Consider the following 72,089-nt stretch of genomic DNA (forward strand, 5'->3'; position numbering starts at 1 on the left):
TTCTCACCACTGACACTAATGGGGAACATTCACTTAGAACAAAAGTGGATACACACAGTAATTTCAGATGCTGCTCTCTGCACCAAGCAGAATTTCACTTAAGAATATACTCAGTCCTGGGGCTAGGGTTTCCTCTCCAGGCCCCAGATAAGACTCCACCTTTCTCTCTCTGCAGAAACCAGTGCTCTGTGTCTCTGTTCCAAGTAACTGACACAAACACACACACACACACACACACACACACACACACACACACACACACACACACACACACACACACACACACACACACACACACACACACACTTTAAGATTTGATTTTCACACACACCTGGAAAAGGTTGGCACAGATTTACCAGCTATGTCCACCTCTGCCCAGACTATAAGGTAGATTCACTGCCACCAGCCAGCTACTTTCAGGCTCTTACCAGGGTATCAATTACTCTTAGTAAGACTAATACTATACAAATGGCAATATTAGGTCAAGCGGCAAGACTTTCAGGAACATGAAGCCTACAGTGCCACCAAATTAATGCAGTTTCTCTCAAAGGTTAAACTATTTTCTAAAAGACGAGCCACAATGAAAGTTATAGATATATTTAGTAATAAATAATAAAATCAAAAACATGAAAATGCTGAATATCTATTTACAATAAATACCAGAGTTTTAATTCACAGGAAATATAATTTGGTGGTTTCCACACTACGTCCCTGACTAGAAGCTGAATCAGAATCTAGTACAGATGTGTCACAATACACACCTAGAGCTTTGCTAAGAAATCTGGAGACTATAAAACAATTCCAATAATTTCATCCTTCTTGTAGAGACTAACCATACATTCTCTGGCACCCCAGGGTAACAATTAGTTCACCACTAAGGACAATATGAGTAGGATCCCAGACTAGATATTGTGTCTCTGCCTGCATTCAGACCTGTGAGATAAAATCTTTATGGCATAAACCAAACCAAGTCATTTACTTTCAAGCTTTTTTTCTTAAGGTAAGCTGGGCTGAGTTTAACCCCTTCCCTTCCAGCATCCTCTGTTAACATACTGTATGTACATTTCCTCAGAACAGTACAGTCTGATATAATTGTATATTTCTTTTCTGTCCTGCAGAACCCACTATTGATACATTTTTAACACCAGCAGCTTTACAAACAGATTTTTAAAACAAGCAGCTGTACAAATCAGTTTGGTAAAATTACATAAAATTCTTTATAGAACTCCAGATAGCTATGCTAGCATATGTTACACATGTACTACCCTACTCTCTCTGGCATAGCTGGCACTACGTCACATTGTCACACTTTTGTTAAAGACTTATTTTCTTTAAATTTTACTTTTTATTCTGTCACACAACTTGTGATGTGTATAATGTCTCAGAAAGAATAGCATATAATGCACATTATGTAAATACAAATCATTTATTTGTTATGTTTGCATAATCTCCCAGACAGACTATTATATAATATAGTAAAATATCCTTTACATTGTATAGCCTACTCTGTATAACTGGATTTTCTATTAGTACATAGCCAGTTAACTACTGTTTGATTTCATATGCAAATAGTCAATATGCGTGTACTGAATATTTTCTTCTCTAATAACCGTACTATTTTGCATGAATTATGTTGTGTACTCTACTTATTTTGCCTTAGCAATGATAGGAAATATGTATTTTAGTTACAAATGATACAAACAGTCTCTGTGGTGTCCCTCAAAGTCTCTCAAACCCAGTATGTCAAGATACTGGGTCCAACAACAAATAATGAGGAAACTTCTCTGTGTTCTCTGTGTGGAAGATCTAAGATTCCCTAGAGTTCCTTAGAGTTTAGGCACCTAATAACTCTAAGGAACTCTAGGGAATTTTAGCTGTTCCACACAGAGAATTTTCCTCATGATTAGTTACAAATGGTCTTCTTTTGAAGTTTATACTGTACTGGTATCTTCTCTGTCTTTGCATTCATTGAAAATTACCCTTATCAGACATGGTCAACCTGGTTATGAATAATAAATATATAAAGAAGATAAATCTTTGCAGATTCCTGTTACTATGTAGATTTACTGTGCATGGCACCATGTGGGTCACTGAGTGGATGTATTGCAATTTCCTGTTATTAACTGTATATATTTTCTCATGGCATTATCTTGTGATGTAACTTCTTATATTTTCTTAGCAGTACTGACTGTAGCTGAAAAAAAGTCTCATGTGAAGCTCACTCACCTAATAAATCTTCTCACATTTGTAGTGAAAAGGCGGCTTGAACATTATCTGAATAAATCACAGGCATTACCTGCACAGGAACACCCATTATCTGAATAAATCACAGGCATTACCTGCACAGGAACACCCATCCCAGTTTAGCCTTTACCCTAATCTATATTCCAGTGATGCATAGTTTCATAGAGATATGTATCTATTCATGTGCTAACCATTTAAGACCCCGTGCTCTCATGATCAACACAGAAATTGAAGAAATGAAGCTTAATAACAGAAGATGAAACACATCAACAAACAACAGCCCTGCCTGTCATGTAACAATGCTAGATCACACTGGTCAGAGCATACTGGGCATTAAACCAGATAGCCTCCATGTCATTTTTTAATAGTAACTTGCCTTGGAGATTAGGGGTTAGGTTTCTGGAATGCATTTTTCGGCTTCTTTGACAGTTGGACAATATCTGTTATTTTTAGCTTTGGTCAGTAGAGTGTACATTGTGGGCACTTGCTTCAGTGTTTCTACTGTGATTAGGAATGTGATATCTCTTGTGCAAAACGGGATCTTGATAATCAGTCTCACAGCTATGCTTAGTAGAATCAACTAGTCACTTTAGCTTCTTTGAAACAAAGAAAATTTTGTTTAGTGCACTGCTGTACAGGGTGTAAATCTATACTTTTATAAAATACTGACTTTGAAAAAAGACAGACAGGTCATGGCCCTCTAGATCTACACATTGTTGAGTCTATTATTAGCGATTTCTATGTGAGAGTCTGTCATTATTGTATTTGTTATACAGGGAACATATTGATTATGCTATAAAATCTAAAAAAAAAAATTACATGTTATAGTAAGAATCTTTTGTAAAAACCTTTCTGTGACAAGCCTTGGGTGGAGGGCAGGGGACTGCTGGTTAATAAAGAAGCTCAGCTACTGATATACAAAATAAAATCATGAAGGAAACTGATGAGGTGCAGTTTTATTTTAATTTATAATAGCAAACTTTTATTGTGTCTGATGAGGGAAAATGCTACCATTTTCAAATGACAGCTGTCCTTAATCCTAACAAGAAATTGCATCTATCATTTTCACTGAGTCACTTTAGCTTCTTTGAACACAACAAAAATGTTTGATCAGTGCTATATATATATAACAAGTACATTGGACGCATGGCAAAGCAATAGAAATAGCCGACAGATTATTAGGACTGAACAAATCCACCTTTTGTTTCTTTTATAAATAGATACCAGCTGAAAATGTAACAAAAAATTAGTAACGCAAATGTAAAGCAGGAAGGCTTAATTGTTGTATGCAACATTTACATAAATAGCAGGAATTAGAAAACACAGTTTGCTAGAAGAATTATTCAGTGGCACAGAAAACATAGCTATGTAAAAGGAACTTATTTTATTACTAAGGGATTTGGTTTAATATGGCCGGTGCCCTTAAAAGGTTTTATGCAAACATGCCTTTCTTTTGACACTCACGTTGCTAAAGTGGTTAGAAAGACCTTCTACATTGCCCACCTGATCATGAAGGGGTTCACATCCAGATCTAGCGAGGTCATTGTTCCCCTGTACTCTTCACTTATCAGACCAATGATCGAGTACAATGCCCCATTCGGGATGTATCTCACCCGACATCTGCAGCAATTGGAGAGACCCCAAAAGTTCCTCACTAAAAGGATAAAGGGACTCCAAAATCTGTCATATGCTGCCAGATTGAAGAAACTCCAGCTCTATTCAGTCGCATACCGTCTGCTCAGAGGTGACATGTGCCTGACATACAAGGCCATGTCAAACCCGGAATTAATAGACATGCTCCACCTCAAAAAATCCAAATCCAAACTAATGGGCACAGTATTTTTTCATATAAGGGGTGGCGTAAGTCACAAAACTTTGGGCTAGGCTTATAAATGCCTTAGGGCAGATAGCCTAGTATAAACCTATGAACCTATGAACCTATGTTCCCACTAGTAACACAATGTCTCCATTCATTATTTCTTAGATAGTACATTTTATAGTGCATGTGATATATTGTATGCAATACCCTAATAAATAAACATATACATATACAAGTAAACAAATCTAAAAAGGCCTTCATGGCATGTCTGCAGCAAGCAGAAATCACTTCAGGTAATGAACCAGTTGTTGTGGATCTCATAAACATGTTTATTCAGTAGGAGCTTGATGTTGCAAAAACCTTTTCACTCTTTTAGAAGGTTTGAGTCAGCAATGACATCTGTGCAGAAAAATATGTAAAGTGCAATTCCTAATTTGCAGCTTTCATTTCATTGCACCACTGATGATTAGAAGGATAAATTGTTGTGCAGGAAAAATAGTGTATGATTCCAACAACTACAAACATCTTCACTTTGGCTACAATAGTACAGGAATTAGGCACCACCTCTGTCCAAAGCAATAGACATTTAGAGCGTTCAAAGAATTAACCCGATAATAGACTATTTTGCCATTATTGTAATAGCCAAGCTACTTAAAATTAATGTTATATTACCCGAATCTATCACTTGTGGAGATTGTAAGGAAGAAGACTTAAAGTGACAATGACGATGGCCACATTTCAGGTGGTGGCTTTGAAACATTGTTTCATTAATATGAAAGATGGAGCTCTGTCAGATGACTGCAAGACTTCATAAATCATGGAGATTCCAAAGTAAGAGCATAGAACTGTCCTGGTTTTACAAAAAAGTGTTAAAAGACATTTACACTGGAAGACCTGATCTGAGTGGAGGAAGGACATTATACCCTGGACCAGGTGCTGCCAGCAAATAGTACTTCTCACCATAATGAGTGATCTTTGACTCCAATAAACTAAAAATTTCAAGGTTTGCTATGAAAACCAGGAAAAGAGCTCAACTATCAGGGAAAGAAACTATTTTGTTAGCATGACTGTACACTAGAGGCTTATAGATTTAAAAATGTTTTTATTCTAAACTTTAGGTTATGTTGAGTAAAAGGCATCAAGTTTAAATTTGCCATCTGGGAATATTAGTTTCAATAAGGCAGCAGAAACAATGCAATTTTTGCAAGAGTGACAATATTTGACCCTCGGGAAAGGCAGTGGTCCTGGGAGGGATCAGACAATGACTCTAGTTCCTCTCACTGCAGGTAAAAAACAAGAGGAATGACTGGCAGAGTAAGTTATTATTATTTAAGAAGACAATATTAATGTAGAAAAGGGTTAATTATTTTCTTGAATGATAATCTGGCAGATAGCCACAGTCTGTCTCAGTGACATAGCTAGTGATGTGGTCTGGGAGGATTGACAAGACGTCATGTTTACTACTGGAGTATCATGACAAAAGGATATTTTACTTATAAGGCAGTGGATGAGGGTATCTGTGCCCTACATACAGACTCATTGTCTTTCTTTTCTTTCCACGCTTATTGAATATTTTAATCTAAATCTGCTTGATGATGTCACCTCTCTAATAGTCATTGCACTAAACCAGGCGTTCTGTGTGGTAAGGATTTGAAATTGTTTATTTCCATAATGCTATCACTGGAAAGGGTAATTCAGTTTAATGGCAGCCTTCCACTCTGCAGTAGTAAGATGTGTGATTTCACCTTTCCTTGAGTTAATGTGATATCAGCTTGAATGACATCAGCTAGACAGCCACCTGTCTTGTCATAGCATGCCTTGAGCACCATGTCAGTTCTATATCACATGTTATGTGACTTCCCTGGTCCCCTTGTATGGTTAATTTACTGCTTGAGTCTAGGACTGAAGTCATGGCATGTGTACCTTATCAGATATAGCTCACGTGGTATGAGACTAGGTTCCTGTGTGTGGTTCATTTACTGCATGAAGCATGGTCTCCTGAGACATGGAGCAGCTTCTGATGAGTATAATGCTGACATCTACCTGTATGTAGATGAGAGTCATAGGATAGTATATAGCTGATGATCAACAGACACACTGTAGAAGCTAAAATATAGATTTGCTGTCACTACATGCAATTTGTGAGGCCTCTCTTCCTCTCTTCCTACATCCAAGCCAGGGCCATCTTAGTAGCATGATGGCTAAAAGTACCTGCTGATTTAGGGGCCTATGATTCATTATTTGTGCTTCATTATGGGCAAAATGTTATGTGATCCCTTACTAACATTACATTTATACTCTTGTCAGGCGTTAGATAAGGATCTGTGGAGGCTGTCTTGGACGGGGGTAGGCCTTTATATATGTTTGTAGTCTTGTCAGGCGTTAGATGAGGATCTGTGGAGGCTGTCTTGGACTGGGGTAGGCCTTTATATATGTTTGTAGGATGCTGATGGACGTCACAGGGAGTAGAGTAAGTTAGTCTAACTATGCTGATATGAACTGCTACATCTGAAACAGGATGGGTGGTATATTTGCTTTGAGTTTTACAGATTCCCCAGTTTCATACAGGAAAAGTGGATTCCACTATGCTAGATATGCAGTGATGTAATGATGGGGAGTCTGATAAAGCACTGTAATAACTTACTAATAATATTTCATATATTTTAATTATATTTTTGTGTCTACTTTTTCTGATGTATTACTATTTTGCACTGATATTTCTACACCCTTTAAGATGGAACGGTATTACTTGACTACTGGTTCAGTGCCTATTATGCTAATCAGCTGTTACATATTAACCATGTTAAAGTCATGTTAGAGTCACTACAGGGACAGTCTATGCAGTTATTTTTATTTATTTATTTATATTTGTTTATTGGGATAAAACACTGATCCACATGTAACTTTTCAGCTGAGAGGCAGTGTCTGAATAAATGAATTGTTCAGTCACACAGCAGTCAAATAGTTGCTGAGAGAATCAAACCCTGGACAATAGAAATAATGCATTAAAAGCTCATAATCTTAAAGTTCTGTGTTATCTGTCTAACCAATAATTATGCACTAACATGCATATAGGTTAACTGATTCTATTAAATTGATCAGGACATTGCATTTCATTAATCAATCCCATCCACAGTTGATTTGTCTACAGGAGACCCATCTGGTGTTGGTGTTTAGGTACATGACAAGCTTTTTAAAATGGCTTACAGAGAAGAAGCCTTTTCCTCATATTCTGCGAGTCAATGTTAGAGGCATAGCCAAAATCTTTTACCCCAAATTTGAGAATGGAACCCCTTCCTGTGCAACTCCAAGTGTAACCCAAAAACCCATCAAAATGAAAAAAAAGTGGTGAGGCAAAATATGGCATGGCATCTTTCATTGAAATTCTAGCATATCTCCTGGGAAAAATACATAAATTATTCTATATGTTGTGGTGTGTATATGGCATATGACTGGTAAATGCATAACATCTTACATTTTGCTCTTTCATTTATTTTATTTTTAAAACATCATTATTAAATCAACTCATTTTAAACATATTTGCATATATCAACAAAAGAGAAAACAAACTGTAATAAGAGCTTCTATTATTATTGTCATGTCATCATACCTCTCAACCTCTGAATAGAGCCAACAATAGTGGGGGTACAGTGCCCCAAAAATATGGATATGTTTAAAATATTGCTCTTATAAAAAGTTGTTAGAATCTAACAGATTTTGCATTGGCATGCATTTTCTGGTGGACACGAATTTTGACACTCAAATATCTGTCATTGTTTTGTGTCTTCATTCCTCAATGATTTGCCAGAAAATTCACAAATTGTATGAGGAACATAAGAGGTATGCATGCTATATATATATATATATATATATATATATATATATATATATATATATATATATATATGTGTGTGTGTGTGTGTGTGCGCGCGCGCATGTGTTTTTTCCTTTTAACAATTAGCACTTACTCCATCATTACATAAATTGCTCATGTCTTGCCTTCCTTTATAGCTTCATAAGTAGGTACTAGGCTATCGGCCCTGGGGCCCACACAAGCCCAGCCAAAAAGGTACCCTGGCTTTTGCCACCCAAGAAAATTATTTTCCTGTGCCACTGTCGAGCAGAACCACAGAGGTGATCCACGGGATGAATTTCCTATTTCCCATCCAATCATCAAGATTTTTCTAGAAGAGTGCTAATGAGGAGCTTTGTTTGATATAGATAGGTAGTTTATTCCAGAGTATGGGAAGTCTCTGGGACAGGAATCTATACCTCCGACATGTTCTGTTTATTGTGGTGACAAGGTTTAGGTTCCTAGAGCGTGCAGCTCAGAGGGATTGGGATTTCTTTAAGTGGAGCATGTCCAACAGCTCTGTGTTTGACAAAGCTTTGTATGTTAAGCAGAGATCACCTCTGAGTAGGTGATATGTGGTGGAGTAAAGCTGGAGTTTTTTGAGATGGTCTGCATAGGGCATCTGTTGGAGGCCAGTAATCCTCTTTGTGAGGTATTTCTGCGGCCTTTCCAGTTGTTGTAGATGTCTTGTGAGGTACATACAAAAAGGGGCATTGTACTCTATAATGGGTCTAATGAGTGATGAGTAGAGGGGAACAATGACCTCTTTTTTTATGGATGAGAAACCTTTTGTGATGAGGTGTGCCACGTAGAAGGATTTCCTAACTACTGTGGCGATGTGATTATCAAAGGAGAGACTACTGTCTACCTGTGCCCCAAGGTCTCTTATCACACTTTTGATGTTAAGTATACTACCGCTTATGTTGTAGTTAATGGGTTCAGAGTTTTTACCAAAGGGGATGACAATGCACTTTTTGGCATTGAGATTGAGGCCATGGCTTTGACACCAGGCATCTGTCTCTGTGAGGCCTTTTTGTAGGATGTCCACATCGTTAGGAGTTTCGATTATGGCTCCTAGTTTGCAGTCATCTGCGAACTTCATTAGCCAAAGACCTTCTGTGTTAGCCTGTACTTCAGAGAAGTAGATACCAAACAGGAGAGGACCCAGGACTGAACCCTGTGGTACTCCACTTGTCACTGGTCTGAAGTCGGATTTGGAGTCTGCTACTTTCACTGTGTGGGTTCTGTCAGTGAGCCAGTTGGCAACCCATCTTGTGACATAGGGATTTATACCTAGTTTAGTGAGTTTATCTATAATTCCAGAGTGGGAGATGGTGTTGAAAGCCTTGACAAGATCTAGATAGGCTGTGTGAACTATCTTACCCTTGTTCTATGGCTTTGGTGACTGCTTCAAAGAAGTCTATCAGATTTAGGAGACATGATAGGTTCATAGGTTCATAGGTTCATAGGTTTATACTAGGCTATCTGCCCTAAGGCATTTATAAGCCTAGCCCAAAGTTATGTGGCTTACGCCACCCCTTATGTTAAAAATAATGTGCCCATTAGTTTGTTGTGCCTCTGTCCAGCAGTGACACAGAGATGATTCCCGGGGTAAACCTACGATCTCCCATCCACCAGTCAAGATTTCTCTTGAACAGAGCCAGCGAGGTGCTCTGCCTCACATGGACCGGGATTTTATTCCACAGCATGGGGAGTCTCTGGGTGATAAATCTATCCCTCCAGCACATCCTATTTATATCCGTGCTAAGGTTTAAGTCACTTGCTCTAGTGGTTCTGGTGGATTTGTATTTTTTGAGGTGGAGCATGTCCATTAATTCTGGGTTGGTCATGGCCTTGTATGTCAGGCACAGGTCACCTCTGAGCAGACGGTATGCAACTGAATAGAGTTGGAGTTTCTTCAGTCTGGCAGTATATGACAGGTTTTGGAGTCCCTTTATCCTTTTGGTGAGGAACTTTTGGGGTCTCTCCAATTGCTGCAGGTGTCGGGTGAGATACATCCCGAATGGGGCATTGTACTCGATCATTGGTCTGATAAGTGAAGAGTACAGGGGAACAATGACCTCACTTGATCTGGATGTGAATCCCTTCATGATCAGATGGGCAATGTAGAAGGTCTTTCTAACCACTTTAGCAACGTGAGTGTCAAACGAGAAGCCACTGTCAACCTGGGTACCCAGGTCCCTGATAACCTCTTCTGTGATTAGTGGGTTGCCATCTATATGGTAGCTTGGGGTTACCTTGTTTTTCCCGAAGGGTATGACTATACACTTTTTTGCGTTTAACTTCAGGCCATGGCTCTGGCACCAGCTATCAGTTTCCGTGAGACCCCTCTGAAGGATGTCTGTGTCTGATGTACTATCCACTATGGCACCCAGTTTGCAGTCATCCGCAAACATTGTCAGCCATAGTCCTCCTATGTTTGCCTGTACTTCTGAGAAGTAGATGCCGAACAATAGGGGGCCAAGGACTGAGCCCTGTGGGACACCACTTGTAACCGGCTTGGAGTCTGACATGGCTCCAGCAACTCTAACCCTGTGGGTTCTGTCCTTTAGCCAGTTTGCAACCCATCTTGTGACATATGGGTTTACATTTAAGCTGGTAAGTTTCTCTATGATACCCGAGTGGGGTATTGTGTCGAAAGCTTTTGCAAGGTCAAGGTAGGCTGTATGGACTGCCTTTCCCTCATCAATGGCCTTGGTAACTGTTTCGAAGAAGTCGACCAAGTTCAAAAGGCAAGATCTGCCCTTGACAAAGCCAAACTGGGTTGGGTCCAAGGTCTGCAAGTCCCCTATGTCCTTGTTTATGAGTTCCATTATGATCCTCTCCATAGCTTTGCAGACCAGGCTTGTTAAGCTTATAGGGCAGTAATTACCAGGGTCCATAGAGGCACCGCCTTTGTGGAGTGGGACCACAGTTGCTGTACGCCACTCCTTGGGCACATGTCCTGTGGTAAGGCTAAGATTAAACAGCTGCCTTAAGTGTGCGTTTAGTTCTTCATTGAGTTCATGTAGCACACAGCCGGGGACACCATCCAGTCCCATTGATGCTGTGTTTTTAGCTTTAGAGAGAGCAGCTTTCACTTGCGCATTTGAGATGTCTGGGAGGCTACACTCTGTTGGGATAGTTATCTCTCCTTTTGTGGGGGAGAGGGGGGTGAAGTTTGCGCTGAACCTGTCTGCCAGTATGTTGGCAATGTCTGTGGGTTCAGTGATTTTTGTATCATTTTGGACTAATTCTGAGCATATCTGGGAGTTTCCACCCAGGTTTCTGACATAGCTGAAGAAGGCCTTATGATTGTCTTTTGAATCTATGGCAATTTTTTTCTCAAAGTTGGCCTTGGATGATTTTATGAGGGATCGTAGTTTCTTGCTAGTACTGATCAAAGATGCCTTCCCTTTTTGGGATTTTGCTCTATCATGTAATAGCTTTCTCCTCTTATTGTAAAGTTTGTTTATGGCTGGGGTCCACCAGACTGGACGTTTGCCCTTGGTGGAAAGAGTCTTGATTTTATTTGGGATTGCCTGATCCATGCAGTCCTGAAGGTGTTCATAGAAGGCATTTGTAAGGGTTTCCGCAGATTGGGTTGTGGTTTCCATTGGCTCGGGGGCCTTGAAGGATACCACACCTGTCTTGAGTAGTGTGAAGTTTGCTTTAGAGAAGTTCTTCACTGTGGTCTTTTTTGTTGGGGGTGGGGGGGGGATGTGGATTTCTAGTGAGATTAGTTTATGATCTGATCTCACCAAAGAGGGATATACTTCCGGTGTGGAGCATTTTGTCCCCATGTTTCTGATGATGAGATCTAGTATATTTTCTCCTCTTGTGGGGATGGTGACTAGTTGTTCCATGGCATTTGAATTTATGAACTCCAGGAACCTTTGGGCTAGAAAGTTGGGGCTTGAGTAATGTTCCCAGTCTATATTTGGGTAGTTGAAGTCACCCAATATGATGGTGTTTGGTGATACATTTATACCCTCCAGTGTCTTCAGGAAGGCTGTGTGGGTTTCCTGAGTTTGAGAGGGTGGCCTGTAGCATGCTACAAATTGTAGAGCAGTTTTGCCTATGGTTAATTGCACCTGGATGGTTTCCGATGCTTCGTGCGTAGCCACCAACCTGGAGGTGTGGGTATCCTTGATGAATATGGATACACCCCTCCTTTTGTGGTATGGTCCGGGTTTTGGGGCTGGAACGCATGATATGAGGTAAAACCTGATAGTGCCGGGGTGCTCTCAGGAGCCTTGAACCAGGTTTCAGTCACAGCACAGACATCGATGTTCTCCATACTGAGAAGGGCCTCGAGTGCGTGCATTTTGAGATTTAGACTTCTGGCATTGAGCAGCATTACCCTTAGTTTCTTCCCATTTTTGTTTTCTAGGGTGGTAGGTTTAGAATTTGGGCCTTGCCTAAAAAAGGCGCTATGGGGGTGGCAAGAGCCTTAGCCAATATCCGGAATCCCAGGGGTGACAGATGCAAGCCGTCCCTTGCGAAGCAGCGTGGCTTGTCAAGCATGTCATCCGAAGCAGACAGACACTGGATCCCCTTTGAATGACACCAGAAATTAAGCCAATTGTTAAAGCTGATCATCTTGTCACTATAATGTGGCATCATTCGTGGTGAACGAAGGATACTGCTCAGGGTCAGGGTCATACCTGCCTGGGCTACATAATCAGAGAGCTCCTCTATGTCTCTTTTCATGTAGTCCAGGGAGGTACGTCTCAGGTCGTTCACACCAGCATGGACAATGACTGTGTCATACTTGTACTTGCCGTGGAGTGACCTGAGTGCTTGTGTTATGTGGCGGATTCTAGCGCCCGATAGGCAACTTACCGTGACCTTCTCCTTGTTCAGCCTGGTGAGTGGGACGTCAGTGTGTCTGACTATGGAGTCACCTATGATAAGTATGTTTGGTGTTGTACTTGGCCTTAAGGGCAGTAACTGCTTTGCACACTGATTTTGTTTTTTATGTGTTGTTTGTGTGGTGTCTTGAGTTTGCAGTTGCTTGGGTGTCTGCTTTGGAGGCCTTTGCTGTTTAGGTAAATTTTTACTCAGAGCCTCCGAGTATGTGTTAGTGTGTTTATGTGTTTGATTCAGTGGTGTGGTTGAGTTATGTGAGACTTGTATTGTGGTGTGTGTAGTTGCCTTCTCCTCCTGCCTGGTCTTGCCAGTCCTGAGTTGAGAGAGCTCAGCCTCCAGTTTGGCTAAATAGCTGCATCTCTCACAAGTGTTAGTGTTATGTGGGAGGAGGACAGGGTTGTCCGTGTACATGAGGCAATTGTAACATTGCCTCAGAATTCCCAGATTCACCAACTGGGCAGGAGAGGACGCCAGCATCTGACCCTTCTACATGCTAGAAAGAATTATGAGTTGTTATGAGACAGAAATGTAGAGGGCTTAGCAGGGAAGTGGGCACTCCTGGGGGGTTTTGCAAGTGAGGGATTTGTATAATATAGGAGTGCCTGACCTGCAAAAAAAATGCTTATAAGACAAGGGATATGCTTTTAAGACAAGTGCTGAGCTTTTTGAGAAGAAAAAGCAATTAGGAACAAGTGCTGTGCTTTTTAGTGAAGGTGTAAACTGTTTAGGTTCCTAACAGAGCAGTTCTAAGGGAAAAATTGAAGAACAGACTTTATGGAGCCAGAAAAAGTTTAACCTTGTTAAACCGGTGCTGCCCGATGCTGCTCTAGTGGCAACTCCGCTAAATCAAGCTAAAGCACGTTAAGGCGTGCTTGATAGCAGGGGCTGGAAAGAAGCAGGAATAGACCCAAAACGGACAATAAAACTACAGTTTCAAGTCAGTAACCACTCCTACGGGGGGCAGAGAAGGCTGCTCAATGTTATTCACTGCCACTGATCAACAGAGAGACTTTCCTTTAGCCCAAGCAAAAATGGCCTCACAGAAACTTACAAACAGTTCAGGAAACAGCAAGCCTGTAACTGAACTTTTTTAAATCTCAGAAAAGTGGGGAAAAAAGCAAGATTTTTTTTGTTTTTGTTTTTTCAGAGATAGCAGAGGCTCACAGGTAATATCAAGTTATAACAGTGCAGTAAATGACCCCACACAAGAGTGCTAGGTCAAGGACAGAAAATATGTAAGTTTTGAGAAAAAAAAACGATTTAAAATTAAGTGCAAACAGGAAATTCAGTATACAACTTTTGGTTGTGCTCTAAATACAGCTACTAATGCAGAAATCAAGTTTAACAAGCCAGAAAATGCTCAAACTAGGCAGCTATGCAGAAAAACTTAGCAAATAAACAGAGAAAAAAATACTTAAAATCTCAAAAGTGGCTCCCCTCTTCTCTCTGCTTTTACAAACCCAAACTGGGTGGGGTCCAGAGTTTGGAGATTACCAATGTCTTTGTTTGTATGTTTCATGATGATACATTCTATGGCCTTGCAGACCAGGCTCGTCAGGCTAATGGGGCAGTAGTTCCCGGGGTCCGTGGTGGCTCCCCCTTGTGGAGTGGGATAACCGTCGCTGTGTGCCATTCAGCAGGCACAAAGCCTGAGGTGAGGCTATGACTGAACATGGTACTTAGGTGCGGTGCCAGTTTGTTCTGTAGTTCATGTAGAATGCAGCCTGGGATGTTGTCTGGTCCCATGGATGCTGTGTTCTTGGCTTTGGAGAGTGTGGTTTTTACCTGTGCAGCCATGATTACAGGAACTTTGCGTTCTTCCGTTATAGAGATGGGCTCTTTAGGGGGTGAGAGGGGGGCAAAGTTAGCACTGAACCTATCTGCCAGGATGTTGGCAATGTCATTTGGGTCTGTATATTTAATGCCATTGTTCTGTAACTCAGAGCAGATCTGATTGTTGCCTTTGAGATTCTTGACATAGCTATAGAATGCTTTGTGGTTGTCTTTAGAATCAGTGGCGATTTCGTTTTCGTAACTAGCTTTGGAGGATTTTATCAGGGATCACTGCTTCTTACTGAGGCTGACCAGGGAGCTCCTCCACTCGTGGGATTTTACTCTCTTTTGCAACAGTTTCTTTAAATCTCACAAATTCCATTTATTCCTATGAAATTTGCTCCTTCCCTTTTCTAAAGATTTCACATTTAGTTATTTTATCTTCTTTACAATATTCAAAACTTCTATTATGGTTGGTAAAAAAAAATTATTTCAGTTTTCTAATAATTCCTACTTTGGCAGCTAATAGCATTAAACTTAGTAATGCCTTACTGTGTTTAGGCAATTCATATCCCATGTCCTATCTCAAAAGAATAATTTTCTTAACTACAGCCATTTTGACCACCAATATTTCTGTAAATATAGTCTTATTACATTTATTTATTGGGAATAGTCATACTTCAAAGAACCAATTTTAGAGAAAGCCTAAGGAGAAAATATGAGACAGGCTTATGGTTCAATCCTCTAGAAAACCTAACGATTCTTCCTGCTATACCCAAAGCAGAAACACAGAAAGACTCAGTAGTAATGGAAAGCAATGTAGGCAGAGTCAGAAGTGAGAACTATCTGATATCTCCAGGGATGGAGTCCAGAGAGGCAAATGAAATTAGACTAAAAAGATGAAGGCATCAGGATGTGTCACAGAAGACAACTGGAACATAAAGGCTTGCATTAGAAGGATCATATGGGATGCAAAGCTATCAGACAACGATCTGCTAAGTGCAAGTTTTTTTGGTGCAACCCACAACAAGTGATCAATTGATCCAGGCTGCATGCTACAAAGATAAGGAAAAAACATAATACAATCTCACAGACTGCATTTATCTGAGGCTAGAGCAACTTAAAATTCAATTTAAATTGGTTAAAATATGCAACTGTCTTTGGATGCAGGTCATGCTGGGACAGTGACACAATCAAAAGACAGGAACATAAATAAAAGGGTAAGTAAAATATTATAAGAATGCAATGTGCCAGTGGCACAACAGGTAGCACACGTACCTTTACTGCAGAAGGTTGTGAGTTCTATTCTTACACCAGGTAGATGGACTGCTGACACTGTAGTGCAGCACAAAGGGGATGCAGTGCTCCTGCATGTCATCCTTTGGATGAGAAATTAAACTGAAGCCCCATCTTCCTTCATTGGTGGCAGCTCGGGTGGAGGTAGAAGATCGCAGGCACCTATCAAAAAGAGTAGGGGAAGTTTCTCAATGCCCTGGCCAGAATTCCCCTAGTGCCATAAACACCACATTAGGTTTCCCCTGCAAAGAGTACACTAGTCCAGTGAGATTAACCTGGTCAACAAAGAATAAATAAAATAAAATAAAAATAAAGAATATAACACTTGCGTAAGAGGAACTGGGTGAAAACAAAACTGGAGTTAAAATCTGGATATGAACTCTCAAATATGAATGTTGCAAGCAAGTTTGATGGTACCTAAAACAGTGTCAGAAATATATGAAGTAATGTAATCATCACCCATAGGTAGTCAATGTGTATTAGAGTAGGGAAGATGCAAGTTCCTAGTCTACATGTAGCAGAATATGGGAATGTAAAGTAAGAGAGCTGTGGGCCAAGAGGAGTTGATGGTGAGCGGTGCTAGGGTATAGGCAATGGCTAAATAACCCATAGTTCACCTAAGAAGGACAACCCAGAAAGGGGGAGCTGAGGTGAACAGGTAGTAGCAGGAGAAAGAGAGTAGATGGGGGCAGAGGGGGAGAAAAAGGATAAGCATGGTGGCATGGAACATAAGGGGTAGTCTAAACCAAGAAAAAGGATAAAAATATACATGCATTTGCTGTGCTATAGAGGGGATATAGTATGACTACAAGGGGCTACATTAAAGATAAAGGAAAGTTCAGAAACACTCAGAAGGGATTACCCAAAGGGGAGTATGACTACAAGGGACTGCATTAAAGAGTAAGGGATTACCCAAAGGGGAGTATGACTACAAGATGAGCAGATGGAAAAGATATTGACAATTTTGTTCAAAAAATGGTATGCAGATAATTATGAAGAGTGTGGTAAAGAGTGGAGAGGGGAGGTGGGTGATGTGGTAAGGATGGATAAATGGAATTATATGGACAACCGGTAATGTATAAATCCAAACAAAGATGATGAAGGGTTTCACAGCAACTTCTTTGAGCAGTCAGAACCAATAAAGATAAATAACCTAGAAACAGTATTTATGGAGGGGAATCTGATGTGATAACAGCACTGCAGAAAGACAGACTATTGAGAGAGAGATAATTAAACCACAAAATGGGAAGGTAATATATGTATATATATATATATATATATATATATATATATATATATATATATATATATATATATATATATATATATATTTACAGAGCGAGCGAGAGAGAGAGAGGAATGCATACAAAAGGGCAGAGGTTGAACTTTAGAAGAGAATACACCCACTCAAAAGAGAATGCACCTTTATCAGGAGTTGTTTGGTTCAAACCAGCAGAATAGACAGACTTTTAGGGGATAAGGAAATTCTTTGGATGGTGGTAAACAAAGAAATAGAGGAAAGACATATATCAGCTCAAGCAGTGGTGAGAACAGAAATGAAAATGGAAGGACAAGAAGAAAGTAGTGGGGGTAGAGATGGGCAACTTACAAGGGAAAGAAAATGAATAATAAAGAAAATTGTATAAGACAACCAACCAGATGGAGACTTGATAGGAAAAAAGTTGTAGAATAGGGGTAAAGACAGCAACTAGGAGAAAGATAATGAGGAAAGAAAAGCAGAGGATATAAGAAATAAACAGAAACTGGAAGTAAAGATTTAAACCGAGATTTAGTCAACAGAGAAGGATAAGAATGAACTCATAAACAAAGAGAAAAAATAAGAACACAAATAGAAAACAAAATCACGAGACATAAAAAATAGTAATGGAAGGCTTATTGTTGAGTGGTAGGAGAGCTGACTCATAAACAATTAGCCAGGAAATGTAAACAGAAGCAATGATCAGGGAGTAGCTGAAAGGAAGTGATAAAACATAGGCAACCACCACATACAGGGTGAGTTCCACTGGGGAGAAAAAAAAAATATATAAATATATATATATATATATATATATATATATATATATATATATATATGTGTGTGTGTGTGTGTGTGTGTGTGTGTGTGTGCGCGCGCGTATCTGCATGCTTGCATAGCTTTTTATCAAGTGCTCATTTCACTGAATCTCAAGTCTCTGAAAACATTTCACTGAAAAGTCTTTTTTCCTGAAAACTTATTATGTTGAATCGCAATTTATAAATAAAAAATTGTAGAAGTGTGTGTATATATATATTTGTATTTATTTATTTATTTATTTACTTTACATTTGTTTACCAAGGTCAGTCTGGATGCATGTCCTTTTTCAGTGGAAGCCAGAGGAGAAAAGCTCCACAAGTGACAATAATAAAAACATCATAATACATAATAATAAGGGATGATTGGCAGTACAGTAGAGGCAATTTACAACATATTACAGTACTAGTAAAACAGAGGATGGAACAAGTAAGACAAGTTAATTGACAAGCTAACTGCAGGCAGTCACAAATGAAACATGCAATAACTTTGATTAGTAACTACAGATGATACTACCTACAAAAACTAAATACATTCATAACCTTTTGGTATTACTTCAGTGTACAGTTGTCCCAATGCTTTCTTTTAAATGCAAGTTTGAAGTCTACCACCTGATGCAATGCCCAAAAGAGTTGTAACTGTAAGGTTAAACACAGGAAACACATTGTTATTAAAATGCAAATGAAAACTAGCATGCAGGAGGCTAGCCTATCTTACATGAGATAACTTATAGTACCCACATCTGCACACTGGTTGCTATAAAACTGTTTTTTATACAAACTGATACAGATATTTTAGTGGAAACTATTAACAGTAGTTATAAACGTGATCAGAGAGAAGTATATTTATTTGGTTTACTATCAAAATAGTGAAACTCGTATTAAAATTTACTTGAATGGTCAAAAAATAAGGATGGAAACTGTTTTGATGATTGTTCAAAATGTCAAACGTTTGGAAAGCTAAAATCAACATTTGGCATTTCCCAAAATGCTCATCTTATGCAAAAAACAAACAAACAAAAAAAACAAACAATCAGTTATTGCAAACGTTTTTTTACTGCTTTGCAATGAGGCAACTCCCCCCTGCACCCCCCCCACATCCCTACTAATTATATATTCTAACCCTGAAATCATACTACAGTGAGGAAAATGGTAATTTTTCCTGTTCAACACTGTAGTGCGATCCAACTGTAAACAGTGACGTTCAAGACCATGAACACAAGCTATGTGTTAATGTTTTGGAGACAATGGAATTTTCACTTGCAATTTTAAACTTTTGCACATTTACACTCAATCTTGTGAACATCAGTAAGGTGAGTTTCAAACATTTCAATCCGTGCCCTTGTGCTCGAGCAGAACGAAACACTGTTATCCAACGTAAATGTTCAGTTCAACTAAACACAAAACTGCTATTTGCTCGGGTAACGTTTTAATGACAGTTTTCAGTTCTGATGAAATCTGTCTGCGACAGATGAAAGCGCTAAACCATCTGGATTTTTACTGAAAACTGTCATTAAAACGTTACCCGAGCAAATAGCAGTTTTGTGTTTAGTTGAACTGAACATTTACGTTGGATAACAGTGTTTCGTTCTGCTCGAGCACAAGGGCACGGATTGGAATAATACATTTGGTTGGTGTGGTTTTTATTTTTGTTCCGAGTTTCAAACATTTGACTGTAAACCTATTTATTTGACATCTTTATAGATATTAATTTGCTTATAACAGCATTCATATACATTACGGTACTTATTCTTTAATATAAGCTGTTGTGTTCTGTGCTATATGAATCAAATTAGAGGAGTAGATTTTTAAAATGCTTCAGTTTGCATAACATCTGTTGTCCTAATTATTCAGACTTGCTTTGCTGATTATTGGAAAATAGTATTAATGAGCAAATTTGACTCTTTGAAATATTTTGCATTTGTTAATGATTTATGGAATTTTCTTCTGTACAAAACTGACAAATAATTCCAAGCATTTTTCATCTCCCATTGATATGATGACTACAAAAACTTGATCTGCACATATCAGAATATGACAATGAAACATAATATAAGCAAATTTGTAAGTAATTTACTTGATATCTAAAATATACTCATAAAAGAATGCTTCCTGTATAGAAGTTGGATGTTAAATATATATTTCAAATACTAGAGGTATTGACAGCAAAATACATACATATATAGTAGAAACAGACATTCACTTATAAAACACTCACTATACATAGATACATAGAACATATTTACCCTCTAACTGTTAATATATGTAATGGAAGGCCTACTGTTGAGTAATGTATGTGTTTTTAAATTATGAATAGGATATATATATATATATATATATATATATATATATATATATATATATATATATACATGTATACACATATATCAGTCCCCTACTCATAATTTACAAACACATACACAAAGTTATATGTATGCACATCCATGTAAATATAAAATACATGTATAAGGAAATACACACACCAATATGTAACACTAAATGTCAGTACCTTTTAATTATATTTCCTTGTTTTGACTCTTATTTTCACTTCTTCACTCATGTAATTAAATGAGTTTTAAAATGTAATGATATGTGATCTTGGCATGTATTGGTGTTTGAGGCATATAAGTTTCTCTGTTATAGGTATTGTCAGTTTTATTTATGTGCTCTCTATAAATGTTTAATCACTATGATATTCATAATATTTTCTATAGAAAAATCAATTAGAAGAAATTACCATATAAAATGTCTTGATCAAATTGAAAGATTTGAAATGCATTATTTCAGGGATATTTTGATATATTTAGTAATACATAACATTATTCTTTATTATCAACATTTCCGACTTTATATTTCTATGATCTTAAATATTAATATCTCTGTAACTAATACTTCATATTTTTTTCCCTTTTAGCATGACTTGAGTGTGCTTTAAATAGTTACAATTAATATTATTGTTTTAAATTAAGAAGCGGTAGCAATTATTTAGTTTGGTGAACTGGAATTGATTTATTTGTGTGTGATATGTATGATTATATTGTCAAATCAAGGAATTTTTATACCTTGATAGGGGGTTTGAATGTTATAAGTTTTAAATGTTGCTTTTGTTTTTTGGGGTTTTTTTGTATCTCTCCATAATAAAATGTATTAGTACTTGGTTAATATTTTTATGATAAATCATTTTAAATCAGTTCATTCAGATTTTCTTATAAATGTTGACATATAATTGCCTCTCATTTAACATTAATGAGCTTAATAATCCACTGAAGAGGAGTAGCTTAAACAAATATTTAAATTTGCGTAGGGCTCACATAATCACGATTTTTTTACAAGAAACAAAAAGATGTAGATAGATTGATGTTAAAAGCCTATTCAACTCTTGTGAGCTCTCATTTTAAATCAAAAAGGAGAGGCAAATTATTTAAAAAATAAAAAAAAATTATTACCTATGCCTAAGGTATTAAATACCTATTCAGATAAAAAGGGCATGTTAAGTTTAGCAATAGTAGAAACTGATAAAAAAATTATACTTTTGTGAATTCATACTGGATACCTGGGATTGGAGCCAAAGTTGCTAAGAAATATTTAGATATTATAACCTTATATACAAATGGTGAATTGATTATAGCAGGAGATTTTAACTCTATTATTTCTAGTAAAGACACTACTAATGGTAAGGTTCCCAAGCTATTCTCAGTAGCTAAACACTTAGATCATTTTCTTAATTCTCAGAATATGAGAGATATCTATGAGAGATATCTATGATATTAAATCAACTAACTCTCTTAACTTTACACATTATTCTTATAGATTTGGCACACAGGAAAACATTGATAAAGTTTTTTCTTCTAGCAACCTATTTAACAAAATTGAAGATATATTGATAATTTCATGTTCTTTGTCTGAACACAATGCTATTTCTTTTATGTTAACATTAAAGCCAAGTAATTTGATTTACTATCAGAGAATCCCTGCTTATATAGTAAGATTAAAAGACTTTAAGGAATGGTGTCTAAGAGAAATAAATACATTGAAATTAATAACAATGGCAAAGTGTCAGAGATAATTCTCTGGGATTCTTTAAAAGCTTATCTATAGGGAATAATTAAAATCAATATATATATATATATAAAAGAAAGAAAAAAGAATGGGATAATGAGTTGATTTCTTTGCAGTCTAATATAGATAAATTGAAATCCAACTTAAAACAGTATGACAGATCTGCAAAAGGTGAACTGAAAATACTAAACCAGAAATATCTTGATATACTTTACCATACAATATCAATAAATCTGGAAAAATTAAAATCACAAACTTACTCAATAAACCCCAAAAGCTTACATAGATTGGCTGTCAGATATAAATAAAAAAAAAATACTAATCATATTAAAGAAATAATTTTCAAACAAGGGGGGTAAAAATAAAAAAGGGGTGGTGCTGCTGTAGTGTTGTTGCCTCACAGATAGACGTTGTCCCGTTCGATTCTCAGCTAGAGCGTCTTCTGTGTGGAGACATGCATGAATGGGAGTACCTTCATTGAAGGTTGTGCATCAGGGCTGGCAACTTGGCACGTAAAAATCTACTGCCAATCATTAGCAGACTGGAGTTCCGCTGTGGTGACCCCTAACCGGGAAAAGCCGAGAGACACAACAACAACAACATTGGAATGCTTCAAGAAATATTACGACGAAATTAATAATAAATAGACTTAGAAAGCAGTAACATAGCAGATAACTTTTTGAAAGACAACATTTGGTCTAAACTAACCAAAGAACAAAAATGTAGAATGATAAGTCATACTCTTTTAAAGAATTAAAGGATCAAATTAATAATCTTGAACCAAAGACCCTGGTCTTGATGGTATAAATCTAAAGTTATACAACTTATCCTGATCCAATCCAATCCTGATTAAGTTAAATACTGAAAGGAGAATCTCTAAATATCAAACAGGTAACTATTTTATCAAGCTCTGTATGTCTCCTGCCTTTAATTGTGTCTGACCATGTGAACTGTGTATCCCTATTAGGGAACACCACAAACCATTATACATACTCACTTTGTTTTTTATTCTTTGTTGTAAATGTTGTTTTTGTACTTTTTTATATTTTATATATTTTTAAATGTTATCTTTGTAATTTGTCTAATTGGAGCTTTTCTCCCCGGGCCTCTGCTGAAAATGGACATATATCCAGTCGGACTATTCCAGGAAACAAATGTAAAATAAATAATAAATAAATAAATAAATAAATAAATGATTACTAGATAATATTTTAAATATCCTATTAAAGGTCTTTGAACACGTTAAACATACATTAACCACTCCCCCTTCCTGGAAATATTCCCTGATATCTCCTATGTTGAAACCAAGTAATGATTCTAACGTATGCTCTTCTTAGCTATTTCTTTATTAAATGTTGATTTCAAAATATTTATGTCTATTCTTGCTAAAAGATTGAATCTTATTATGTCAGGATTAATAGATGATAATCAAACTGGCTTTATATTACATAGAAAGGTTCAGGATAACATAATTAGGCTTAATACTTTAATAGATTTGGCTAACAAAATAAAAAAATAATTAACTATAATAAGTCTGTATATAACTAAGGCTTTTGATTCTATTAGTGGGAAGTATTTATTCAAAGCACTTTAATATATGAGTTTTATTTAGATTTTATTAATCTTATAACTAAGCTATATAGTAACTCATCTTTTATTAAAATTGATTGTTTTATTTCTAGCTCTCCTAAAATATTAAAAGGTACAAAACAGGACTGTCCCTTGTCACCTCTATTATTTGCTCTAGCAATAGAACCTTTTGCTAACTTTATTAGGTGTAATATTAAAATTCAGGGATTCTTAAAAGATGACAGTTACTCTTGTAAAATTCAGGTATTTGCAGATGATATTTTAATAACAGGTGATGATGTTGAAGCTTCAATAGAACATATAACTAAGTCTATTAACTGCTTTGAAAAAGTGTCAGGTTTAGTGTTTAATTCTGATAAAACAGAAACTTTACTTATTAATAAAAAAGTCAATAATAATTTAAGAGACTATAAGAATTTTATTTGGGACAATTCACTAATTAATTATATTGGAATTAATATTAAAATCACTGTAAAGGATTCAATAGTAGTAAATTATAATAATTTAATAGGCACTGTTAAACTATTAACTAAAATAACTATATATTGCAACATTTTTTTCAATGAAAGTTCGACTCACCCTAATAAAATAATAACCCCACCAAAAGTAATTTTCTGTGCTTGGTGCCAGAGCCATGGGCTCAAGCTCAATGCCAAGAAATGTATAGTTATCCCCTTTGGGAAAAAACATGTAACTGTGAATTATCACATAGGTGGCAGTACACTAAACACTGAAAGTGTGATAAGAGACTTAGGGACACATGTGGACAGTGGCCTCACCTTCAATAACCACATCACGACAACAGTCAGGAAATCCTTCTATGTGCCACACCTCATCACTAAGGGCTTTTCATCCAGAAAAAGGGAGGTCATTGTCCAACTGTACTCATCCCTCATTAGACCCATTATAGAATACAATACCCCATTTGGTATGTACCTCTTAAGACATCTGCAACAACTGGAAAGGCCACAGAAATACCTCACTAAAAGAATCACAGGCCTAAAGCAGATGACCTATGTTGACTGCCTTAAAAAACTCCAGCTATACTCTGTCACATATCCTCTACTCTGAGGCGATCTCTGCTTAACATACAAGGCCATGTCAAACCCAGAGCTGTTGGACATGCTACACTTAAAGAAATCCCAATCCCGCAGAGCCACATGCTTTAGGAATCTAAATCTTGTAATCACAATAAACAAAACAACCTGGAGGGATACGTTCCTGACTCAGAGACTCCCCAGACTCTGGAATAGACTGCCCATATATGTCAAGCAGAGCGCCTCTTTGGCCCTCTTCAAAAGGAACCTTGATGATTGGATGGGAGAAAGGAAATTCACCCTGGGGATCATGTCAGTAGCCCTGCTAGATAGGGGTCCAGGGAAATAAATAGTGTGGGAAGAAATAGCCAGGGAATTGTTATGGCTAGGCTTGTATAGGCCCTAGGGCCGATAGCCTAGTACCAGCCTATGAACCTATGAACCTATCTACAATCATTAATTATTCTGCCTCAGAAAAATTTTTAAGAACTTAAATTTTATTCTTCTTAATTTTCTTTGGTTTCCCAATAAACTAAGAATTTCCTTTGACTGGCATGTTAAAAGTTGGCAAGAAGGTGGATTAAGTATTTTGAATTTTTGAATTATATGTAAAATCCATAATTCTCAATTTAGTGTCTTTATGGGTAAATTCCTCTTACCAATCCAATTGGAAATCCATCCATGAAATAGTAACAAATAATAACACATTTGTTGTAGAATCTTTGTTGAATTTTGGAATTAATACATTTTACTGGATTCTGAAAGAACTATGTTTAAAAGAAAAGCAAAACTACTATTCCTCTCCCTTTACTGATTATATCCTTATAAATTAAAAAAATAATGGATTCTAATTATATAGTAAAAGACTTATTTCTTTTATTGTTCCCTATATCAAATATAGTGGGTTGTTTGAGAACTTTTAATAAGCAAAATGCTCGAACTTAGAGATGCAAATTGAATCTTTTGGCATAAATTCTTAATTGGAAATAAATCAAATAAAGCAGATTATCTTATTGCAAAACATTGTTTAGAAAATAACAATTGCTTGACTATACAATTTTGTAAAAAATATGTTAGTGATAAAATTAAAATATCCATGGATTTTCAAACAAAACATATTCAAAAATACTTGAGTTTTTTTCTTTAAAATCAATAGTAACTTAAATAAGAATAAAGCTTGTATATCAATAATCTATAAATAATAAGAGAGGAGTTTTGTCCCACAGATTCACTATTTTGGAATTATAAGATAATGAGAAGCCTTTTCTGATGAAGATAAATGTTTAATTCTTAAATCAATGAAGAACTCTACTTCTCTTTATTGGAAAAGGTATACATGGAGATTTCTTCACAGAGCCTTTTTAACTCTACATAAAGCTCTTTAATGTATAACTGTAGAAAAATTAATTGTTGGAGGTGTAATAAAGTATCTACTGCAGATTGGTTTCATATGATATTGGACTGTGAAAAGGGTGACTCCTTTTTGGGTTGAATTTAGAAGTTTTGCTCAAGCTTTGTGGACAGATAAGTGTATCATTTCCAACTCCATGACATTATTTAATGTTCCAGTTCTGGATTATGTTCCTAGGGTGCAGGTGCCTCTCATTTGGTCCATTTTAGCTACAGCAAGAAAAATAGTCACAAATAACTGGAAATATAAAACTATATTTCACTGAATTCATTAATTTAGCAAAAATGTCTGTAGGAAAGAATTGTCAACTGCCAAAATTAGAACATCAAATATTACTCATCAGTTTAGATTTTGGTTAAAATTAAGTGATTTACTTGAGAAGTTTTAATGATTTAGTTCTCTGTCTTTGATTTTGTTGTGGACACATGTAAATAGTCATGTTTTGTTCTATTGAACTTTAAATGATTTTGTACAATTTTTGTTTTAAAATTAATAAAAAAATTAAAAAAAGAAGAGTGAGCTTATAATCCCTAATGTACGAAGTTGACTGCTAATTTTGACAAACATAGAAGAAGCACTGAAGAGGTAGTTTCAGGACTTACATAAAACAAGAATGTGTGGTACTAGTTAGGCTGTGGTACATTAAAATAAAGAAATAGGAGAAATACGAGAAGTGATACCATCTGAACACTTATATTTCTATGCTTGTAGTACTGTTGTAGTGACAGATGTGGCAAATATGGGTCATGCGAAGAAAAAGATAAGAAAAACCTTAAAAAAGGAGAATAGGTTAACATGCATAATAATGATTAAAAAAAACTAAATGCAGTCAGAATGAGAATAAGATAGATAGGAAATTCACCCTTGGGATCACATCAGTCGCCCTGCTAGATAGGGGTCCAGAGAAGTAAATATTGGGGAAAGAAATATCCAGGGAATTGTTATGGCTAGGCTTGTATTGGCCCTAAGGCTGATAGTCTAGTACCAACCTATGAACCTATAAGAACAATAATGCTGTAGACCCCAGGGACAAAACACCACAGGAAATACTGATAGAGTTGAAGGAATAGACTAAAAATGGAAAAGGAGAAGAAAAGTAAAAGGTAAGTTGAGACTTAGGAGAAGGAACAGAGCATGAGTATCCCACATTTCCTCAAATATATGCTTTAAAAAGCGAGAAAGGAGAATAAAGACTGATAAGAGTGTTTCTGGGTAAAGAACAGATAGAAGATAATGAAGTGGGGGAGGTAGAAGTAAGGTAACGTGGGGAGAAGGATATGGGGGTGCGGGATGACTAAGCAACATGAGGAAATATGGAGCTAATATGGGATAAAAGATGAATTAGACCTGCTGAAGGAACCTCAGGGGAAGGAATTCTTTAAGATGGCTGAAGAATTAATACAAAATAAATTACCCAGAAGAGAATGTGTAACTACATATTTTAGGGACATAGATTTGAAAGGAAAGTAGACAGACAGGAAGGGAAGGGCAGAGAAGAGTTAAAATTAGCTCAGAATAGCATCATGGAAAGAATGGGAAAGATGAAAATGACAAGTGTAGATTATATATGAGTACCTTATGAGCAAAAAGGAGAAGGCACAAATAAGAGATATGCAGTAAAGAAGGAGTAAAGAGGAAGGGTGGGATATATTGGAATGGTAACAAAACCATTGTATGGGAAACTTTTAATATAAGCAAAATGATAGACCTTAGAGATGCAAATTTAATCTTTTGGCATCAATTCTTAACTGGAAATAAACCAAATATTGCAGATTATCTTATTGTTAAGACATTGTTTAGAAAATAATAATTGGTTGACTTATACAATTTTGTAAAAAATATGTTAGCAATAAAATTAAAATCTCCATGGATCTTCAAACAAAACATATTCAAAAATACTAGAGATTTTTTCTTTAGAATCAACAGTTTGTTAAATAAATATAAATCTTGTATATCAATAATCTATAGAATAATAAGAGAAGAGTTTGGTCCCACAGATTCATTATTTTGGAATTACTCAACAAAATAATGAAAAGGCCTGTTCTGATGAAGATAAATATTCAATTCTTAAATAAATTAGGAATCTACTTCTCTTTATTAGAAAATTTATACATGGAGATCTCTACAGACCCTTTTTACCTCCACATAAAGCTGCTTTAATATATAACTCTGGAAAAATTAATTGTTGGAGGTGCAATGAAGTATCTAATGTAGATTGGTTTCATATGATATTGAATTGTGAAAAGGGTATCTCCTTTTTGGGTTGAATTTAGAAGTTCTGCTCAAGCTTTGTGGATAGATAATTATATAATTTCCAACTCATTGATCTTATTTAATGCTCAAGTTCTGGATTCAAGTTCCTAGGGTGCAGATGCCTCTCTTTTGGTCCATTTTAGCTATAGCAAGAAAAATAGTCACAAAGAACTGGAAATGTAAAACTACTCTATTTTTCGCTGAAATCATTAATTTAACAAAAATGTCTTTATGAAAGAATTGTCAGCTGCCAGAATTAGAACATCAAATATTACACATCGGTTTAGATTTTGGTTAAAATTAAGTGTTTTACTTAAGACATTTTAATGATCTAATTCTCTATGTTTGATTTTGTTGTGGATGCCTGTAAATAGCTATGTTTTTATTTACTGAACTTTAAATGATTTTGTACAATTTTTGTTTTAAAATTAATAAAAAGCTTAAAAAAAGAAGATTGAGCTTGCAATCCCTAATGTACGCAGTTGCCTATGCTAATTTTGGCAAACATAGAAGAAGCACTGATGAGGATTATTCTAGTTTTCAAAAGATTTGAGGTAGTTTCAGGACTTATGTATAACAAAAATACATGGTACTAGTTAGGATATGGTACATTAAAAGAAAGAAATAGGAGAAATAAGAGAGGTAATACATTTGAACACTTATGTTTCTATGCCTGTAGTACTCTTGTAGTGACAGAGGTGGCAAATATGGGACATGTGAAGAAAAAGATAAGAGAAACCTTAAAAAGGAGAATAGGTTAACATGCATAATATTTAAAAAACTAAATGCAGTCAGAATCAGAATAAGAGCAATATGCTGTAGACCCCAGGGACACAACACTGCAGGCAATACTGATAGAGTTGAATGAATGGACTAAAATGGAAAAGGAGAAGAAAAGTAAAAGGTAAGTTGAGACTTAGCAGAAGGAAAAGAGCATGAGTATCCCACATTCCCTGAAATACATGCTTTAAAAGTCAAGGGAAGAGAAGAAAGACTGATGAGAGTGCTTCTGGGAAAAAAACAGACAGAGAGAGGATAATGAAGTGGGGAGGTAGAAGTAGAGTAATGTGGGTTGATGGATATGGGGGAGTAGGATGAGTAAGCAACATGAGGAAATATGGAACAAATGTGGGATACAAGATGAATGAGACCTGTTGAAGTAACCTCAGGGGGAAGGTATTCTTTAAGATGGCTGAATAATTAATACAAAATAAATTACCCAGAAGAGAATGTGAAGTGCATACATTTAATTTTACATAGGTTTGAAAGGCAAAGCAAATAGACAGGAAGGGAAGGGAAGGGAAGAGAGGAGTTAAAAATAAACTCAGACTAGCAACATGGAAAGAATGAGAAAGATGAAAATAACAAGTGTAGATTATCTCATTACATCCGAGTCACACCTTCAGGTGCATCTGCAGTTAACTCCTACTGATGCTTCTAGATGTCAAATATTGCTTGCATATTTGCATCAATAATTCCAAAGCCATGTTGTATAAAAGGTTTAAAAATATTTCTCTTAAAGCTTAAAGAGTGGGAAACTCAACTGCATTAATATCTGATCTATGTCTATGTCTAGGGTGGCACAGTGGTGCAGCGGTTAATGCTGTCGCTTCACAGCAAGAGGTTCTCTGGTTCGATTCTTGGCTGCGGTGCCTTCTGTGCAGAGTTTGCATGTTCTCCCTGCATTCGCTTGGGTTTCCTCCGGGTACTCCGGTTTCCTCCCACATTCTAAAGACATGCTTCTGGAGCATTTCTCCCCGGGCCTTCGCTGAAAACAGGATCTGTGGAACCTAGTCGGACTTTCCCGGTCAACAAATGTTAAATAGATAAAAAATGTCTAGTGCAGGTAAAAAGATATTACAATATTAATTTATATAAATATAATGTTCACATTTTTCTAAATATCTCAATAACCAAGAAATACAGACAGAACTCCTTAGTCTCATATGAAAGCTCTCAGCTAGATGAATAAAATGCTGCTGTGTATAACTTGAATGGTTGCTGAGATACTGTAAGTTGTTTACAAAATATTACAAACATAACAGTCACTGTGTTTACTGTAACTTATAAAATTCAGTTTAAGACCTAGAACCTAAAGAATGCTATCACTATAAAATAGTGTGTGCTGAATGGTTTCTCACTTATAGGTTCATAGGTAGGTACTAGGCTATCTGCCCGAAGGCATTTATAAGCCTAGCCAGAATGTGTTGGCATTCACGGCCCCCTTAGATTAATTCCCTGTGCCCCTGTCCAGCAGAGCCACTGAAGTGATCCCCAGGGTAAAATCCCCAGGGTAAACTTTCTGTTTCCCATCCACTCATCAAGGTTTCTCTTGAAGAGTGTTAGCAAGGAGCTCTGCCAAATGTAGATTGGAATCTTGTTCCAAAGCATGGGAAGTCTCTGTGACAGGAATCTATCCCTCCAGCACATCCTATTTATTGTTGTGGTGAGGTTTAGATCCCTAGAGTGTGTGGCTCGAGGGGATAAGCTTTTCTTTAGGTGGAGCATGTCCATCAGTTCTGGGTTGGACATGGCCTTGTATGTCAGGCAGAGATCACCTCTGAGTAGGTGGTATACAACCGAGTACAGCTGGAGTTTCTTCAGTCGAGCTGCATAGGTCATCACAAGTGATCCTCTTGGTGTGGTACTTCTGTGGTCTTTCCAGCTGTTGCAGGTGTCTTGTAAGATACATCCCAAATGGGGCATTGTAGAGGGGCACAATGACCTCTTTTGATCTGGATGCGAACCCTTTTGTGATAAGGTGGGCCATGTAGAAGGATTTTCTAACCACTTTGGCAATGTGATTATCAAAGGAGAGTTTACTATCTACTTGGGTCCCCAGATACCTTATTACATCTTTCATATTTAGGGGACTATCACCTATGTGGTAGTTTGTGGGTACTTTGTTTTTTCCAAAGGGGATGACTATGCATGTTTTGGCATTTAGCTTGAGGCCATGATTTTGACACCAGGTATCCGTCTCAGTGAGACCCTTTTGGAGGATGTCTGTGTCAGCCAGAGAGTCAATTATAGCCCCCTAGTTTGCAGTCATCTGCGAACTTGGTCAGCTATAGTCCTCCTGTGCTTGCCTGTACCTCTGAGAAGTATATGCTGAACAGGAGGGGTCCTAGGACTGAGCCCTGGGGAATGCCACTTGTAACCAGTTTAGAGTCAGACCTAGCTCCCGCAACTCTTACCATGTAGGTTCTGTCCGTAAGCCAGTTGGCAACCCATCTTGTGATGTAGGGGTTTATGTTAATACCAGAATGGGGAATGGTGTCAAAGGCTTTTGTGAGGTCTAGGTAGGCTGTGTGTACCATCTTTCCCTCATCTATAGCCTTGGTAACTGTCTCAAAGAAGTCCACCAGGTTTAGGAGGCATGATCTGCCCTTAACAAAGCCAAACTGGGTAGGGTCCAGTGTTTGGAGGTTCCCAAGTGTCTCTGTTAATGAGTTCCATGATGATGTTCTCCATAGCCTTGCAGACCAAGCTAGTCAGGCTTATAGGGTGATAGTTCCCGGGGTCTGTTGTGGCTCCACCTTTGTGGAGCAGAATAACCATTGCTGTGCACCACTCTATGGGTATGTATCCTGTGGAGAGGTTGAGTTTGAACAGTGTGTTTAGGTGAGGGGTTAGTTTGTCTTTGAGCTCATGTAGGACACAGCCTGGGACACTGTCTGGTCCCATTGATGCTGTGTTTTGGCTTTGGAGAGGGCTGTTTTAACCTGAGTGTCTGTTTTTTTAGGAGCTCTACATTTGTCTGGTATGGTTATGGGCCCTTTTGGGGGTAAGAGGGGGTGTGAAGTTTGCACTGAACCTGTCTGCCAGGATGTTGGCAATATCGGTCGGTTCAGTGTATTTTGTACCATTCTGCACTAACTCTGAGCATATCTGAGCATTGCCACTTAGATTCTTGACATAGCTAAAGAATGCCTTGTGGTTATCTTTGGAGTCCTTGGCAATTTTTTGTCTAAACTCGCCTTGGATGATTTTATGAGGGATCGTAGTTTCTTACTGATACTGATCAGGGAAGTCTTCCCTTCTTGGGATTTTACTCTTTTCTGTACTAGTTTCCTTTCTATTGTATAGCTTGTTTAAGGCAGGAGTCCACCAGACTGGTTTCCTTTTCTTGGAGAAGTGAGTCTTGGTGTTGCTTGGGATAGCACGATCCATGCATTCTTGTAGGTGCCCATAAAATGCATTAGTAAAAGATTTTGCAGCTTGGACAATGTTATCCTTTAGCATGTGGGGCACCTCGGTCTTAAGTAACCTGAAGTTTGCTTTTGAAAAGTTTTTCACGGTGGTTTCCTTGTCCTGGGGTGGGGGTGGAATGTGGATATCCAAAGTGATTTGTTTATGGTCAGATCTAACCAGCGAGGGGTTGACCTCCGGTGTGGAGCACCGGTTGCCCATGCTGGTGATGACCAGGTCTAATATGTTGTCACCTCTGGTGGGAGTGTTGACCAGTTGATCCAGTGCATTTGAGTTTATAAATTCTAGGAAATGTTGGGCAAGGGAGTTAGTACTTGAGTAGTTCTCCCAATTAATGTTTGGGTAATTGAAATCACCCAATATTAGGGTGTTCGGTAGGACCTTTATATTTCCCAATGTTTCCAGAAATGCGGAATGGGGGTCCTGGGACATAGTGGGTGATCTGTAGCAAGCTACAATTTGAATTGCAGTTTTGCCCATTGTTAGTTGCGCGTGGATGATCTCTGAAGCATCATACTGTTCCACTAACCTGGAGGTGTGGGTATCCTTGATGAATATGGATATGCCCCCACCTTTTGTATTTTGGTCAGGGTTCTGCGGCTGAAATGTTTGGTATGAGTTGTAGCCTGGTAGTGCTGGGGTGCTCTCTGGAGCCTTAAACCAGGTTTCTGTTACTGCACATATATCAATTTTCTCCATGCTGAGGAGTGCCTTGAGTGCGTGCATTTTTAGGTTTATACTTCTTTCATAACTCCTGTGGTTCCAGAGATATGAACATTTGTTTGAAATTTAAGGGCATCATTTGATTCTGTCAAAAAGCTTAGGCTCCGCCCATTGGAAGTTACACTGCAAACTTCCTTAGCTCCACCAGGGTGAATGAGTTATATATGAGTACCTTATGAGCAAAAAGGAGAAGGCAGAAATAAGAGCTACAAAGACAAGAAGGAGTAAGACGGAAGGGTGGGATATATCTCTGGAGATGTGAAGAATGGTAACAAAAACATTGCATAGGGTATAAAGCATTCAAGGGATAGGAGACCAACAATTAAGGATACTGCATAGGTGTTATCTCACACAAAGAAGATGAAGGCAGAAAAGAGAACAAAAGATTCCGGAGGTGTGGAAAAGTAGGGTTGATACAAGTAGCAGCAGGACTGAAACATATGTCTTCAGAATGTGGGTACACCAAGAAATATGGAGACAGACTGTAGGAACACGAAAGGAAATTTTATTCAAAAAGAAGTAATCATTTTTGAGAGTTCTGCATATGGACAGTGGTGCAGGATAAAAGACAATGGTCAGAAAGAAAACTAAGGCTACAAAGAATTTTGGACGCAGGAGATACAATGGTTATTTCCAAAACTTGGAAAGAGAGGCAGAGGGACTCCAAGCAAGAGTCAGACAAAAGATTTTTGGCAACCACAAGGTGCATGATGAGATAAGAAAATTATGAGATGGGTCAAGAAGTTAACTATAGAATGGAAGGAAGTGGTATAATATTATGGCACAATCCTCGGAAAGGTCACAAGGGGAAGCGTGCTAGGAGCTATGATTTGGACATTATGGGAATGTCAGAGTAAATCAAGATTATGAAACTAAACAACTGGCTAATCAATGCTGAAGAAATGGTGCACCATGCCTGAGGACTGCACATGTAACTACTAATACTTTCAACTTTACAACGTATGACTGTACAGGGACCCTATATGCAGCATATTGTTTAAAGCTCTTCTATTGATCCAGATAGCTTAAAGTCTCATTGGTGATACAGAACATAAACTTAACTCTCATTGTTTGAGTATAACCTAATGACATACCTTTTCAATCAAGAAAAAGGATTTGGAGGTTGTTGTTTTTTTCAGATGCTTGCAGAATATAAGAAAATATCTAATTACACAGTTAACCACACCAAAAATATATTGATTGAGAATAAGCTATGAACATTACCTTACGCTTGCTGGTTGGCAGTTTCTTTATCTGTGGCCCTACACTTTCACTTAATAAATGGTAATTGAAATGCAGTGGTGTCTTATTATATATCAGCTACTTGGATTTATACTACAGCTGCTGTATCATGCAAGGGTCATTTACAGGAAGCAATCTCTTATTAATGGATTTACTTCAGATTTTCCAGACAATCCAGATATTGATATTACCATGGCTTGTTTATGACACAGGATCTTTCTTTACTCCTGCCACTGATTTTATATAAACTTAGGACAAGAACTATCTAATTTCTTTAGGGAGAGAGTATGGGCTGAATTTATGAGGCAATGTTAAAATTACCTAAAAACAGGGGTCTGGACTTACCTGATATGAGCTCTCTTTTAGAGCTTGGCAGGTAAGATCAATTATTGTTGGGCTTGCCCTAACTATAGGGCCCAATGAAAAAGCATGTCTTGTATTGGGAAACCTGATACAATCAATCCTTTCTCGTTTTTGTTTCTGAATGGGGTTGCAGCTAGATCTAGGTTTCTCCCCTCTGTGGCGGGATTCATAAAGAATATCATATGGATTGTCTGAAAGGTTAGAATAGTGGAATGGGTCAGGGACCTGACGAACATTGCTTTCACTTCAGATTTTTGCCTTTTGTGTCTGGAGGCCAATAACTTGGCCGAGAGAAGCTCGTGTCACTGATAGAAGGTAGTAAAGATAGGAAAAACATTATTTTTCCAACAGCTGCAATACAAATTCTTTTTATTAAATTGCAATTTTCTCAACAGTTTTCAAATTGAACTTATGTTAAGGCAACTAAATGGGCTAGGGACCTAAAGGAGAGCATTCCTAAATTGATTAATTTCATTTTAAAGTCAGCTTACATAGAGATAAAAATTAATAAACTGATAACCAAAGATAATAGGATTTTCATAGGCTTGAGCATACCTCAACATATATGTAGACCTCTACAGCTCCCTTTGAAATTGGTGATAGCATAGTTGTAACACAGGTATTTGATAGGTTCTTAGGTTCATAAGTGTTTACTAGGCTAACAACCACAAGGGCTTTTTTAAGCCTAGCCATGCATCCCCAAATCTCTGACAAGTTCTGATTCCCTTGATAAGTGTAGGCATGGACTTTGGAGAGGAATCATTTACAAGTTGCCTGTGTCCATTAGAGACATAGGTGCTAAACCAGGGCTGAATTTCTGTTTTTTCTCATCCATTGTCCAAGTTGCACTTGAATTGTGGTTAGGGAGGAACTCTTCTTTACATGGATGGGGAGCCTGTTCCATAGATGGGATAGTCTCTGGGATATATACTTATCTCTCCAGCAGGTCCTATTTATATCACAGGCAAGGTTTAAGTCTTTAGAATGGGTAATTCTGGTGCTGCTTGTTTTGTGGATTTGCAGGAGGTCCATCAAAATGGGGTCTGACAATGCCCTATATGCCAGGCATAGATCTCCCCTCAAAATGTAGTAGACAGAATAAAGGGATAGGACCTTGAGGCATCTGCATAGGACATTTTACTTACACCCTGTATTCTTTTAGTGAGGAACCTGAGTGGACATTCCAATTGTTAGATATGCCTGGTTAGGTACATACCAAAGGGGGCATTGTACTCATTTATAGGTCTGATGAATGCCAAATACAGTGGAATGATGACTTCCTTGGAATTAGATGCCATACTTTTGTTTATAAGTTGTGTAACATAGAATGATTTTGTCACCACTGTAGACACGTGATGATGGTCAAAGGCAAATTACTATGTGTATCCCTAAGTCCCTGACTACTGGGTGAGCTCTAAGGGGTGCGTTGTCAATGTGATAGTTATCAGGGATGGATGACTTCCCAAAGGATACTATTATACATTTCTTGGCATTTAGTTTTAGTCCCTGGCTCTGACACCAGTTGTTTGTCTGTGTTAGCCCCTCCTGGAGAACATTTGTGTCATTGTGAGATTCAATGACAGCTCCTAATTTGCAATCATTTGCAAATTTAGTCATCCAGAGACCACTGACACTGGGATTGACTTTTGAAATGTAAATGCCAAAAAGGAGTGGTCCAAGGACTTATGCCTGAGGGACTTCACTTGTGACTGGCCTCTTTGTGGAAGTGGACTCCCCATTTCTAACTTTCTGGGCCCTATCTATGAGCCAATTGGCTATCCACCGGGTGACATACAGGTTTGTACCTAACCTCTTGAGTATGTCTACAATGTCCGAGTGGGGTATTGTGCCAAATGCCTTGGCCAGGTCAAGGTAGGCAGTGTAAACAATTATGCCCTCATCCATTGCTTTGGTGACCTTCTCAAAGAAGTCCACCACTTTGAGTAGGCATGATTTGCCCTTGACGAAAGCAAACTGGGTTGGGTCTAGTGTCTGGCATTTTACTATATCTCTACTGATCATCTCCATGATAATTCCTTCCATGGTTTTACATATAAGACTAGTGAGACTTATGGGTCTGTAGTTTCCAGGGTCTGTAGATGGCCCTCATTTGTACAGAGGGATGATTGTTGCATTTCTCCATTCATGAGACATGAAGTCTGTTTGGAGGCTACAGTTAAATAGTAATTCCAGAGGCCCTGATAGGTCATGTTTCATGCCATTTAGAAGGCATCTTGGAATATTGTCTTGACTCATTGATGCAGTGTTCTTGGTCTTAGAGAGAGCATTAAGAACCTATTCACTAGTGATAGCAGGGGGGGTATATTTGATGATATTTCCTGAGGGAAAGTTGGGGGGAGAGAGGGGTAAAGTTGGAGCTGAACTCAGCAGGGAGGTTTGCTATATCTTCTGGCTCAGTATATATGGTTCCATTTACAATGAGCTCTGTGTATTGCCTTTGAGGTTGCAGACATAGCAAAAGAATACTTTGTGGTTGTCCTTGGCCTGGGAGGCCAAACTTACCTCAAATTTGGCTTTGGTAGATTTTATTTGTCCTCTGAGTTTTTTGTTTAGTTTGGTGAGAGTGCTTTTATCCTTCTGGGTGCTGCACCTCCTAATTTTTGCCATGATGTTCTTCCTTCTGTTATACAGCCTATTGATTTTGTGATTCCACCAGGGTGGCTTGTTTTTTGAGTTAGTTCTGTAGTTCTTCATGGTGGGCACAGCTGCCTCTATGCTGCTATTAGCATGCTTATACAGGGTTTCTGCAAACAGCTCTGCATAGGAAACAGTGTTACCATGGTTTATGGGGGCTTGAAATTTTGCCAGGTTCTCACTTAATAGCAGGATATTAACTTTAAAATAGTTCCTGAATATTCTAGGTTTAGCTCAGGGTCCAGGTTTTATTTTTACTTCAAAGGAGACCATTTTGTGGTCTGACCTTACCAGCGAAGACATTACAGTAGGGGTGTGCAGCACACTCCCATATTGGTGATTACCAGATCCAGTATGGTTGCACCCCGGTTGATGTATTGACTATCTGGTCCAGGAAGTTGATGTTTATAAAATCCAGGAATCTCTGCACATGTATCTTTGATGTCATATAGGATTCCCAGTTAAGAGTAGGGTAATTAAAGTCACCCATGAATATGTATTGGGTTGAATGGTTAATGTTTCTAATAAGTTTAAATACATAGTATGGGTTTCCTGGGTCACAAAGGGGGACATATAGCTTGCAAGGAAGAGGTACTGGATTTTACCTATGGTGATTTGAACATGGAGCAGCTCAAGTGCATTGTCCTGTTTGACCAGCTTTGAAGTATATTTATTTTTGATGTAAATAGAGACACCACCACCTTTAGTCTCTGCCTGTATAGTAATTGGTCTAAATGTGTGGAAGGCATTATAACCTTGCACTGTTGGTGTACTCTCTGTGGCTTTAAACCATGTTTCAGTGACCACACAGATGTCAACATTCTGTAGGGTAGTGAGTGCTACTAGGGAGTTGAGGTTTTTTTTTGTTTAGACTCTTAGCATTGAACAGTAATACATTTAGATTTTCTTGGTTTTGATTTGCTATGTCAGAAGTACTTTCAGTTTGGCATTGCCTAAAAAGGCACTATAGGGGAAGACAATGTTTTAGTTAATATATGAAAGCCTAGAGGGGAGAGATGCAGACCATTCCAGGCAAAGCAGTGTGGTCTGTTGACTATCTCCTTCTACACTGACAAATACTGCACCCCCTTAGAAAGACACCAGAAATTATTATTAAAGTCAATCTCTTTTCGTATTGTGGAATCATCTTTGGACAATGTAAAATGCTGATCAATCCTAGGGTCATACCAGACTGAGACATATTCTGAGAGCACCATGATGTCTCTCTTTTTATAGTCTAGGGAGGTATGTCTCAGGTCATTTACTACCACATGGACTGTGACTGAGTCATATTGGTAATTGTGGTCCAATGACCTGCGTGCATGCGTAATATGGTGGATCCTAGCCCCTGATAAACAATTGACCGTGACTTTCTCCTTAGCCTGGTGAGAGGGACATCAGTGTGTCTCATAATGGAGTCTCCAATGACTAGAATATTGGATTGTGTGGTGGCTTGCCTTATGGGCTTAGAGGGAGAGGCTCCATGATATGTAGCTCTATGTGTTGATGAGGGTGCTGTTTTGAAAGAGTGCATTTGGGGTTGTTGAGGGTATTTGTTATGTGTGTTTAGGAAGGTTGCATTTAAGTGCCAAAGCATAAACAGGTCAATATGTCTGCTTTGAATTGTGCATGATGGGTGCAGCATGTGTACTACTGACAACCTTATTGACATTAGGAGCACTTTTATGTGAAAGCTTTGCCTCCAGTGACATTGTGTAAATACATCTCTCACATACCATATCAGTTTGTTTGAGATTTAACTGTTTGTCAGTCAACATGAGGCAATTTCTACATTACCTCAGGATGCCCATATCTACCAAGCCAGTAACAGAGACAGTATGAAAGTTCATATCCATGTCAACAGATCCTTTTTTATTGATTAGACAGTTTGAGTGAGAATATTAATCACTGTCAGGAATATCCAGTTTGCAACTATGGGAATAGTGCGTGTCACTGCAAACTAGTTGTTCTGTGTGCAACTAGGTATCAGAGAAATTTCAATTGTGCTTTTACAGGAAAAATGTCACTCAAGGTGTCTGAGTCTGTACAGAGTACTGCCAAACACTTGAGGGGAAACTAATACTTAGACCCTGAAAATTTAAGGATGTAGTATTTAGGCAGATATTCTGAAGTTAGAAACAAATCAAGCAGTACTTACTGAAAACAGAGAATTAGCTTGTTAAGAATAATAAAAAGAGGGAAGTTGCATGAATGGTTACTGTATGGCTACTACTAATGCTGGCCTCATACAACATCACTCTGCTGGAATACAATGTTCCTTTAGCTCTTCTCTCACCAGAAGCAAAATGTTAGCAGCAATCCCAAGATGATAAGCAGGCCACAGCCTGTTTGATGATCTACAGTCTTGTCCCAGACAATGCTAGAGTCTGTAGGCTTGTAGCCTTTTCCCTGGTAGATGCTTTGAATAGCAACCAGATGAATCAAGCATGTTAAGCACAGACACTCACTCCCCAACCAGAAACAGTCAGGAATCAATGCACTATGCTCCTTCTATCAACAGGACCAGAATGTATGCACTATGCTCCTTCTATCAACAGGACCAGAATGTAAGCGCAGATTCCAAGCTGTCAACTATAAAGCAGTATGTTAAGTTGTCTATCTCGCCTTCATTCTTGCTGGATGGGTTCGGAGCCGATCCTTGGCTCCGACTCGGCCAATACTAAAGCTTGAGAGCTAATTCCACCGGCTTGAGGCTCCCCTATATCCCACAATGCTAGGTGGTAACTACTCAGATCTTGTTTGCTGCTTAGCTGACGAGGTGCTTTTCTACCGGCTCTGGCAGGTTAGTGAAAAATTATTCTATTTTCACAATCTTTAGACCCCTATTACTTTCTTAGTATAACTGTTAGTTTTTATTATCTTTTCCTTGAATCAATTCACCTCTTTTGCCCATAATCCCTCCCTTTATTCCCCTTTAACTTTAGGCCTTAGGCCCCTTCCCCTACTTCTCCTAGTCCTTTAGTGTGACTGGAATTTTATATTTTCTTAAAGGCCTGTGTGTGTGTGTGTATGAGTGTTTTTATTACTTAGGCCTTTACTATGTCTAAGGACTCCAAGGTCTCAGGCTTCAAGAAGTGTGACTCGTGCTGTCAGAAAATGTCTCTGACAGACGGTCACACTTCTTGTGTGTATTGCCTGGGACCTTTGCACCTGCAGGACTCATGTGCTATGTGCCATGGTTTCAGCCCTAGAGTCCTGCAGGAACGCAAAAATAAATTGATTTTGCGTGGCTTATTAAAGCCTGAAGCCCCCCGACCCAGTCTGTGTGGGGGAAGCTTTCTAAGACTTCCAGACAGTTGGCTCCGGCTTCAGAGCCGTCCTCTGGAAGCATCAAAACTGCTTCGACATCGGCTCTGGCTGGAGCCGATGTTTCCAAGCCTCATACTATTACCTCAGCTCCTGCCGGAGCCGAGGCTGATAAGACTCAGTTGGCTCCGATACTTTTATTGGAGCAACCTTTAAGAAAAAGATCTAGGTCTCCCTCCATTGGCTCCGTTCACTCGGCACCAGGGTCCCCTCTTCTTTCAGAGCGGAGCCATAGATCACATTCCTCATGGTCTTCCAGACTATCTGACCACGATTTGCAAAGGGTAGTGAGTAGACTTCTCAAGTCTGAGGCGCTGGCCCAAATGCTTCATAGCCCGACTCATCAGCCAGTGGCTATTTCTGTCCCTCAATGTGTTCCTCCTCCAACTCCTTTGAGCTCGGAGCCGGGGCTCATCGGAGCCATGACTGTCGGTGTGTCGGATCTGATACCTTCCCTTTTGGCTCCGTCGTCTGCTTCAATCTCCTCTTTGGAGGGATCTTGGCGCCAAGCTTCCCTCGTCGGCTCTCAGGGGGTGAGTGGCATCGGACCCTTGTCCGATCCCGCTCTCCCTCTCGGTGCTTCGGCGCTGGTGAGTTCGGCTCCGACATCGGTCTCAGAGCCGTCCCTGTTGGTGCCGGGGGGGGGGTCCTGGTCTCTTCGGAGCGAGGACCTCTGGCCTTGCCCGATAGGGGTGCCTTCGAGGTCATGCGGAGCGTGCTAGAACCAGTGTCTGCCCCACAGTTGGCTCCGTCAGCCCCTCCATCATCAATGCCTGCGGTGATTTCTACCCACACCCTTGCTTCAGACCGCAGAGAGCCAACTCCTCAAGTTTCCCCATTGGGAATTTCCTCCTCTTCCGAGGCCTCTCCTGACCTGGTAGGAGAACCCCCTAGGAAGAGGCAGTGCAAGAGGAAGCACATTGACTCCCCTGAGTCTATCACCTCTGACACTGACTTAGAGGAATCTGAAGGTTCCTCTCGATCCCCCTCTGAGGATGTCTCCTTTGCTGACATCCTTGAGATCCTGAAACAGAGGGGGAACTGGCCAGCCCTTAACCCTTCAGAGGATGAGTGAGTGTACCTTGAGGCGTTCGGCTCTCGCCCTTCTACCTCCTGGGTGTCCCCTCCCTTTGACCTCCTTATGGAAGTTTTGGCAAGGAAGGCCTGGACAGCTCCTGATTCAGTGGAACCCACCCCAAGGAGGCCGTCTAAGTTTATTACTGCCCCTAGAGATAAAGATTTTTTATCTAAAGGCGTCCCGGTTGATGCCATGGTGGTGGCCGCAGCCACTAAGAAGGAGTTAGACGATCCTTCGGTACCTGTCCATCCTCCTAATAAGGAATCTAGGACCATGGACAGGTACGGTAAGTGGATGTTCTCATCAGCGACCTTTTCAATGCGGTCGCTGAACTACTTATGTCACTTCACTCGTCTCCAGAAAGATTTACTCAAGGATATGAGTGAAGAGGTAAAGGATCCAACAGCTGAGGGGTTCCAAGACAAAATGAACTCCCAGTTGGTAACCCTGAACTCCATCGTTAACTCCTCCATGTGGCTTATCTCATATGCTGCAGATGGGGTGAGTAGAGCCGCAGGCACAGGCGTTGCCCTACAACGTCATGCCTGGATGCGGCTGTGCAACTTTGCGGACCCTTTCAAGGCATCCTTCACCAATTCCCCCTTTGATGGATCATCCTTGTTTGGTCCTCAGGTGAAGAATACATTGACTAGGTGCGAGGTGGAAGGTAAGACTCTCTCTGCCATGGGAGTCCGTTTTTCTACCCCTTCTAGGCCTTATCCCAAAGGTCAGAGGGGAGGAAAGATGTGGTTCCGCAAACAAACCCAGGGAGTCTCATCTGACGCACAAGGTCGATTCCCCTCTAGAGGCAGAGGGGGGAATAACAATAGACGCCACCCTAGAGGCAGAAGAGGTCCGCAAAACCAGGGTAGCAGAGAAAAATTCTCTGATAAACCCTTTCAGCATCCCTGAGGTGCTGCCCGGCTGTCCACCTTCGGAGGCAGTCGGGGGAAAATTATCCCTGTACCCAAAAGCCTGGCTTTCCCTTACACAAGACAAATGGGTACAGTCGATCATATCCGAGGGTTACAAAATCCCCTTTATTCACATTCCATCCCAACCCAAAGGATCCCTTCCAGACATTCCACCCAGTCTAAGGGAACAAGCAGCACTAGAAATTTCAAAGCTGCTATCAAAAAGAGCTATCCAATCAGTCCCAGCAGACCAACAAGGATCCGGAATCTACTCCAAATTCTTTTTGGTACCAAAAAAAACAGGGGACTGGAGACCCATACTGGATCTCAGCAACTTAAACAAGTATGTCAGAAAAACAATATTCCGGATGGTCACGCTACAGTCCATTCTACCCTTCTTGGGTCAGGACAATTTGATGTGCTCGATAGATCTTCAGGACGCGTACTACCATATAAAGATGAACAGATGCTCCAGGAGATTTCTCCGCTTCAGGCTGGGAGCCAGTCACTATCAATTCAGAGCCCTGCCCTTTGGTCTCACTACAGCCCCCCGAGTGTTTACCAAATGCATGGCAGTGGTCGTGGCTCACTTGAGACGTCAAGGATTCCAGGTGTTTCCATATTTAGACGACTGGCTCCTTACTGCCACCACCAGACATCAACTACTTCTGTCCAGAGACTTCACTATCCAAACTTGCCAAGCTCTAGGCATTTCAATAAATTTTGAAAAATCTGCCTTGTCGCCTTGTCAGTCTATTACCTTTATAGGCGCCACATTAGACACACTCAATCTTTCAGCCAGACTTACAGAGCAGAGAGTGTCAGACATCCACAAACAAGTTTACCTTCTCTTACAATGCAACAAAGTCAAAGCCAGACTAGTTTTGAAGGTATTAGTACTCATGGCAGCAGCTATCCCCCTTCTCCCCTTAGCTCGCTTCCACATGAGGATCCTCCAATGGATGCTGTTTACTCAATGGTCCTTCCAACAGCTCCCGATGTCCCGCACCATATTGTTGACTCAATCATTCAAGAATCAATTGTCTTGGTGGATAACATCACCTCAGGTTCTCCAAGGAAGACCCTTCACTCTCCCACCCCCCAGTCACCACGTTGACAACAGACGCCTCCCTGATCGGGTGGGGGGGGCATTATCAGGGCAGGACAGTCCAGGGCACGTGGCAACCTTTCGAGTGCCATTTTCACATAAATGTCTTAGAGATGAGAGCAGTGCTTTTAGCATTGCAAGCCTTTCACGACTCTCTTCCCACAGGGACTATTGCAATTCAGACGGACAACATGTCTGTAGTGTGGTACATCAACAAACAAGGCGGAACCAGATCATACCCCTTATGTCGAGAGGCACTCAGACTTTGGCAATAGGCGATCTCTTGTCAGCGTTTTCTGGTAGCAATGCACATTCCCGGGAAATCCAACGTGATTGCAGACAAGTTGAGCAGGGCAATTCTCATGCCCCACGAGTGGTCTCTGAAGAAATCAGTACTGGAAGAAGTGTTCCAACGATGGGGCCAGCCTTGCTGCGATCTTTTTGCTACTCCCCAAAACAGCAAGTGTCACGACTTCTACACTCTCTTCCCATTACCAGGCCATCCCACCAGAGATGCTCTAGTCCACAATTGGCCCCGGGGAGTTCTGTATGCCTTTCCCCCTTTTCCACTGATAACTCAACTAATTCAGAAAGCCATCGCCTTGAGAGTGACAATGATCCTCATTGCCCCTTACTGGCCTCGACAGATATGGTTTCCGTTCCTTCATCGTTACCTTTTGGAGCAGCCTTGGCATCTGGACCCAGTGCCAGATCTGTTGACCCACCAATCGGGCCAGCTGCACCAATCTCTTCATTCTCTCAACCTCACAGCGTGGTTTCTCCGATTCGACCTTAGCCAGGCTTCCCTTAATATCTCGCCGGTCCGAGATATCTTGATAGCCTCTCATAAATCTTCTACCCGAAGATTTATAATAGCAAATGGAAACGCTTCTCCTTTTGGGCAACATCAAAAAATATAGATCCCTTCACTGCACCTATCCAGTCTATTCTAGACTTTCTAGCAGAACTCTTTCATTTAGGCTCTTCTTCATCTACCATTAGAGTTCAGTTGGCTGCTATATCTAATTATCATGTAGGTGTCTCAGAGTCTAGCATCATGGCTCACAAGCTCTGCAAAGCCTTTTTAAGGGGCGTTTTTCTTCTCAAACCTCCAATCAAAGGTCCCCCGCCTCAATGGGACTTGAACTTGGTTCTGGCATCCTTAATCCTTCCTCCTTTCGAACCAGCGGCTTCATGTTCCCTGAAGATGCTTTCATGGAAGACACTTTTTCTAGTAGCCATAACTTCAGCGAGAAGGATATCTGAACTCCATGCTCTGTGCAGTCGCCCTCCTTACTTAGTGTTTCACAAAGATAGGGTATCCCTCCGTACTAATCCATCCTTTTTACCTAAGGTTTCCCCTCAAACAAACCTAAACCAAACAATTGATCTCCCCGTTTTTTTCCCCTAACTATTCCAACAGGTCGGAACAAAAGCTACATTTTCTGGATGTTCACCGCCGACTTAGATATTATTTAGACAGGACTAAACAATTCAGGGAATCTGATCAGCTTTTTCTATCATATGCAGAAGGGAATGGCTCACCTCTACAATTACCTTCATCTATGAGATCAGACATTAAAAACTACCTTCAAGACCTAGAGCTCATTCAACTAGGGCATTAGCTACAACCGTAGCTTTTCAGGACAGGCTGCCAATAGATTCCATTTGTGCAGCAGCCACTTGGTCTTCTCCTCATACCTTTATTTCACATTACAAATTGGACATGGTCTCCAGAAACCGTGCCAACTTTGGCTCCACTGTTCTCAAGAGTCTGTTCCGATAGGCCACCCGGGATAAGGTGCTAGGGACGCGGTCCCATCCAGCAAGAATGAAGGCGAGATAGACAACTTAACATTAAGAAGTTATGTACCTACCATAACGTTCCATGTTAGTTGTCTTCTTCTCACCTTCTTTCTTGCGTCCCACCCTCCTTCCCCCAAGCCTGGACAGACCGATAGGAATTCATTTTGTGATCTTCCTCTGGAAGAGTTTCATTCCCACACATTCTACCACCTCTATTTCCCCTTTTGTTAGGTCTGGGATACCTTACACTCTGGTTTATATAGAGGTGGGTTACCCTTCTCCATACTTTGGAGACTAGAATTGCTTGGTCTAGCTATCAAACGAGATCTGAGTAGTTACCGCCTAGCATTGTGAGATATAGGGGAGCCTCGAGCCGGTGGAATTAGCTCTCGAGCTTTAGTATTGGCCGAGTCGGAGCCGAGGATCGGCTCCGAACCCATCCAGCAAGAAAGAAGGCGAGAAGAAGACAACTAACATGGAACGTTATGGTAGGTACATAACTTCTTATTTTAGGCTTTCTAGTGATCAGTAGTTTCTAGGAAATAATGTTCATGTACTCCTTCTTTCACCAGTATAAAACAGACACACTAATCCCAAGATGAATACTGAGAGGTAGAATGTGGGCTTTCCAATAACTGGTGGTCTTGCAATAGATGTTTAAAGGTAAAATGAAAATAAATGGTTTAATATCCTAAACACTGCAGTGTGCACACTGCAGTGTTTAATATCCTAAACACTGCAGTGTGCACTAAGCAGTTAGATATGAAACTGTGTAACTTAAATTTTAGCTAAGTGGTGAGCCACTATTTTTAAAAGAGTAAGATAGATTGAAAGGGGGTGGGCACTTTTGCAGTCTGGTAGTATGGAATACAGTGGGATGGTCAATAAATTTAAATAGTTGAAGGTGAGTGATTTCACAAAATGATAATTGTGTGCTTACTTACACAAGCCAGTGAAAGGAGAGAAGGAATGAGATATATGGTCAAATTAACATACGGGACAGGCAACTAGAAAGACAGTGGTGTTTAAAAACACAGCAGTAACAGGGTGGAACTGTAGAAAAAAATTCTGGCTGACTCATAAGAGACACAGCTGTGGTCCCTTTTCAAGTTTTAGTATGCAATTAAAAGCAGAATACAAGTAAAGCAGTGTAAAGAAAACAAATTACAGTATGCAAAATAGAGAAAGTCAATAAAGTAATACAAAGTTCAAGAAATCAAAAGCAAACTAACCTTTCCCTCACAGCAAGCTGTGGTAGAGTCTGGGTGAACTTTTTCCAGTAAAGCTTTGAAATGTTTTATTTTACCCCTTAAATTGAAGGTTTAGTTCCTAGCTCAATCCCCTCATTTCACAGATGATTAACCTTAACTGATATGTTCTAATTTCTTTTGGACTCCTTAATACTTTGTGCAACATATCCATTTGCTGCCCTTCCTGCTCCTGTCTAGTAAAACAAGTTTGAAAGCTTACAAGCTGTCATTAAGATCACTTATACAGAAGCTGACTAACTTTCAGTTTTCTTTTAAAGGAGATTACCTTTAAAAAATAGAGGAATTTGAAATGTTAACAGTTGTCTATTAGTGGCCAGCTTACAAATTGTCAACCTTTTTTTAAGGTTTAGCATGTCCTAAACGTTGGTGCCTGATGCCAATGTTCTGTTTGCCCTACAGTTCCTATGAGATTGGCAGGGAGAATTATTCAGCTATCTGCAACTAGGTACATACTATTTTTATAAAACATATCGCTTACTATACCACAAAAATAACAGGTTTTAAAAATTTTGATTGGAAATTTCTCCACAAATTTATTTATATCTCTTTACTGGGATAGTCTGGCTGGGCAAAAGCAGAGTCATGGGTAGAAAAGCTGCAAATAATTTTATACACAAGGCAAAGTCAATAGGCTGTATCTGATGATTTGTTTTTTCCTGGTTTTGGAGATAAGATGATTTAGCAGGATAGGCTGGATAAAAATGTTTCAGTCTTGTCTTGGAGTTGTAGGTTGGATGAAAATATTTCAGTCTTGTCTTGGAGTTCCAAGTTTTAATGAATAGTTGGATAACTTAATTCTGATGCTGTGCCCCTGCTAGAATTTTATTATGCTCATCATCACTGTTATTTTGGCAGTGTAACATAGATGGGTGGGCAAGATTGGCATTTCCCAATTAACATGGACCATGCTAGAATGAAAAAAAGGCAGTTACAGGGAAACAATGGTGTAATCACAGACTGCAAACAATTCAGAGTTTGGTTCATACAATACCTAACTGGACAATATAACTGCACATATCAGAACACAGGCCATGCCATTTAACTCCCTTGGTTGAGATATTACATTAATCTCAGAAAACATTGGGCAGTTTAATCCCCGATACATTTTATAATATAAACTCATTCCCAGTGTTTCTCCACCTGCCCCATCCATTCCCTACAATATACCAAACACTACATTCTGCTGTTATTAGCTCTTCTTTTGCAGCTTTTACTATTCTACAATTTCTACTATCTTCATTTCTAAACTTTTACTCCATACTTGTATATAGTATGCCCAGTTTTTGATTGGACTACATTTACCTCACCTGTATTATGCATTGTTCACTGCTGGTCCTACTTGTTTTTAAACCATTTTGTAAATATGTGCACCTATTATTACATACCCGTTATGTTAACTCACTATACTGTATACTTTAATTATAGCTTTATTGTCACTTTACTGCGTTTACTTTGCATGTTACCTGGGCTGAGCCTGAAAATGGATAGATTTGATCAGTGCTATCCCCTGGTAAATAAAAATAAATAAATAAATAAATAAATAAATAAATAAATAAAATTAAATAAATAAATAGCATCCTCACTTTAAATTAAACATAGCAGATACACTATGATCTTTACCAAAATTAGTTCATAGCCACCCTCTTGTGAATATGGAGACATAGTACTATCTGTTGTAACCACTTATGAAGAAAATTATTGTACCACCATGACCAAAAAGCCAGCAGCACCCGTGCCAAATAGAAGTCAAGAAATTCCACTGGAATACAATAGTAAAAATACGATTCTTGTTTCACCAACAAACACTTCTGGCACACAGATAAAAATCTGTTTTATTTTCACTGCATTGAAGCAGTAAGAAACAGCACAATATTCACTGATATTAACAAATAAAACTCCTAGCACCTCGGCCACATCAGCCTAGGCAACACGCACATATTGTTATGTTCATCAATAAACTATATGCATATAAACTCACACTACTGATAGAGGACTAGATAATAGTGATACCACATGCCAGTGACAGGATTTACTACTATGCAGCAGTAATGGATGTGTTATGCACAGTGTATTTAGCTATTTAATTAGTTTCCCAATGGATGGACTTAGTAGGATGTGTATAATGCACTAGAATTAAATAAAACTTTTTGAAAGGTTACTACCTAAACTTAATTCAGTAAGAGCCTTTCACTCAGGCCCGGATACATGAATGCCTGCTCAACCTACTAAGCTCACATGCAACCTAAAGTTAATAATTCAGTAAGAGCCTTTCACTCAGGCCCAGATACATGAATGCCTGCACAACCTACTAAGCTCACATGCTACCTAAACTTAATAATTCAGTAAGAGCCTTTCACTCAGGCCCGGATGCATGAATGCCTGCTCAACCTACTAAGCTCACATGCTACCTAAACTTAATAATTCAGTAAGAGCCTTTCACTCAGGCCCGGATACATGCATGCCTGCTCAACCTACTAAGCTCACATGCAACCTAAACTTAATAATTCAGTAAGAGCCTTTCACTCAGGCCCAGATACATGAATGCCTGCACAACCTACTAAGCTCACATGCATGATAAGCAGCAGCTGCTAAGAAGTTTGTGATTTAGGAAACAGCAGGACACATTGCAGGCAGCTGCAAAACAAGGGTTAGCAGCAAAATATGCTAGTGATCATAGGAATTTACTAGGCTATTGGCCCTGAAGCTTTTATAAGTCTAGCCAAGAGTTTAGCCCATGTTTAGACAAGTCAGCACCTAAAGCCCCTGTCTAGCTAGGACACAGGTGGAATCTCAGGGGTGTATTTTCTGTTTCCCATCCAGTTATCTAGGTTGTGCTTAAAAAGGGATAATGAGGTGCTCTGCTTGATGTGGAGAGGGAGTCTATTCCACAGATGGGGGAGTCTCTGGGACACAAATCTGTCCCGCCAACAAATCCTATTGATGTCACAGACCAGGTTGAGGTCGCTCGTATGGGTCACTCGAGTGATCATATAATCAGCTATGCTGCATGTTAATGAAGCAAAAAATCATAGTGGAGCAATTCAGAAACATAAAACAATTGTGAACATGTCACACTCACTTTAGCTCTGAATTTAAATACATGCTAAATTACAGCTTAAGAAAACTTAAAAAAATAGGGATTGTTGCAGCTATTATAAACCTGTATCTTCAAAAGGCTATCATACAAAGTGCTGTCGCTGCTGCCAGCTGTTGCCTTAGAAGACATAGAGTGTGTAGACCATGTATGACCCATCATGTATGACCTATCAAGGATTACATGAAATAGAAATACTAGAGAGCTTCCGGGTGGACAGCGATACTATGCAAGAAATTGTGGATATCTACTGTCTTCAAGTGAGTCTTTGTGGGAATTGTGGAAAACCCATCCCAGTGGAAACTACGGTATGTGTAGCTTAACATGTACTAGCTACAGGGACTCTTTGGTGACCTACAGAGAACACAGTGTGGGTTTCACAGGCCTCTGCCCAAGAATACTCTACCAGTTCCTCAATGTAACATTGCAACATGCTGGGGAGCATATCTGTTTTCCATGTACTCCAGAGGAGACAGCTACAACTATGAAACATTTCTATGCCATAGTCCATTTCCCCAAGGCACTAGAGGCCATAGACAGTGCCCACATTGAAATAAAAGCCCCTACCTGGTGAACTGGGAAGGAGGTATGTGAACAGAAAAGGGTATCACTATATCAATTGCCAGGTGGTTTGTAATGCACAAGGTATCTATAATATGTGTGCAGGCCACTCTGGCAGTTTCCATGACTTTCACATATGGCACACCTGTGACCTGTACCTATGGGTTTCAAGGGAAGATTCCCACAAGGGCATCTAGTGGGGAATACAGGATATGCACTAGAACATTAGCTCTTGACTTCTATGAGAAACCCAAATAACCCCACTGAGCAAGGTTACAGCACTGCACATGTACAGACTAGAAATATCATAGAATGTGTATCTGGCATACTCAAATCACAGTTATGATTTCTGAATACATCAGGAATTGACCTGCAGTATAACCCACCACCTCTGCCAAAAATACTAACTGTTTTGTGCATTCTTACATTACATTATACTTGCAAAACAGCTACAGCAGGGTGCTCTATGACAGAGACTGCGTTTCCCGGTACCACATACAGGGCTAGCTGACACACATGAAGAGGGATCAGATGTGGAACCAACAGCTGGGGACTATCATGGTAGGTGGAGGTGGGTGCATGGACAATATGCCATAGCACTGGCCAAGATGTAGCGAATTGCACATATACTCACCACTTAAATTAAGAGCTATGCAGATACAAAGAGTATAATTGATGCATGCAAACTAAAAAGGCTTTGTTTACACATGCATTGGCTGGCAACTGTGAGCATCAAGCACAGACAATTCCAGGCTAGTATGTTCTCTGCAGAAGTAACAGAGGTGAGTGATGAACCTGTAATGAATGTACAACTTTTGATCATTGATGACACACCCACCAAACCTATGCAGTGTGAAGTGCAACAGACAATAACTATAGTAGATGCTGAAAACATTGCTGCTTTGGATCCTAGGATTTTACAAATCTAGTAACAGACCCCCTCCCCATGTTGGAAACCTTGACAGAGAAGGAACAACATGAACAACAAGAGGAGACCCATAACCAGGAGCCATGTGAAGTCCCAACGCACAAAAGATCAACGTTAATAAATTCATCTTCTTATACTTTAAATTCGGACGAACTGTCACTTCTATCTAAAATGTTTGTACCCTGCACTCAAATGGATATTGCTCAAATGTTACTACAACTTAAATATTTTGCACATTCTCTTAATCTTAAGATTCTGTTCAAAGAGAACAATGCTCCACTGGATATACTTAAACTTTCATGTGCCTTTATACCACCTAGCAATACTTTTGCTTTGACCTTTGAAAAATCAGTGGAAAAAGAGCTAGATAAACATTTCTGCATTGACAGGCAAAATAAATACTTTAACTTGACTGCATCAGAGATACAGGTGGTCAAGAATTTTATTACAAATTAAGACATAGTCAAAAAAACAGCAGACAAAGGTGGAGGTACTGTGTTTATTACTACTACAACAATCAAATGCTTTCTGTGCTAGCTACCTCGGATTATGAGCAAATACATAAACAATTGGTGAATCAGTTAACTAAGCAGATCTCCAAAAAACTAGAAAATATGCTCATGGACAAACGTATTGGAGAAGAATTATACCAGTACTTTAGAACTGATAGTCCTATTGTACCTGTTATATATGGCATACCTAAAGTCCATAAATCTCTTGTATCTCCCCCACTTAGGCCAGTAGCATCAACAAGAGGATATGCCACGGAACCCTTATCGAGCTACCCTGATAACCAGTGTAAGAAATATTTACATGTAACAGGTACTGCTATTAAGGACACAGCTGATTTCATTTTTCATTTATCAGAATGGCCTAAGTTACACTCAGCAAAAGATTGTTTCCTTGTGATATTAGATGTAGATTCATTGTTTATAGTTATTCCCAATGGGCTAGGTATTAAATTTGTTGAACAACATTTATTTGAATTCCCTGATTATACACAGTATCACATTAATATCTTTTGTGAACTACTGGACATTATACTTACCAATAAGATCTCTTTATATCAAAATAAGTTTTATAAGCAGGCAAGAGGTGTGGCGATGGTTACCCCAGTCACCAACACCTATGCCAACATTGTAATGTAACAGTGGGAGAAACAACACCTATTCAGTGAAGATAATCCCTATCTCAGAAATGTAAAATTTTATAAAAAGGTTTGTGAATAACCATTTTTTATTATGGGAAGGTACATTAGAAGAATTCAGGAAATTTGAGTCATACATCTCTACAACTACTGAATTTTTAAGATTTAAATGTGAAGTATCCTTTCATACAATTTATTTCCTTGACATAACCTTAAATAAAGCTCATACTGGTGATATAGCCACTACCATGTATATAAAACCATCCAGGAAAAATGCATATCTGCATAGAACCAGTTTACAACCACCACACAGTGAAAACTCTAGCGTGGCTAGGATTTTCTTGTAGTTTTTACTAACTGGATTGTCTGTGTGACCTTTCTAATCTTTGGTTTGGATATTTTGTAGATGCCTTAATGGTTATGGATATCAGCTGGATGTGAAGACCCAGTGTTTCTAGAGTACAGCCAAACAGTCCACTTATGCTGTGCTGATGAAGTCATAAGAAGGCAGAAACATGCATGTCCACAGTTAGTGGGGTTTGGCTCTACTGGCCCGAATGGATTCACAAAGAAAAAGAAAAAAGTAAAACATGATGGACATTCATAACCCATATAGCTGAAACACTTGATGCCCTTAAGGGGTCATTTGCATATATCCTATGGGTCTCTATTACAGGAGGTTTACGGAATCATACAGTGAAAACTCTAGCTTGGGTAGGTTTTTCTTGTAGTTTTTACTAATTGGTTTGTCTGTGTGACCTTTCTACTCTCATAGAAAAAGAAAAGGACACCTGTCCCACAAAAAAAATTACACCCCATATATAACTCTCCCCTTCATATTCATGTATGTATGACACATTAAATTTGGTACATTTGGTTACACAACACTATTAAGTTGCTGTTGACACACATCCTTTATGATATGACTATCTGAATTTCTCAAATTCTTGTACAAACAAAATGTTAGCTTGTGAAGAAGTTGTTAGCTATGGTGCTCACCCAATACCATCCAGCACATTCCTTAATAACTCCCCCAATGTCCTATGAGAATAAATCACTAATCACAATAACCAAATAATGTAATACTAAACAAGAAACTAAGAAGTCTAATATCCACCAAGGCAACTACAAGATCAGGATAGCCTCACAGACTCAGGCAATCACAAGGCCTTCTTCATCTACGTCTAGAACCTTAAAGGTAACATGCATCAGTGTGCTGAACTGATAGTAAATGGTACCACCTTCACCAGTCAGGATGACATAACAAATCTACTGGCTGGTAAATTCAGCTCAATATTCAACCCCACTCCCCCCAGCTCCACTAGGTGAAATTCCTTCCAAAATACTACCCCCAACTATTAGTAGGGATCAGGTGCTGGCAGCACTCACTAAAGACAAGAACACTGCCTCCATGGGTCACAAAAACATCCCCTGTTGCCCACTGAACAGTCTAAAACAGAACCTATCAGGACCACTTAAGGTATTCTTCAACTACAGCCTTGAAACTGGCTACTGGCACAGGAAACTGCAGACCCATTAGTGTAATAGGCTTAATATGCAAATCATGGAAGGAATTATCATGGAAATGATAAACAAGGACATTGGCAACCTTCAGATACTGGACCCATTCCAGTTTGGCTATGCTAATGGAAGGCCATGTCTACTTAACCCGGTAGTCTTCTTTGAGAGAGTCACCAAGGCAATGGGTGAGGGTAAATCAGTGCATACCATGTAACTTGACCTAGCCAAGGCAATCAGTACAATACCCCACTCAGGCATTATTGACAAGTTCTCTGAGCTAGACATAAATCCCTTCATAACTCACTGGATTGCTGACTGGCTGACAGACAAGACCTAAAATATCAGGATCAGTGAAAACACTTCTACCAAGAGATCAGTCATTAGTGGAGTACCCCAGGGCACCATGCTGGGTCTGCTGCTGTCTGTCATCTACTTCTCAGACATCAAGGCTAACATTCAATGACTCTGGCTCACCAAGTTCACAGGTGACTGAAAATTGGGAACTGTTTTAGATTCCCCAAGACACCAACATCTTGCAAGAGGATTTAACACAGACAAAAATGACTTGTGCAAAAGCCATGGCCTAAAACTCAATTCCAAAAATTTCATTATAATGTCCTTTGCGAAACTGTCAACCCAGGTTAATTACTCCATTGATAAAACACCTATAAGAGTCAGCACAGTAGTAAGGTATCTGGGAACATATGCAGACAACAATCTGGCCTTTGACCAACACATAGCTAAGATAGTAAGAAAATAATTCTATGCTGCCCAACTTTTAGGTAAGAGTACAGCATCCAGGTCCAAGGAAGTTATAATACTATTCTATTTGGCCCTTAGGTTACAGGTTCATAGGTAAGGACTAGGCTTACTGCCCTTTCAGGATATTTTAAGCCAAGTTAATTTCTCTTTTTGTGATTGAAATAACCAATCACATTTGGTTATAAATTGTCCTTACCCATCCCATGGTTAATAATTATATATTGTCCCTAATAAGAATAACTGGGATCATGTCTTAGGTAATTTGAGTGGTACCCATGCATAGGATAAAGCATTTATGATCTGCCTCTGTTCATTAGTAGTACAGGAGTTAATCCTGGGGTAAATGTTCTGTTTCCCATCCATAGATCTAAGTTGCATATGACACTTTTGATAGACAACTATTCTCCATCACCAGTCAAAATAATACTCAAAATAATACTCCACTTGAACTGGTATCTGAAACCAAACTACTAGGAGTTCAAATCGACGATAAACTTAAATTTGAGTCCCATCTACTCATAAACATTAAAAAACCCACCAAAAACTAGGCCTGCTCTATTGACACAAGCGATTCCTCTCATCAGCAACCAAACGCACTCTCTCTACCACATTTCTCTTACCCTCTCTCCTATATGGTGCCCCCCTTTTAACTAATCTGCAATCATCTATCAAAACTAAACTATCTACCTGTTACAACAAAATAGCCAAATTCATCACTAGTAACAAAGCTTCAACACATCACTGCGCACCACTCCATAAACTAAATTGGCTCGAACTTCCCAACCACCTCTCCTACACCCAACTCACATATGCACACAAACTCATTTTCCAAGCATCCCTCTGTCCCTCCCTATCTACTACCTTTAAAATTCACCAGACTCAAAGACTTCTAAGATCTACTAATCAAAACCTAATAGAAGTCTACAGACCCCTTTGCCCCCTAGGACATAACCTCCTCTCTTTTTCCCCTAGCTCGACTATGGAACTCTCTCCCTCCCCCCATTCGCACCATCACTAGCCTTCCAACCTTTAAAAAATCACTTCATTCCTACCTTACATCCACATGGGAATGCTCCTGCTCCCACCCCACATAAGCATTCTCCACTTCCTGTATTCTTATCACCCTCACCTCATCTATTTTACTCATAATCAATTTCTTAATATCATCTATCATCCTGATTTCCTTCAATAACAAAAAAAAAAAAAAGGGTAGAATTTGTTAATTTTTATTTTATTTTTGTTTATAATTTTACCGATTGTAAACTATACCTTGTTATGCCTTGTATGCTATGTAATGTTTATCTCTGTAACATGTATTCTTTGTCGGAGCTTTTCTGCCCAGGACTCCATTGAAAATGGGTTCACTTGGCCCAATGGACCATCCTGGTTAACCAAAAGCAAATAAAATAAAATAAAAATAAAAATAATTATGAAAATGGACATGGGTGGACTTTCTTATATGTGGATGGGGAGTCTGTTCCATAGCAGCAGTATCCTCTGCAAAATATACCTGTCCATCCAAACTGTTCTGATGATGTTGCAGAAGAGGTTTAGATCCCTAGATCAAGTATTTCTGATGCCATTTGAGTTGCTGATGTGCTATAAATCCATAGGTAATGGGTCAGAGGATGCTTTGTATGCCAGACACAGGTCACCTCTTATCAGTCTGTAGGACACTGAAAATATTGACAAGACTTTGAGTCAGTCTATATAGGATATGTTGTTTAGGGATTGTATTCTTTTAAAAAGTTATCTCTGGGTGTTCCAGTTACTGCATATATCTGGACAGATACATGGCAAAGAGGGTATTATATTCAATGACTGCCATAATGAGGCCTGAGTGAGGGGGCAATGACATCCCTAGATTTAGACACAATCCCTTTGTTAATAAGCTGTGCAATATAGAAAGACTTTCTTGCAACAATGGACACATGTTGGTCAAAAGCAAGGTCATTCTCCACAAAAGTTCCAAAATCCTGAACAACTGGATCAGTTCTTAAGGGAGTATTGTCAATGTATTTGTTCTCTGGGATAGACGACTTCCCAAATGATACAATAATGCATTTTTTGGCATTTAGCTTCAAACCATGCTTTTGACATGATTTATTTATTGGATACAAACCTTCCTGCAGGATGGCTAAGTCATTTGGGGATCTAATGACTGCTCTTAGCTTACAGTAATCTGCAAACCAAGTCAATCACAGCCCTTTGGTACTGGTTTTTATCAAACAGGAGAGATCCTGGCACAAAACCCTGGGGACTCCACTGGTGACTGATCTCTTTGTGGTGACACCTTCTTCTATTTTGATTACCCGCATCCTATCTGTGAGCCAGTTTGCAACCCATTGGGTGACATAGGGGTTTATTCCCAGTTTATTTTGCTTTTCTACTATGCCTCAGTGGGAAATTGTGTAAAAAGCTTTGACCAGGTTGAGTTAGCTGTATGCACCATTTTGCCTTTATCCATTGCTTTGGTGACCTTTTCAAACAAATCCACCAGGTGGAGTAAGCATGACCTGTCCTTTACAAATCCAAACTGAGATGGGTCCAGGGATTTGAGGTTCCCTATGTCCTGAATAATTAATCCCATGATAAGTCTTTCCATGGCTTTGCATATGAGGCTGGTCAGACTTATCAGTCTGTAATTGCCTGAGGTTGTGGAATGTCCTTCTTTATGCAGGGGAATGATTATCGCTGTTCTCCTTTCCCTGGGTACAAAAATGGAGGCTGAAATTGAACAGTGTTGTTAGGGATGTGGCTGAATCATACTTAATGCTATTTAAGATCCATCCAGAGATATTATTAGGAACCACTGATGCAATATCTTTAGCTTTTGATAGAAGTTTTAGGACTTGGTCTTGTGTGATAGCTGGAGGTGTGCCAGTTTCAGGTATATCTTGATGGACAGATGGAGGGGAGAGAGGGGTAGTTAGAGATACAATTATTAGCCTGTAGGTTCACTATATCTTCAGCCGTCGTGGAGGTAACATCATTCACAATCAGCTCAGTATGTTTCTGTGTGGTGCTTTTGTGATTACAAACATAATTTAAAACATGCTTTGTGACTGTCTTTGGCTTGGGTAGCTATTTTAGCCCCAGAATTAGCTTTGGTGGTTTTATTAAGCTGCTGAGTTGTTTGTTTATTTTAGTGAGAAGGGCTCTAACATTTTGGGAATTACTCTTCTTACTTTGGGTAAAAATTATCTTCCTTTTATTATAACGCATATTGATATTATGGTTTCACCAAGTAGGTTTGTTTCTACTTTTGCCTGCACCTATTCTGATGGAGTACTGCTGCGTATATGCAGCTGTTTACATGCTGGTATAGTGTGGTGGTGTACATTTCTGTGTTTTCAGTGGAGTTAACTGGGTTTGGTGGGGATATGAAGTTTACCAATGTATCTCTTAGGAACAGATAATTTGTCTCAAAGAAATTTCTAAAGTGGAAGGGATCTCTGGTTTTTAGTTCAAAGGAGACTGTTTTATGGTCAGACTTAACAAGTAATAAAAATATGCAAGGGATGATGCAAGATGCACCGATATTAGTAAGGACAAGATCCAAGATGGTATTCCCCCTAGAGGGTACTCTGACTAATTGTTCCAGGACATTAGTATTGACAAACTCCAGTAATCTGTGTTCTTGTACACTAGTGGTGGTGTAGGTTTCCCAGTCTGTAGTTGGATAGTTTAGATAACCTTGAAAAATTATACTGAATTTAATACTGAGTGATTCTAGTTCCTGCAGATAGGTGCTGTGGCTTTGTTTTGTCATACACGAAGTTCCATAGCTAGCTAATATATATAGTACTGGAACTTTCTTTTAGTTATTTGGACATGAAGAAGATCATAATTCTTATTGTACCTGTCATTGAATACAATACCCCATTTGGCATGTATCTAACTAGACACTTGCAACAGTAGGAATGCCCACAAAGGTTTCTTACCAGGAGAGCTCAGGGCATGAATACCCTGTCCTACACTAATCATCTAAAGGCTCTGTCTCAGTAATCAGTCTACTACAGGCTGCTGAGAGGAGGTCTTTCTCTGGCTTACGGGACTGTCACAGTCCAGTCCTGATGGATCTGTTGCACATGAGCAAAACAACCAGTACCAGAAACAGTAGATCCAGGGATCTGAACTTTGCTTGTGACATAAACAGTACATGGTGGAGAGACAGATATGTGTCCCAAAGGATCCTTGCACTATGGAATAGGCTCCCCATCCATGTAAAATAGAGCTAATCCCTGGCCCTATTCAAATGAAACCTTGACAACTGAATAGGAAATCTTAAGTTTAGCCTCAGTCTGGCCCCCATGGGGCAGAGGCTGTCAATAAGAAAACCATTATCCTAAATAAGAAAACTATTATCCTAACACTCCTCCACAAATCCTTAGTTACCTCCCTACTAGCCCCCCCCCTATTCAGACTCGCATGATATTTGGGACCCAAATGGTTTGGGGTGCGTGGCTAGTCTTGTAAGGGTCCTAGTAGTCATTGACTTAGTAACAACCTGCGAACCTTTAAACCTATCAGCTTACAAGTAACTGTCTATATTCAAACTGTGTAGATAAACTATGGAACCACATCCCAATACCACTGAAATCCACTCAGAATGCAAACTTGTTTAGAACACAATTATAACTTTACTTATTGAATCAGTAGATCTGCTCCTGTACATCTCCAGGATAAATACCTCTGTTATCTTCAGCTTGCCTTATTGTCAAACCATTTCTTTTATTTCAGAATCTGATACCCCGCAAACAGTCATCACCAATAGCTGACTTGCTCTACTAGCATCTCCCAGCAATATATATAGGTTCATAGGTGTGTACTAGGCTAATGGCCATGGAGCCTTTACAAGCCTATCCCATAGAAGTGCCCTGGCCTTGTGACGCCCGACGATAGTTCCCAGTGCCTCTATGAAGAAGAGCCACTGGAGTGATCCCTGTGGTGAGCTTTCTATTTCCCATCCACTCATCAAGATTTTTCTTGAAGAAGGCCAGTGAGGTGCTCTGCTTGACATGTGTGGGGAGTCTATTCTAGAGCATGGGCAGTCTCTGGGTTATGAACCCGTGCCTCCAGCATGTTCTGTTGATTGTGGTAATGAGGTTGAGGTCTCAGGAGCATGTGGTGTGGAGGAATTGGGATTTCTTTAGATGTAGCATTTCTAACAGAGCTGGGTCAGACATGACTTTGTAAGTCAAGCAGAGATTGCCTCTTAGTAGACAATATGAGACAGAGAATAGCTGGAGTTTTTTTAATCTGTCCATGTACGACATGTGTTTAAGGCCTAGTATCCTCTTCGTGAGGTACTTTTGTGGCCTTTCCAGCTGTTGCATGTGTCTAGTGTGGTACATGCCAAATGGGGCATTATACTCGATGATTGGCCTAATGAGGGAAGCATAGAGAGAGATGATGACCTCTTTCTTCCTGGATGCAAAATCCTTGGTAATGAGATGTGCCACATAGAAGGACTTTCTGACCACAGCGGCAATGTGGTGGTCGAACGAGAGGTTGCTGTCAACTTGTTTCCCCAGGTCTCTTTTCACACCTTCAGTGTTCAGTGGGCTCCCATCAATGTGGTAATTAGTGGAAACTGAATTTTTCCCAAAGGGGATGATGATGCATTTTTTGGCTTTAAGCTTAAGGCCATGATTTCAACACCAGTCATTGGTCTCAGTGAGGCCTTTCTGTAGGATTTCTACATCACTTGGGGAGTTAATAATGGCTCCCAGCTTGCAGTCGTCTGTGAACTTGGTCAGCCAGAGTCCATCCATTTTGGCCTGGACTTCTGAGAAGTAGATGCCTAACAGGAGAGGACCCAGGACTGATCCCTGTGGGACTCCACTCATGATTGCTCGGCAGTCTGAATTGGAGTCTGCTACTTTCACACTGTGTGTTCTGTCTGTGATCCAATTTGCAACCTACCTCATGATATAGGGGTTGATGCCTAGTTTGGTGAGTGTATCAATAATTCCTGAGTGGGAATGGTATCAAAGGCCTTGGCCAGATTGAGGTAGGCTGTAAGAACTGCCTTGCCATCATACACAGCTCTGGTGACTGACTCAAAGAAGTCAACCAGGTTGAGCAGGCATGATCTACCTTTCACAAAACCAAATTGCGTTATCACATTATTTTGTGATACTGCAAAAAGAGAAACAGGAGTGCACCAGTGGCTGAAAAAATCAAAAACTGCAGCAAGTTTACCATTTATTGTTGCAGTTTTTGATTTTTTCAGCCACTGGTGCACTCCTGTTTCTCTTTTTGCATTGTTTCCTGTTATTCCGGAGTGCTTTACTCAGCAGTTTTTATCTTTTATTGACTTATTTTGTGATACTGCTCACTCCCACATCTATACTTCAAATATAAACCTTATAATACCCTTATATGTAACTGTGTCTGAGCCTGCTTTACACCCTGCCTCTTAACTGTAATATTAATAAAAAGAAAACCACAAGACTGCCTTCATCAGAGCAAAGTGTTAAAAAACTGTCTCATTTTTATACCATCATCAATACACATCACACCAATCAAATCTCATTTTACTTAAACTTAATGAAAAACTGTTTAAAATGTGTTTAAATAAAAATGCATTTTAAATAAAGCATACATTTCTAACAGACATATAAACTATTTACATTTGTTGTAATAAGCTTTTCTTTTCAACACAGCTTTATAGTTGACACCATTGTTAAGCCCTGGTGCCCTGCATGCATCTAATAAAACCTGCCATTTAAAATCTCTAAAATCTAGTTCCCCATCTCTGTCTCCATTAAAGCCCAATGGAACATGATCTATAACTGTAAGTTTAAGTAAAATTAGATTTGATTGGTGCGATGTGTATTGATAATGGTATAAAAATGAGACTGTTTTTTAACACTTTGTTCTGATGAAGGCCTAATTCTTGGGCTGAAAGGGCTAAACCAGTGGATTAAAGTTCATTTTGTGTGATATAGTGCTCCATTATCACTTGTGGTTTTCTTTTTATTTTACCAAAGTTACACAAAGTGTGAGACAAGTCTGCAGTTTTCTTTGTAATATTAACAATGTTATATCGGTATAGCTGACAGAAAATGAAGTGACCAATCAAAAGAGTCCCAGATTGTGTAAGATATTTGTCACTGACAACAACAAGCTATGAATGTCCTCTTCATCCTTGTTATAGTGTATTTGCGTCCTTCCCATCACTAATAGTGGTAATCTATGAATGTGCTATATATTCTTGTTATATTGTAATATTTAACTATTAATTATATCTTGATGTTTGAGGATTACTCCATCTCCACATCTCCCATCTAAATGAAGATATATATATATATATATATATATATATATATATATATATATATATATATATATATATATATATATATAGAGGTAATGGCTCATTTAACAAAACTGAGTAGATACACCCTCCACTGTAAACATAAGGTTTCTAAAGGATTATGTCTTTAGACTGCCTTCTGATATTTCCACTAGAAATATGTTTTGTCATAAAATCATATACTGCCATTTCTGAAGTACAATGTTAACAGACTTTGGGATATAATTAACAATAAAATCTATAAAAGGTAATTTATATGTAAACATACTGCCGGCAAATATAATGAATTCAACATTTTAGGACTCATTTAAACAGCAATCATTTAATTCTCCATTAAATAAATGAACAATTAATGAAGTTACTGTTGACACCCAGAAACTATAACAATGTATTATAGTTCCTTCTATAATAAATTATGTTTAATCTATACTTTTATTGTTGTGCCACATGTAGAGACAAATGCACTGTATGAAATAAGGAAAGGGTTGCTAAAATATAAGTGAATGTCAAAGAATCCCCAAATTAAAATATATATTTTATCTATATATATATATATATATATATATATATATATATATATATATATATATATATTTTTTTTTAACCAGGATGTGGAGATGTTTCACAATGGCAGCTCATCATTTTTGTCAGCTTAAGTCTCATAAGTAAGATGATGAATGACCATTATTAGGAAGTACCATGTTTAGGTTCGAAATTAGACTGTTCATCTAAATAGCAAGGTTAGGTCAAACTATAATCCAAAAATCAGGAAACATTTGATCAATACTTTACTTATTAAGAGCAGTAAACCTGAAGCTGAAGTTCAGCAGTAACTGTGAAAAAACAAACATTATGAGTTCATAAATCTCCCAGACATACCTTCTCAAACTTGTACGGCAGAAATTCTGGACAAAGCCAAAATTAATGGGGAGACAGAGGCCCAAAATCAGAGACATATTTTAAATATTGCATGTAGCAACACAGACTGTTTCTAGAATAGTAAGTTCTGTGTTATATTCTGAAACATTTGAAGTCTGAAACTCAAATGACTGCCATTATTTAGTGACTACAAACCTCAGTGATCTGCGGAAAACCACACATTTTATGAGGAACGGGCCAAAAATATGATATAAAAATGTGGACATTCCATTAAATTTTTGACAGTTGCTTGGCTTGCTTCTAGCTGCATTTTAGCATGAAGACGTAATGAGGGGACAAATAAAGCCTGACTGAATTCAGTCTCCACAAATAAAGCCTGACTGAACTCAGTCTCCAAAAATAAAGCCTGACTGAATTCAGTCTCCACAAATAAAGCCTGACTGAATTCAGTCTCCACAAATAAAGCCTGACTGAACTCAGTGTCCACAAATAAAGCCTGACTGAATTCAGTCTCCACAAATAAAGCCTGACTGAATTCAGTCTCCACAAATAAAGCCTGACTGAATTCAGTCTCCTGTTCTCTTTGAAGAGAGAAGAATTCTAATGGTTTAAAACTGAAGAAACTTGTAAAGCCATAAAACTATCTAAATTCAAACAATGTCAAAATGGGCAATGAACTATTGAAAAGATTGCCTTCTAGAAACAAAATGTATTAGCAACAAGGACTTAAGATGCACACCTTAAATTTGCCAATCCATTCATACTTATGAGTTTCAGCCATCTCATGCAGTGAGACTGCCTACAGCCACCAACATCGACAGAATTTACTGAGTAAAGAAGGATTAGAAGTAGATTGCCAGGCCATCCTTATATATCACAAATACCTTCTTTAGAAGTCACCAACCTGCCTATCCAATGTGTTTGGAAAGTGGAAAACCTAGGTGAACACATGCAAACAGAATGCACCCCCAGCAAAGAACTGAACCAGATTACATCTTGCTTTGAGGCAACATTACTACTCACTCTGCCACTGTGCCATTCTGCTGCTCAAATTTGCTAATACTTTTCAACATAACAAGAAATCCTAAATGGATGTCAGTAGCTTCCACATGCAAATTAAGTTAATCGTTCCAATCTGAACTGCACAATTGTAAAGCATGTAATACAGCCTTAATGCAGCCTTAGTACATATCAAGAAGAGAAGACAAACAAGCAACTGTAACTGAGTAATGACATTTGTTTGTCAACACTTGACTGCCCAACACTGCCTCCTAAACTAGCTAAATAGTTTTGCAGAAACATTAAAGATTTCCCCAGAATTTCACAAAATGTCCAGATTTTTGCCAACAGGAGTCTGAACAAGTACATACGAAAAGGAACATTGCAGTCAATGATCAACTTAATGAGTAAAGGATATAGAGGAACAATTACATGCCTGGATCTGGACTAAATACCTTTAGATATAAACTGTGCAGTGAAGAAGAACTTCCTTACAACAGTAAATATGTGCTGATCAAAGGGCAGTTCATTATAGATTGTTCTTAGATTATTACTAAGTTAACTGCCCTTATGACTCATTTTAAGCCTAGCCAGTTTTCCTGTGTGAGAATCAAACCCTGCACCTTGCATCTGTAAGGTAAACTCCTTAACCATTATGCCAACCTCCCACCCAAGAGCTGTTGACATAGATTACCTAAGTATGGGATCAAGTTTTGGGGTTATGGTTGTGCTTTTACTTTTATAAATCATATTTCATTATAATTAGTTTTTTTTTATACAAGTTACTCAAATGTCTGTGAGAAGCTCTGCAATAAAATAAATCTGTTAAATGAATTTATGTTTTGCAGGTCTTCAGTCATGTCCTGATTAAAAAAAAAACAGAATTATTGGTAAGTGACAATTTCTATGCATATTAAGTCCACATTTATGTGTACATGATTTATTCAACAGATTAATTTATTTCAGTGCAGACAGAGAGGAAAGTATACCAGTAATTTTGACATTATACCATAAATGAAGGCAAATAATGAAGCATTTTCACTGGGAAAGAATGGTTAGCCAAATTTAGTTTGGGCTGTTCCAGAATTGGATGCTTTTTTTATGGTGAACTCTGTGATAAATTATTAGGGTGAATTTTATTCTGGGAGGATTAAATGATGACTAGAGCATGATTTGAAATGAAATTGATTAAGGTTAACAAGATCTGTATTGTTTATGTAAAAGAGGTACATATGGCATTGCTACATAGGTGGAATTTTAATATGTGTTTTAAAGGAGGGTCAGATGGTCTTACAAATACCTGTACTAGGCAATGAATTTCATAGTTTAGGGCCTGCTAAGGAAAGGATTTTAGAAGTGCTTTTATGGTAGCATGAATGAATGGCACATGTTGACGGATGGGTTTTTGAGGTGTGCAGAGTTCTGAGGTATATTACAGGTGTTAGAGATTCAGCAAGGGATGAGCAGTGTCTGAGATTAAGCAGACTGAATGTTAGGGTGGCTGGCAAATATTTAGCTTGGAGTGTGATTGGAATTTTTCTAAAGAGTAATAAACCATACCAAAATTAGATTCTAAAATTCAAGAACCAGTAGGATTTCCAAGTCAGTTCACAACTCACTTCTAGCATTACCGTGTCTAGAAAAGCCGTGCATAGAAGTCGACATAAAGAAATAAAAATAATAACGGTAAGTGCTAATGGTGCGCGGCACATAACCACATGTTGCATCGAAGGAACTGCTTCCTTCTTTGCACTGATAGCTCATATATTTGTACACAACTGCTTCCCCTCAAATGACATCCTTACCCGAGTCACTATATGCAACAGTAGATAAATTATTATGCACTCCAAACCTTTGTGTCAAACCATCAACATCTGTATACACTTGTTCAAATTCCTGGAACAAAAAAGAAGCCACGGGCAGATATTTTATGTATTGCTCAACTAGGCACATTACCATCTGTTAGACACAGTATTTCTTTACCTCACCTTTGTTAGCTGTAAAGATCCTAGTAACCATTTTGGAGCTATTTATCATTTAAAACTCTTCTTGTCCTCACTTGTCTGTACCACTTGGCCCTGCAATATGTCTTAAATCTTGACAGATGTTTGGTGCTTTCCTGCTGCAAATTGCATAATCCAAGTTGTGGTTATAAAGGCAATTACATCTTTTGGTATGATGATATATCTATCCTGCCAAGTAATGCACTCAAAAATTCATTATGACTTTTAGACATTAGAAAACTATGCTGTACTAGAATGAAGTAACTAACAAAGATAAAACTTGAAAAGAAGTCAAGCAGGTAAATACTTCTAATGACTCCATGTTCCCAATTCAAGGCAATTACTAAAATATATAAAATGTCAGATAAACAATAAACCGAATTTAGCCCATCACTAGCATGAGTTTGTTTTTAATTATTTCAGCATTGATTGAGTTTCACTTAATGATCCTAGTGAATAAAGAAATGACATGATAGGGTGGAGTAAAGCAGCAAGTGGTCAGCCCTCAAATCCTAGCTTCAGGGAGAACTGTCCAAACATCACTGTCCTGGTGGGAGGCATGAAAGGCTAGGTGCTGAGAGCACAGCTGCATTTTTTGTTTGAGCTGCAGAGAGACTCTTCAGATAGATTTAATGCTTCAAGGCCTGTGTCTTGTACCTGAATGCTGAAATGGTGGGATAGAGATAATATCAGATTACAAAAAATGTATAATTGGTTCCTAGCTCATAGTTTAGTGCCAGATGCCTGTTTCCTGCTGAATCATTTATTAATATATGCAACTGCCCCATAGTAACTGGGCTTACAATAGGTCTGAGGTAGAAAAGGTGGGGGGAAACAATGCTAACAGCAGGTACTGGGATTAGGATCTGGATGTATAAAAATATCACTTAAAGAAAAGGAAAATGCTAAAGGATCTTCACTGACTTGGCCAGACATAAAAATTGAACAGTTTTGTTGCACACTATGATTCACTATGTGCTTTAAAACTTTTCAGAGTATGAACACAACAAATAAGTTGCATATTTTGTTGTTATATGTACCATTTAGCTGTAGTTTGTAAGCCAAGCAGGAAAATTGCATTAGTTTGTTTTATTTATTTGTTTTATTTTAGTTATTTGTTAATTGGATAAACCACTAGACATATGTCCCAATTCTGGGGCAGCTTGAGAGCACTGTCTGTTTTAGTGACTTGCTCGGAGTCACAAAGTAGTCAAATGTATGTATATGAGACAAAGCTCATTAACAATTCCTAGACTGAATCCTGTTTTAAACTGCAAGACTACAGGAGACCCTATGTAGCTGGTGTGGTGATATGCCTCATCACTGTAGCTACACCATTATGCATTTTAACATTTTCAATGTAGACGTCTTTCAGAACATGTATCATTCATACACATATATTCAGTGGTCATTATGGACACATGTGCCTAACATGCACTGAGTTCCTCCTGTAACATTTATTTATGAAACCAACTAGTAGACTGAGAGATAGGAGGTGATGTGCTGATTTTCAATTAAACGCTGCAGCCCTGCCTGTATGGCAGCCTAAATATATCACCCCACAATAACAACAACCTGATATATGTGCATTGCAGTGTATGTACAGATCCATACTGCAGTGTCAATGTTGGTTCATGATGTCCCTTAGCTGCTTAGGACTACTGTTCTCTGAACCGCCACTTGCAGAGAGCAGTACAGCAGATTTGGTTACCTACCCTCTTCACATGATGTTGAAATGCCATCAGCTACTCAGTCATACCCTTTCAACTGGATCCTCTAGTGCTGGGATCACTAATCAAACTTGGGTCATCTGGGCTATAGTACATGCTTTATCCATGTGCTTCACAGAGCCAGCAATGTGCATAGAAATCTGCCCAGTGCTTGCTTGCCATTTTGTGGCAGTAACCGTACTAAAGCTCTGACCTTGTCATTATCAATTTACCAAGTGTCTGAGTTTAACATATTAATTCTCTGAGTTTAACACATTGCTCATTTATCTTAATGCTATAACTCTGATTTAATACCTACTCTTGTTCAGTTTGAGAATATATTATTTCAGTCTGTTCATTAAAGAAATCAACCTTTGGTAATGCTCTTATCTATTACATCCTATCCTAGAATATCATCAGTGCTTTTACAAACATCAAGACCTTCAACTGCATGTGCTACAACTCTGAAACACTTAGGGTACTGGCAAAATACTAACTAGACACTTAAGGAATCTGCATCTAACTTATGGCGCATCAAATGTTCATGACTTGGAGCTTTCTTCAGCCAGCTTGATTTGCTAATGACCTGATTACTGTTCAGCACAGAGAAATACTTAGCTTTTATATGGCAATAACAGCTTGTTTTCTGCTTTTTAAATGGTCAGTTCCTTCTTTACAGCTGTATTCAGGACTTGTGGATTTATGCCCATACACATTTTGTGAGGTTTAACCACAATAACAACATTATCCACTTAATCAATAGCTTTATTGTATTCTTAATCATCTTCATTCTGTGAAACTCCTTCTCAGATTTATCGGCATCAATGTTCTTCATTCTGTGAAACTCCTTCTCAGATTTATCTGCATCAGTGTTCTTCATTCTGTGAAGCTCCTTCTCAGATTTATCCATCAGTACTACTGTTGTTTTGCAAGAGCTATGTGTAACTCATGATGGTCGAAGATTTATATGAACATGGTGCAGAACTGACAAACATTCTCAATCAGTAAAAATATATTTATAGCTATGAAGCAAACCATCATTTTCACACACAGAACACTAATTATTTTCACCATACCATACTTGTGGCAAGTCAAATAAACCGAGATTAAAGGACCTTCAATTCCAACTATCTTATATTGAAACTTGTATTCTAACTGTTAATTTTGCAAGTAAACAATTTCTGACGAGTGGTGACACCTGTAGGTATAAATAAATCATCAACTTGCACATAGGCAGTTTCAGTGTATAGTTCAACGTCAAGAATTTGAAATTTTGTGTAGACATCATGTTACACTTTGTTCCAATATCTAGCGTAAATGGCTATAGTACAGTCCATTGGGCACCTTCCCTAAGAACCATGTTCCTGAAACCTATTCTTTCAAATGGAATTGAATTCACATCATTATTTTATATGGGTGGATCAACTCTTAGGTCCCATAGTCAATGGGAAAGAAATAAAAAAAGTACATTCGATACAGTTTAATAGAATGAACACACAGGATCATGGTTTACTGAAAAGTAACACTGAGAAAAAATGATACTCTGGTTATTTATCTGAATTTTTTTCTGGAGTCATGAATGATTCCATTGCTTTCATGTATTCCTGGTTTCATACCATAGTACACCATGCATTCTTAGCATATTTATAGTGCCAGTGCTTACAGATAAATATTTTTTATGATACTGGTGATGTATTGAGCAGTGCACATAGTTTTGCAAAATATCCCCATGCACCCCTGTATAAAGTGATTTCTCATGTGCACAGCAAGTCAGAAATGGTTCAGTCTCTTATCAAGTAATGGCCTGTCTTTATACATAATAAGGTGGTTTGAAGCTATTAATTGGCTGTTGTGATAAATTCTTCAGAGTATATAACAAACGAAGAAAAAATGGCAAAGAGAATTCTGATGGCTCAGATGGGACAAATATTAAAAATTTAAACCCATAATGGAAGATTTCTGTTGAAGAGGGCCAGTGAGGTGATCTGCTTCACATGTATGGGAAGTCTATTCCAGAGCATGGGCAGTCTTTGGGTTATGAACCTGTCCCTCCAGCATGTTCTGTTGATTGTAGTAATGAGGTTGAGGTATCTGAAGCATGTGGTACGGAGGGATTGGGATTTCTTTAGATGCAGCATTTCTAACAGTGCTGGGTCAGACATGGCTTTGTAAGTCAAGCAGAGATCGCCTCTTAGTAGACAATATGAGACAGAATAGCTGGAGTTTTTTTTGAGTCTGTCCATGTAGGACATGTGTTTAAGACCTAGGATGCTCTTTGTGAAATACATTTGTGGCCTTTCTAGATGTTGCCTGTGTCTAGTGAGGTACATGTCAAATGGGGCATTATACTCGGTAATTGGCCTAAGGAGGGTTCCTGGATGCAAAACCCCTGTTAATGAGTTGTGCCACATAGAAGGACTTTCTGACCACAGTGGCAATGTGGTGGTCGAAGGAGAGGTTGCTGTCAACCTGTGTCCCCAGATCTCTTATAGCGCCTTCAGTGTTCAGTTCACTCCCATCAATGTGGTAATTAGTGGGAACTGAGTTTTTCCAAAGGGGATGACAATGCATTTTTTTGGCATTAAACTAAAGGCCATGGTTTCATCACCAGTCATTGGTCTCAGTGAGACCTTTCTGAAGGATGTCTGCATCACTTGGGGAGTTAATGATGGCTCCCAGCTTGCAGTTGTCTGCAAACTTGGTCAGCCAGAGTCCCTCTGTGTTGACCTGGACTTCTGAGAAGTAGATGCCAAACAGGAGAGGACCCAGGACTGATACTTGTGGGACTCCACTCCTGACTGGTCGGCAGTCTGACGTGGAGTCCACTACTTTCACACCGTGGGTTCTGTGAGCCAGTTTACAACCCACCTAGTGATATACGGGGTTGATGTCTAGTTTGGTGAGTTTATCAATAATTTCTGAGTGGAGAATGGTATCAAAGGCCTTGGTCAGATCAAGGTAGGCTGTATGAACTGCCTTGCCCTCATCCACAGCTCTGGTGACTGACTCAAAGAAGTCAACCAGGTTGAGCAGTCATGATCTACCTTTCACAAAACCAAATTGCATGGGATCTAGAGTTTGGAGATTCCCTATATCTTTGTTAATTAGGTCCATGATGATGCACTCCATAGCCTTACATATCAGACTCATCAGGCTAATGGGGCGATAATTCCCAGGGTCTGTAGTCACTCCCCCTTTATGGAGAGGGATGACTGTAGCAGTGCGCCATTCTGTAGGGACAAAGCCTGAGATGAGGCTGTGATTAAACAGGGCACACAGATGTGGTGCCAGTTCACTTTGTAGTTCATGTAGAACACATCCAGGGATATTGTCAGATCCCATGGAAGCTGTATTCTTGGCCTTGGACAATGCAGCTTTAACCTGTGCTGCAGTAATGCTGGGTGCCTGGTATTCCTCCAGTATTGTGATTGGTTCTTTAGGGGGGGAGAGAGGGGTAAAGTTGGCACTGAATCTGTCAGCCAGTATGTTGGCAATATCTGTTGGCTCAGTATAGGCGGTACCATTGTGCAGTAACTCAGAGCAAACCTGGGTATTGCCTTGGAGATTCTTCATATAACTATAGAAGGCTTTGTGGTTATTTTAGTGTCTGCAGCAATTCTGCCTTCATAGCTGGCTTTAGAGGCTTTGATGAGAGATCTCAACATTTTGTTGAGGCTAATAAGGGAGTTTTTCCAGTCTTGGGACTTCACCTTTATCTGCAACAGTTTCTTCCTTTTGTTGTAAAGTTTATTAATGGCAGGGGACCACCAGATTGGATTCCTTTTTTTGGAGGAGAGCATTTTGGTTCTGCTGGGTATGGCTAGTTCCATGCCTTTATAAACATGTTCATACAGTGCATTGGTGTATGATTCGGCAGTCATGTATCTATTTTCCATTCAGATGGGTGCGGTGAAGTTAGCCATCCCTGTTTTTAGGAGCTCAAAGTCAGCTTTGGAGAAGTTTTTCATGGCGCCTACCTTTGTGGGGGGTGTGGGTGAGATGTGGATTTCCATGGGGATTAGTTTGTGGTCAGATCTAACCAGGGAGGAATTGGCTATTGGTGTAGAGCAACAATTGATCATGTTAGTAATAACCAGGTCAAGGATGTTGCTTCCTCTAGTGGGGGTAAGAATGAGCTGGTCCATGGCATTGGAACTGATGAATTCCAGGAAGGGTTGGGCCAGTG

Source organism: Protopterus annectens, chromosome 2.part1 (assembly GCF_019279795.1).
Source record: "Protopterus annectens isolate FY-2018-M chromosome 2.part1, PAN1.0, whole genome shotgun sequence".
Taxonomy (NCBI): Eukaryota; Metazoa; Chordata; order Ceratodontiformes; family Protopteridae; genus Protopterus; species Protopterus annectens.